This window comes from Phalangium opilio, unplaced genomic scaffold, assembly GCF_054372755.1.
Source record: "Phalangium opilio isolate 3A_F unplaced genomic scaffold, DU_Popi_V2 ptg000194l_1, whole genome shotgun sequence".
NCBI lineage: Eukaryota > Metazoa > Arthropoda > Arachnida > Opiliones > Phalangiidae > Phalangium > Phalangium opilio.
In genome coordinates, this window is record NW_028324212.1 from 1109074 (window position 1) to 1180177 (window position 71104).

The 71104-nt window shown below is 43.7% G+C and overlaps 11 non-coding genes across 11 annotated transcripts; all 11 read left to right on the top strand.

Annotated features, from left to right (window-relative positions):
* Nucleotides 1–14408: 14408 nt before the first annotated feature.
* Nucleotides 14409–14480, top strand: TRNAK-CUU (transfer RNA lysine (anticodon CUU)). Its single transcript has one exon. It is a non-coding gene; the product is annotated as a tRNA-Lys (tRNA).
* Nucleotides 14481–15622: 1142 nt separating this feature from the next.
* TRNAT-CGU (transfer RNA threonine (anticodon CGU)) lies at nt 15623–15694 on the top strand. Its single transcript has one exon. It is a non-coding gene; the product is annotated as a tRNA-Thr (tRNA).
* Nucleotides 15695–17240: 1546 nt separating this feature from the next.
* Nucleotides 17241–17312, top strand: TRNAT-CGU (transfer RNA threonine (anticodon CGU)). Its single transcript has one exon. It is a non-coding gene; the product is annotated as a tRNA-Thr (tRNA).
* A 2352-nt stretch (nt 17313–19664) lies between these two features.
* Nucleotides 19665–19736, top strand: TRNAT-CGU (transfer RNA threonine (anticodon CGU)). The gene has a single exon. It is a non-coding gene; the product is annotated as a tRNA-Thr (tRNA).
* A 1546-nt stretch (nt 19737–21282) lies between these two features.
* Nucleotides 21283–21354, top strand: TRNAT-CGU (transfer RNA threonine (anticodon CGU)). Its single transcript has one exon. It is a non-coding gene; the product is annotated as a tRNA-Thr (tRNA).
* A 1675-nt stretch (nt 21355–23029) lies between these two features.
* Nucleotides 23030–23101, top strand: TRNAK-CUU (transfer RNA lysine (anticodon CUU)). The gene has a single exon. It is a non-coding gene; the product is annotated as a tRNA-Lys (tRNA).
* A 1003-nt stretch (nt 23102–24104) lies between these two features.
* On the top strand, nt 24105–24176 carry TRNAK-CUU (transfer RNA lysine (anticodon CUU)). Its single transcript has one exon. It is a non-coding gene; the product is annotated as a tRNA-Lys (tRNA).
* Nucleotides 24177–25050: 874 nt separating this feature from the next.
* On the top strand, nt 25051–25122 carry TRNAT-CGU (transfer RNA threonine (anticodon CGU)). The gene has a single exon. It is a non-coding gene; the product is annotated as a tRNA-Thr (tRNA).
* A 5864-nt stretch (nt 25123–30986) lies between these two features.
* TRNAK-CUU (transfer RNA lysine (anticodon CUU)) lies at nt 30987–31058 on the top strand. Its single transcript has one exon. It is a non-coding gene; the product is annotated as a tRNA-Lys (tRNA).
* A 1010-nt stretch (nt 31059–32068) lies between these two features.
* On the top strand, nt 32069–32140 carry TRNAK-CUU (transfer RNA lysine (anticodon CUU)). Its single transcript has one exon. It is a non-coding gene; the product is annotated as a tRNA-Lys (tRNA).
* Nucleotides 32141–33014: 874 nt separating this feature from the next.
* TRNAT-CGU (transfer RNA threonine (anticodon CGU)) lies at nt 33015–33086 on the top strand. The gene has a single exon. It is a non-coding gene; the product is annotated as a tRNA-Thr (tRNA).
* Nucleotides 33087–71104: the final 38018 nt, after the last annotated feature.

The following is a 71104-nucleotide window of genomic DNA, read 5'->3' on the forward strand; positions in this document are numbered from 1 at the left end:
AAGCGTGCTGGGCCCATAACCCAGAGGTCCGTGGATCGAAACCACGCTCTGCTAAATTAATGCAAAATAGCATTTTCTATTTTGATATTAGTTAGTTTGTTCATACTATGATCATGTAAGCAGAGTGGCGCAGTGGAAGCGTGCTGGGTCCATAACCCAGAGGTCCGTGGATTGAAACCACGCTCTGCTCTGATAATGCTAATAGCATTTGCTATTTTGGTATCAGTTAGTTTTTCATATAATGGTGATGTAAGCAGAGTGGCGCAATGGAAGCGTGCTGGGTCCATAACCCAGAGGTCCGTGGATCGAAACCACGCACGGCCCTGATAATGCTAATAGCATTTGCTATTTTGGTATCAGTTAGTTTTTCATATAATGGTGATGTAAGCAGAGTGGCGCAATGGAAGCGTGCTGGGCCCATAACCCAGAGGTCCGTGGATTGAAACCACGCTCTGCTATGTTAATGCAAAGTAGCATTTGCTATTATGGTATCAGTTAGTTTTTCATATAATGGTGATGTAAGCAGAGTGGCGCAGTGGAAGCGTGCTGGGCCCATAACCCAGACGTCCGTGGATCGAAACCACGCTCTGCTAAATTAATGCAAAATAGCATTTGCTATTTTGATATTAGTTAGTTTGTTCATACTATGATCGTGTAAGCAGAGTGGCGCAGTGGAAGCGTGCTGGGCCCATAACCCAGAGGTCCGTGGATTGAAACCACGCTCTGCTATGTTAATGCAAAGTAGCATTTGCTATTATGGTATCAGTTAGTTTTTCATATAATGGTGATGTAAGCAGAGTGGCGCAGTGGAAGCGTGCTGGGCCCATAACCCAGAGGTTTGTGGATTGAAACCACGCTCTGCTATGTTAATGCAAAGTAGCATTTGCTATTATGGTATCAGTTAGTTTTTCATATAATGGTGATGTAAGCAGAGTGGAGCAGTGGAAGTGTGCTGGGCCCATAACCCAGAGGTCCGTGGATCGAAACCACGCTCTGCTCTGATAATGCAAATAGCATTTGCTATTTTGGTATCAGTTAGTTTTTCATATAATGGTGATGTAAGCAGAGTCGCGCAGTGGAAGCGTGCTGGGCCCATAACCCAGAGGTCCGTGGATTGAAACCACGCTCTGCTATGTTAATGCAAAGTAGCATTTGCTATTATGGTATCAGTTAGTTTTTCATATAATGGTGATGTAAGCAGAGTGGAGCAGTGGAAGCGTGCTGGGCCCGTAACCCAGATGTCCGTGGATCGAAACCAGGCTCTGCTATGTTAATGCAAAGTAGCATTTGCTATTTTGGTATCAGTTAGTTTTTCACATAATGGTGATGTAAGCAGAGTGGCGCATTGGAAGCGTGCTGGGCCCATAACCCAGAGGTCCGTGGATCGAAACCACGCTCTGCTATGTTAATGCAAATAGCATTTGCTATTTTGGTATCAGTTAGTTTTTCATGTAATGGTGATGTAAGCAGAGTGGCGCAGTGGAAGCGTGCTTGGCCCATAACCCAGAGGTCCGTGGATCGAAACCACGCTCTGCTAAATTAATGCAAAATAGCATTTGCTATTTTGATATTAGTTAGTTTGTTCATACTATGATCATGTATGCAGAGTGGCGCAGTGGAAGCGTGCTGGGCCCATAACCCAGAGGTCCGTGGATTGAAACCACGCTCTGCTATGTTAATGCAAAGTAGCATTTGCTATTATGGTATCAGTTAGTTTTTCATATAATGGTGATGTAAGCAGAGTGGCGCAGTGGAAGCGTGCTGGGCCCATAACCCAGAGGTTTGTGGATTGAAACCACGCTCTGCTATGTTAATGCAAAGTAGCATTTGCTATTATGGTATCAGTTAGTTTTTCATATAATGGTGATGTAAGCAGAGTGGAGCAGTGGAAGTGTGCTGGGCCCATAACCCAGAGGTCCGTGGATCGAAACCAGGCTCTGCTATGTTAATGCAAAGTAGCATTTGCTATTTTGATATTAGTTAGTTTGTTCATACTATGATCATGTAAGCAGAGTGGCACAGTGGAAGCGTGCTGGGCCCATAACCCAGAGGTCCGTGGATTGAAACCACGCTCTGCTATGTTAATGCAAAGTAGCATTTGCTATTATGGTATCAGTTAGTTTTTCATATAATGGTGATGTAAGCAGAGTGGAGCAGTGGAAGCGTGCTGGGCCCGTAACCCAGAAGTCCGTGGATCGAAACCAGGCTCTGCTATGTTAATGCAGAGTAGCATTTGCTATTTTGGTATCAGTTAGTTTTTCACATAATGGTGATGTAAGCAGAGTGGCGCAGTGGAAGCGTGCTGGGCCCATAACCCAGAGGTCCGTGGATCGAAACCACGCTCTGCTATGTTAATGCAAATAGCATTTGCTATTTTGGTATCAGTTAGTTTTTCATGTAATGGTGATGTGAGCAGAGTGGCGCAGTGGAAGCGTGCTTGGCCCATAACCCAGAGGTCCGTGGATCGAAACCACGCTCTGCTAAATTAATGCAAAATAGCATTTTCTATTTTGATATTAGTTAGTTTGTTCATACTATGATCATGTAAGCAGAGTGGCGCAGTGGAAGCGTGCTGGGCCCATAACCCAGAGGTCCGTGGATTGAAACCACGCTCTGCTATGTTAATGCAAAGTAGCATTTGCTATTATGGTATCAGTTAGTTTTTCATATAATGGTGATGTAAGCAGAGTGGCGCAGTGGAAGCGTGCTGGGCCCATAACCCAGAGGTTTGTGGATTGAAACCACGCTCTGCTATGTTAATGCAAATTAGCATTTGCTATTATGGTATCAGTTAGTTTTTCATATAATGGTGATGTAAGCAGAGTGGAGCAGTGGAAGCGTGCTGGGCCCATAACCCAGAGGTCCGTGGATCGAAACCACGCTCTGCTCTGATAATGCAAATAGCATTTGCTATTTTGGTATCAGTTAGTTTTTCATATAATGGTGATGTAAGCAGAGTGGCGCAGTGGAAGCGTGCTGGGCCCATAACCCAGAGGTCCGTGGATTGAAACCACGCTCTGCTAAATTAATGCACAATAGCAATTGCTATTTTGATATAAGTTAGTTTGTTCATACCATGATCATGTAAGCAGAGTGGCGCAGTAGAAGCGTGCTGGGCCCATAACCCAGAGGTCCGTGGTTCAAAACCACGCTCTGCTATGTTGATGCAAAGTAGCATTTGCAATTTTGGTATCAGTTAGTTTTTCATATAACGGTGATGTAAGCAGAGTGGAGCAGTGGAAGCGTGCTGGGCCCATAACCCAGAAGTCCGTGGATCGAAACCAGGCTCTGCTATGTTAATGCAAAGTAGCATTTGCTATTTTGATATTTGTTAGTTTGTTCATACTATGATCATGTAAGCAGAGTGGCGCAGTGGAAGCGTGCTGGGTCCATAACCCAGAGGTCCGTGGATTGAAACCACGCTCTGCTATGTTAATGCAAAGTAGCATTTGCTATTTTGGTATCAGTTAGTTTTTCACATAATGGTGATGTAAGCAGAGTGGCGCAGTGGAAGCGTGCTGGGCCCATAACCCAGAGGTCCGTGGATCGAAACCACGCTCTGCTATGTTAATGCAAATAGCATTTGCTATTTTGGTATCAGTTAGTTTTTCATGTAATGGTGATGTGAGCAGAGTGGCGCAGTGGAAGCGTGCTTGGCCCATAACCCAGAGGTCCGTGGATCGAAACCACGCTCTGCTAAATTAATGCAAAATAGCATTTTCTATTTTGATATTAGTTAGTTTGTTCATACTATGATCATGTAAGCAGAGTGGCGCAGTGGAAGCGTGCTGGGCCCATAACCCAGAGGTCCGTGGATTGAAACCACGCTCTGCTATGTTAATGCAAAGTAGCATTTGCTATTATGGTATCAGTTAGTTTTTCATATAATGGTGATGTAAGCAGAGTGGCGCAGTGGAAGCGTGCTGGGCCCATAACCCAGAGGTTTGTGGATTGAAACCACGCTCTGCTATGTTAATGCAAAGTAGCATTTGCTATTATGGTATCAGTTAGTTTTTCATATAATGGTGATGTAAGCAGAGTGGAGCAGTGGAAGCGTGCTGGGCCCATAACCCAGAGGTCCGTGGATCGAAACCACGCTCTGCTCTGATAATGCAAATAGCATTTGCTATTTTGGTATCAGTTAGTTTTTCATATAATGGTGATGTAAGCAGAGTGGCGCAGTGGAAGCGTGCTGGGCCCATAACCCAGAGGTCCGTGGATTGAAACCACGCTCTGCTAAATTAATGCACAATAGCAATTGCTATTTTGATATAAGTTAGTTTGTTCATACCATGATCATGTAAGCAGAGTGGCGCAGTAGAAGCATGCTGGGCCCATAACCCAGAGGTCCGTGGTTCAAAACCACGCTCTGCTATGTTGATGCAAAGTAGCATTTGCAATTTTGGTATCAGTTAGTTTTTCATATAACGGTGATGTAAGCAGAGTGGAGCAGTGGAAGCGTGCTGGGCCCATAACCCAGAAGTCCGTGGATCGAAACCAGGCTCTGCTATGTTAATGCAAAGTAGCATTTGCTATTTTGATATTTGTTAGTTTGTTCATACTATGATCATGTAAGCAGAGTGGCGCAGTGGAAGCGTGCTGGGTCCATAACCCAGAGGTCCGTGGATTGAAACCACGCTCTGCTATGTTAATGCAAAGTAGCATTTGCTATTATGGTATCAGTTCGTTTTTCATATAATGGTGATGTAAGCAAAGTGGCGCAGTGGAAGCGTGCTGGGCCCATAACCCAGAGGTCCGTGGATCAAAACCACGCTCTGCTATATTGATGCAAAGTAGCATTTGCAATTTTGGTATCAGTTAGTTTTTCATATAATGGTGATGTAAGCAGAGTGGCGCAGTGGAAGCGTGCTGGGCCCATAACCCAGAGGTTTGTGGATTGAAACCACGCTCTGCTATGTTAATGCAAAGTAGCATTTGCTATTATGGTATCAGTTAGTTTTTCATATAATGGTGATGTAAGCAGAGTGGAGCAGTGGAAGCGTGCTGGGCCCATAACCCAGAGGTCCGTGGATCGAAACCACGCTCTGCTATGTTAATGCAAAGAAGCATTTGCTATTTTGGTATCAGTTAGTTTTTCACATAATGGTGATGTAAGCAGAGTGGCGCAGTGGAAGCGTGCTGGGCCCATAACCCAGAGGTCCGTGGATTGAAACCACGCTCTGCTATGTTAATGCAAAGTAGCATTTGCTATTATGGTATCAGTTAGTTTTTCATATAATGGTAATGTAAGCAGAGTGGCGCAGTGGAAGCGTGCTGGGCCCATAACCCAGAGGTTTGTGGATTGAAACCACGCTCTGCTATGTTAATGCAAAGTAGCATTTGCTATTATGGTATCAGTTAGTTTTTCATATAATGGTGATGTAAGCAGAGTGGAGCAGTGGAAGCGTGCTGGGCCCATAACCCAGAGGTCCGTGGATCGAAACCACGCTCTGCTATGTTAATGCAAAGAAGCATTTGCTATTTTGGTATCAGTTAGTTTTTCACATAATGGTGATGTAAGCAGAGTGGCGCAGTGGAAGCGTGCTGGGCCCATAACCCAGAGGTCCGTGGATTGAAACCACGCTCTGCTATGTTAATGCAAAGTAGCATTTGCTATTATGGTATCAGTTAGTTTTTCATATAATGGTGATGAAAGCAGAGTGGAGCAGTGGAAGCGTGCTGGGCCCATAACCCAGAAGTCCGTGGATCGAAACCACGCTCTGCTCTGATAATGCAAATAGCATTTGCTATTTTGGTATCAGTTAGTTTTTCATATAATGGTGATGTAAGCAGAGTGGAGCAGTGGAAGCGTGCTGGGCCCATAACCCAGTGGTCCGTGGATCGAAACCACGCTCTGCTCTGATAATGCAAATAGCATTTGCTATTTTGGTATCAGTTAGTTTTTCATATAATGGTGATGTAAGCAGAGTGGCGCAGTGGAAGCGTGCTGGGCCCATAACCCAGAGGTCCGTGGATTGAAACCACGCTCTGCTAAATTAATGCACAATAGCAATTGCTATTTTGATATAAGTTAGTTTGTTCATACCATGATCATGTAAGCAGAGTGGCGCAGTAGAAGCGTGCTGGGCCCATAACCCAGAGGTCCGTGGTTCAAAACCATGCTCTGCTATGTTGATGCAAAGTAGCATTTGCAATTTTGGTATCAGTTAGTTTTTCATATAACGGTGATGTAAGCAGAGTGGAGCAGTGGAAGCGTGCTGGGCCCATAACCCAGAAGTCCGTGGATCGAAACCACGCTCTGCTCTGATAATGCAAATAGCATTTGCTATTTTGGTATCAGTTAGTTTTTCATATAATGGTGATGTAAGCAGAGTGGAGCAGTGGAAGCGTGCTGGGCCCATAACCCAGAGGTCCGTGGATCGAAACCACGCTCTGCTCTGATAATGCAAATAGCATTTGCTATTTTGGTATCAGTTAGTTTTTCATATAATGGTGATGTAAGCAGAGTGGCGCAGTGGAAGCGTGCTGGGCCCATAACCCAGAGGTCCGTGGATTGAAACCACGCTCTGCTAAATTAATGCACAATAGCAATTGCTATTTTGATATAAGTTAGTTTGTTCATACCATGATCATGTAAGCAGAGTGGAGCAGTGGAAGCGTGCTGGGCCCATAACCCAGAAGTCCGTGGATCGAAACCAGGCTCTGCTATGTTAATGCAAAGTAGCATTTGCTATTTTGATATTTGTTAGTTTGTTCATACTATGATCATGTAAGCAGAGTGGCGCAGTGGAAGCGTGCTGGGTCCATAACCCAGAGGTCCGTGGATTGAAACCACGCTCTGCTATGTTAATGCAAAGTAGCATTTGCTATTATGGTATCAGTTAGTTTTTCATATAATGGTGATGTAAGCAGAGTGGCGCAGTGGAAGCGTGCTGGGCCCATAACCCAGAGGTTTGTGGATTGAAACCACGCTCTGCTATGTTAATGCAAAGTAGCATTTGCTATTATGGTATCAGTTAGTTTTTCATATAATGGTGATGTAAGCAGAGTGGAGCAGTGGAAGCGTGCTGGGCCCATAACCCAGAGGTCCGTGGATCGAAACCACGCTCTGCTCTGATAATGCAAATAGCATTTGCTATTTTGGTATCAGTTAGTTTTTCATATAATGGTGATGTAAGCAGAGTGGCGCAGTGGAAGCGTGCTGGGCCCATAACCCAGAGGTCCGTGGATTGAAACCACGCTCTGCTAAATTAATGCACAATAGCACTTGCTATTTTGATATAAGTTAGTTTGTTCATACCATGATCATGTAAGCAGAGTGGCGCAGTAGAAGCGTGCTGGGCCCATAACCCAGAGGTCCGTGGATCAAAACCACGCTCTGCTATATTGATGCAAAGTAGCATTTGCAATTTTGGTATCAGTTAGTTTTTCATATATAGGTGATGTAAGCAGAGTGGAGCAGTGGAAGCGTGCTGGGCCCATAACCCAGAAGTCCGTGGATCGAAACCACGCTCTGCTATGTTAATGCAAAGTAGCATTTGCTATTATGGTATCAGTTAGTTTTTCATATAATGGTGATGTAAGCAGAGTGGCGCAGTGGAAGCGTGCTGGGCCCATAACCCAGAGGTTTGTGGATTGAAACCACGCTCTGCTATGTTAATGCAAAGTAGCATTTGCTATTATGGTATCAGTTAGTTTTTGATATAATGGTGATGTAAGCAGAGTGGAGCAGTGGAAGCGTGCTGGGCCCATAACCCAGAGGTCCGTGGATCGAAACCACGCTCTGCTATGTTAATGCAAAGAAGCATTTGCTATTTTGGTATCAGTTAGTTTTTCACATAATGGTGATGTAAGCAGAGTGGCGCAGTGGAAGCGTGCTGGGCCCATAACCCAGAGGTCCGTGGATTGAAACCACGCTCTGCTATGTTAATGCAAAGTAGCATTTGCTATTATGGTATCAGTTAGTTTTTCATATAATGGTGATGTAAGCAGAGTGGCGCAGTGGAAGCGTGCTGGGCCCATAACCCAGAGGTTTGTGGATTGAAACCACGCTCTGCTATGTTAATGCAAAGTAGCATTTGCTATTATGGTATCAGTTAGTTTTTCATATAATGGTGATGTAAGCAGAGTGGAGCAGTGGAAGCGTGCTGGGCCCATAACCCAGAGGTCCGTGGATCGAAACCACGCTCTGCTCTGATAATGCAAATAGCATTTGCTATTTTGGTATCAGTTAGTTTTTCATATAATGGTGATGTAAGCAGAGTGGCGCAGTGGAAGCGTGCTGGGCCCATAACCCAGAGGTCCGTGGATTGAAACCACGCTCTGCTAAATTAATGCACAATAGCACTTGCTATTTTGATATAAGTTAGTTTGTTCATACCATGATCATGTAAGCAGAGTGGCGCAGTAGAAGCGTGCTGGGCCCATAACCCAGAGGTCCGTGGATCAAAACCACGCTCTGCTATATTGATGCAAAGTAGCATTTGCAATTTTGGTATCAGTTAGTTTTTCATATAAAGGTGATGTAAGCAGAGTGGAGCAGTGGAAGCGTGCTAGGCCCATAACCCAGAAGTCCGTGGATCGAAACCACGCTCTGCTATGTTAATGCAAAGTAGCATTTGCTATTATGGTATCAGTTAGTTTTTCATATAATGGTGATGTAAGCAGAGTGGCGCAGTGGAAGCGTGCTGGGCCCATAACCCAGAGGTTTGTGGATTGAAACCACGCTCTGCTATGTTAATGCAAAGTAGCATTTGCTATTATGGTATCAGTTAGTTTTTGATATAATGGTGATGTAAGCAGAGTGGAGCAGTGGAAGCGTGCTGGGCCCATAACCCAGAGGTCCGTGGATCGAAACCACGCTCTGCTATGTTAATGCAAAGAAGCATTTGCTATTTTGGTATCAGTTAGTTTTTCACATAATGGTGATGTAAGCAGAGTGGCGCAGTGGAAGCGTGCTGGGCCCATAACCCAGAGGTCCGTGGATTGAAACCACGCTCTGCTATGTTAATGCAAAGTAGCATTTGCTATTATGGTATCAGTTAGTTTTTCATATAATGGTGATGAAAGCAGAGTGGAGCAGTGGAAGCGTGCTGGGCCCATAACCCAGAAGTCCGTGGATCGAAACCACGCTCTGCTCTGATAATGCAAATAGCATTTGCTATTTTGGTATCAGTTAGTTTTTCATATAATGGTGATGTAAGCAGAGTGGCGCAGTGGAAGCGTGCTGGGCCCATAACCCAGAGGTCCGTGGATTGAAACCACGCTCTGCTAAATTAATGCACAATAGCACTTGCTATTTTGATATAAGTTAGATTGTTCATACCATGATCATGTAAGCAGAGTGGCGCAGTGGAAGCGTGCTGGGCCCATTACCCAGAGGTCCGTGGATCAAAACCACGCTCTGCTACGTTGATGCAAAGTAGCATTTGCAATTTTGGTATCAGTTAGTTTTTCATATAATGGTGATGTAAGCAGAGTGGAGCAGTGGAAGCGTGCTGGGCCCATAACCCAGAGGTCCGTGGATCGAAACCACGCTCTGCTATGTATGCAACGTAGCATTTGCTATTTTGGTATCAGTTAGTTTTTCATATAATGGTGATGTAAGGAGAGTGGCGCAGTGGAAGCGTGCTGGGCCCATAACCCAGAGGTCCGTGGATTGAAACCACGCTCTGCTATGTTAATGCAAAGTAGCATTTGCTATTATGGTATCAGTTAGTTTTTCATATAATGGTGATGTAAGCAGAGTGGAGCAGTGGAAGCGTGCTGGGCCCATAACCGAGAAGTCCGTGGATCGAAACCAGGCTCTGCTATGTTAATGCAAAGTAGCATTTGCTATTTTGGTATCAGTTAGTTTTTCACATAATGGTGATGTAAGCAGAGTGGCGCAGTGGAAGCGTGCTGGGCCCATAACCCAGAGGTCCGTGGATCGAAACCACGCTCTGCTAAATTAATGCAAAATAGCTTTTGCTATTTTGATAATAGTTAGTTTGTTCATACTATGATCATGTAAGCAGAGTAGCGCAGTGGAAGCGTGCTGGGCCCATAACCCAGAGGTCCGTGGATTGAAACCACGCTCTGCTATGTTAATGCAAAGTAGCATTTGCTATTATGGTATCAGTTAGTTTTTCATATAATGGTGATGTAAGCAGAGTGGCGCAGTGGAAGCGTGCTGGGCCCATAACCCAGAGGTTTGTGGATTGAAACCACGCTCTGCTATGTTAATGCAAAGTAGCATTTGCTATTATGGTATCAGTTAGTTTTTCATATAATGGTGTTGTAAGCAGAGTGGAGCAGTGGAAGCGTGCTGGGCCCATAACCCAGAGGTCCGTGGATCGAAACCACGCTCTGCTATGTTAATGCAAAGTAGCATTTGCTATTTTGGTATCAGTTAGTTTTTCACATAAATGTGATGTAAGCAGAGTGGCGCAGTGGAAGCGTGCTGGGCCCATAACCCAGAGGTCCGTGGATCGAAACCACGCTCTGCTATGTTAATGCAAAGTAGCATTTGCTATTATGGTATCAGTTAGTTTTTCACATAATGGTGATGTAAGCAGAGTGGCGCAGTGGAAGCGTGCTGGGCCCATAACCTAGAGGTCCGTGGATCGAAACCATGCTCTGCTATGTTAATGCAAATAGCATTTGCTATTTTGGTATCAGTTAGTTTTTCATATAATGGTGATGTAAGCAGAGTGGCGCAGTGGAAGCGTGCTGGGCCCATAACCCAGAGGTCCGTGGATCGAAACCACGCTCTGCTATGTATGCAACGTAGCATTTGCTATTTTGGTATCAGTTAGTTTTTCATATAATGGTGATGTAAGCAGAGTGGCGCAGTGGAAGCGTGCTGGGCCCATAACCCAGAGGTCCGTGGATTGAAACCACGCTCTGTATGTTAATGCATAATAGCATTTGCTATTATGGTATCAGTTAGTTTTTCATATAAAGGTGATGTAAGCAGAGTGGAGCAGTGGAAGCGTGCTGGGCCCATAACCCAGAAGTCCGTGGATCGAAACCACGCTCTGCTATGTTAATGCAAAGTAGCATTTGCTATTTTGGTATCAGTTAGTTTTTCACATAAAGGTGATGTAAGCAGAGTGGCGCAGTGGAAGCGTGCTGGGCCCATAACCCAGAGGTCCGTGGATCGAAACCACGCTCTGCTATGTTAATGCAAATAGCATTTACTATTTTGGTATCAGTTAGTTTTTCATATAATGGTGATGTAAGCAGAGTGGCGCAGTGGAAGCGTGCTGGGCCCATAACCCAGAGGTCCGTGGATCGAAACCACGCTCTGCTATGTTAATGCAAATAGCATTTGCTATTATGGTATCAGTTAGTTTTTCATATGATGGTGATGTAAGCAGAGTGGCGCAGTGGAAGCGTGCTGGGCCCATAACCCAGAGGTCCGTGGATCGAAACCATGCTCTGCTATGTTAATGCAAATAGCATTTGCTATTTTGGTATCAGTTAGCTTTTCATATAATGGTGATGTAAGCAGAGTGGCGCAGTGGAAGCGTGCTGGGCCCATAACCCAGAGGTCCGTGGATCGAAACCACGCTCTGCTATGTTAATGCAAAGTAGCATTTGCTATTATGGTATCAGTTAGTTTTTCACATAATGGTGATGTAAGCAGAGTGGCGCAGTGGAAGCGTGCTGGGCCCATAACCCAGAGGTCCGTGGATCGAAACCATGCTCTGCTATGTTAATGCAAATAGCATTTGCTATTTTGGTATCAGTTAGTTTTTCATATAATGGTGATGTAAGCAGAGTGGCGCAGTGGAAGCGTGCTGGGCCCATAACCCAGAGGTCCGTGGATCGAAACCACGCTCTGCTATGTATGCAACGTAGCATTTGCTATTTTGGTATCAGTTAGTTTTTCATATAATGGTGATGTAAGCAGAGTGGCGCAGTGGAAGCGTGCTGGGCCCATAACCCAGAGGTCCGTGGATTGAAACCACGCTCTGTATGTTAATGCATAATAGCATTTGCTATTATGGTATCAGTTAGTTTTTCATATAAAGGTGATGTAAGCAGAGTGGAGCAGTGGAAGCGTGCTGGGCCCATAACCCAGAAGTCCGTGGATCGAAACCACGCTCTGCTATGTTAATGCAAAGTAGCATTTGCTATTTTGGTATCAGTTAGTTTTTCACATAAAGGTGATGTAAGCAGAGTGGCGCAGTGGAAGCGTGCTGGGCCCATAACCCAGAGGTCCGTGGATCGAAACCACGCTCTGCTATGTTAATGCAAATAGCATTTACTATTTTGGTATCAGTTAGTTTTTCATATAATGGTGATGTAAGCAGAGTGGCGCAGTGGAAGCGTGCTGGGCCCATAACCCAGAGGTCCGTGGATCGAAACCACGCTCTGCTATGTTAATGCAAATAGCATTTGCTATTTTGGTATCAGTTAGTTTTTCATATAATGGTGATGTAAGCAGAGTGGCGCAGTGGAAGCGTGCTGGGCCCATAACCCAGAGGTCCGTGGATCGAAACCACGCTCTGCTAAATTAATGCAAAATATCATTTGCTATTTTGATATTAGTTAGTTTGTTCATACTATGATCATGTAAGCAGAGTGGCGCAGTGGAAGCGTGCTGGGCCCATAACCCAGAGGTTTGTGGATTGAAACCACGCTCTGCTATGTTAATGCAAAGTAGCATTTGCTATTATGGTATCAGTTAGTTTTTCATATAATGGTGATGTAAGCAGAGTGGAGCAGTGGAAGCGTGCTGGGCCCATAACCCAGAGGTTTGTGGATTGAAACCACGCTCTGCTATGTTAATGCAAACTAGCATTTGCTATTATGGTATCAGTTAGTTTTTCATATAATGGTGATGTAAGCAGAGTGGAGCAGTGGAAGCGTGCTGGGCCCATAACCCAGAGGTCCGTGGATTGAAACCACGCTCTGCTATGTTAATGCAAAGTAGCATTTGCTATTATGGTATCAGTTAGTTTTTCACATAATGGTGATGTAAGCAGAGTGGCGCAGTGGAAGCGTGCTGGGCCCATAACCCAGAGGTCCGTGGATCGAAACCATGCTCTGCTATGTTAATGCAAATAGCATTTGCTATTTTGGTATCAGTTAGTTTTTCAAATAATGGTGATGTAAGCAGAGTGGCGCAGTGGAAGCGTGCTGGGCCCATAACCCAGAGGTCCGTGGATCGAAACCACGCTCTGCTATGTATGCAACGTAGCATTTGCTATTTTGGTATCAGTTAGTTTTTCATATAATGGTGATGTAAGCAGAGTGGCGCAGTGGAAGCGTGCTGGGCCCATAACCCAGAGGTCCGTGGATTGAAACCACGCTCTGTATGTTAATGCAAAGTAGCATTTGCTATTATGGTATCAGTTAGTTTTTCATATAAAGGTGATGTAAGCAGAGTGGAGCAGTGGAAGCGTGCTGGGCCCATAACCCAGAAGTCCGTGGATCGAAACCACGCTCTGCTATGTTAATGCAAAGTAGCATTTGCTATTTTGGTATCAGTTAGTTTTTCACATAAAGGTGATGTAAGCAGAGTGGCGCAGTGGAAGCGTGCTGGGCCCATAACCCAGAGGTCCGTGGATCGAAACCACGCTCTGCTATGTTAATGCAAATAGCATTTACTATTTTGGTATCAGTTAGTTTTTCATATAATGGTGATGTAAGCAGAGTGGCGCAGTGGAAGCGTGCTGGGCCCATAACCCAGAGGTCCGTGGATCGAAACCACGCTCTGCTATGTTAATGCAAATAGCATTTGCTATTATGGTATCAGTTAGTTTTTCATATAATGGTGATGTAAGCAGAGTGGCGGAGTGGAAGCGTGCTGGGCCCATAACCCAGAGGACCGTGGATCGAAACCACGCTCTGCTAAATTAATGCAAAATAGCATTTGCTATTTTGATATTAGTTAGTTTGTTCATACTATGATCATGTAAGCAGAGTGGCGCAGTGGAAGCGTGCTGGGCCCATAACCCAGAGGTCCGTGGATTGAAACCACGCTCTGCTATGTTAATGCAAAGTAGCATTTGCTATTATGGTATCAGTTAGTTTTTCACATAATGGTGATGTAAGCAGAGTGGCGCAGTGGAAGCGTGCTGGGCCCATAACCCAGAGGTCCGTGGATCGAAACCACGCTCTGCTATGTTAATGCAAATAGCATTTGCTATTTTGGTATCAGTTAGTTTTTCATATAATGGTGATGTAAGCAGAGTGGCGCAGTGGAAGCGTGCTGGGCCCATAACCCAGAGGTCCGTGGATTGAAACCACGCTCTGTATGTTAATGCAAAGTAGCATTTGCTATTATGGTATCAGTTAGTTTTTCATATAAAGGTGATGTAAGCAGAGTGGAGCAGTGGAAGCGTGCTGGGCCCATAACCCAGAAGTCCGTGGATCGAAACCACGCTCTGCTATGTTAATGCAAAGTAGCATTTGCTACTTTGGTATCAGTTAGTTTTTCACATAAAGGTGATGTAAGCAGAGTGGCGCAGTGGAAGCGTGCTGGGCCCTTAACCCAGAGGTTCGTGGATCGAAACCACGCTCTGCTATGTTAATGCAAATAGCATTTACTATTTTGGTATCAGTTAGTTTTTCATATAATAGTGATGTAAGCAGAGTGGCGCAGTGGAAGCGTGCTGGGCCCATAACCCAGAGGTCCGTGGATCGAAACCACGCTCTGCTATGTTAATGCAAAGTAGCATTTGCTATTTTGGTATCAGTTAGTTTTTCACATAATGGTGATGTAAGCAGAGTGGCGCAGTGGAAGCGTGCTGGGCCCATAACCCAGAGGTCCGTGGATCAAAACCACGCTCTGCTATGTTAATGCAAAGTAGCATTTGCTATTTTGGTATCAGTTAGTTTTTCATATAAAGGTGATGTAAGCAGAGTGGAGCAGTGGAAGCGTGCTGGGCCCATAACCCAGAGGTCCGTGGATTGAAACCACGCTCTGTTATGTTAATGCAAAGTAGCATTTGCTATTATGGTATCAGTTAGTTTTTCATATAATGGTGATGGAAGCAGAGTGGAGCAGTGGAAGCGTGCTGGGCCCATAACCCAGAAGTCCGTGGATCGAAACCACGCTCTGCTATGTTAATGCAAAGTAGCATTTGCTATTTTGGTATCAGTTAGTTTTTCACATAATGGTGATGTAAGCAGAGTGGCACAGTGGAAGCGTGCTGGGCCCATAACCCAGAGGTCCGTGGATCGAAACCACGCTCTGTATGTTAATGCAAAGTAGCATTTGCTATTATGGTATCAGTTAGTTTTTCATATAAAGGTGATGTAAGCAGAGTGGAGCAGTGGAAGCGTGCTGGGCCCATAACCCAGAAGTCCGTGGATCGAAACCACGCTCTGCTAAATTAATGCAAAATATCATTTGCTATTTTGATATTAGTTAGTTTGTTCATACTATGATCATGTAAGCAGAGTGGCGCAGTGGAAGCGTGCTGGGCCCATAACCCAGAGGTTTGTGGATTGAAACCACGCTCTGCTATGTTAATGCAAAGTAGCATTTGCTATTATGGTATCAGTTAGTTTTTCATATAATGGTGATGTAAGCAGAGTGGAGCAGTGGAAGCGTGCTGGGCCCATAACCCAGAGGTCCGTGGATCGAAACCACGCTCTGCTATGTTAATGCAAAGTAGCATTTGCTATTTTGGTATCAGTTAGTTTTTCACATAAAGGTGATGTAAGCAGAGTGGCGCAGTGGAAGCGTGCTGGGCCCGTAACCCAGAGGTCCGTGGATCGAAACCACGCTCTGCTAAATTAATGCAAAATAGCATTTGCTATTTTGATATTAGTTAGTTTGTTCATACTATGATCGTGTAAGCAGAGTGGCGCAGTGGAAGCGTGCTGGGCCCATAACCCAGAGGTCCGTGGATCGAAACCACGCTCTGCTATGTTAATGCAAATAGCATTTGCTATTTTGGTATCAGTTAGTTTTTCAAATAATGGTGATGTAAGCAGAGTGGCGCAGTGGAAGCGTGCTGGGCCCATAACCCAGAGGTCCGTGGATCGAAACCACGCTCTGCTATGTATGCAACGTAGCATTTGCTATTTTGGTATCAGTTAGTTTTTCATATAATGGTGATGTAAGCAGAGTGGCGCAGTGGAAGCGTGCTGGGCCCATAACCCAGAGGTCCGTGGATTGAAACCACGCTCTGTATGTTAATGCAAAGTAGCATTTGCTATTATGGTATCAGTTAGTTTTTCACATAATGGTGATGTAAGCAGAGTGGCGCAGTGGAAGCGTGCTGGGCCCATAACCCAGAGGTCCGTGGATTGAAACCACGCTCTGCTAAATTAATGCACAATAGCACTTGCTATTTTGATATAAGTTAGTTTGTTCATACCATGATCATGTAAGCAGAGTGGCGCAGTGGAAGCGTGCTGGGCCCATAACCCAGAGGTCCGTGGATCAAAACCACGCTCTGCTATGTTAATGCAAAGTAGCATTTGCTATTTTGGTATCAGTTAGTTTTTCATATAAAGGTGATGTAAGCAGAGTGGCGCAGTGGAAGCGTGCTGGGCCCATAACCCAGAAGTCCGTGGATCGAAACCACGCTCTGCTATGTTAATGCAAAGTAGCATTTGCTATTTTGGTATCAGTTAGTTTTTCACATAATGGTGATGTAAGCAGAGTGGCGCAGTGGAAGCGTGCTGGGCCCATAACCCAGAGGTCCGTGGATCGAAACCACGCTCTGTATGTTAATGCAAAGTAGCATTTGCTATTATGGTATCAGTTAGTTTTTCATATAAAGGTGATGTAAGCAGAGTGGAGCAGTGGAAGCGTGCTGGGCCCATAACCCAGAAGTCCGTGGATCGAAACCACGCTCTGCTAAATTAATGCAAAATATCATTTGCTATTTTGATATTAGTTAGTTTGTTCATACTATGATCATGTAAGCAGAGTGGCGCAGTGGAAGCGTGCTGGGCCCATAACCCAGAGGTTTGTGGATTGAAACCACGCTCTGCTATGTTAATGCAAAGTAGCATTTGCTATTATGGTATCAGTTAGTTTTTCATATAATGGTGATGTAAGCAGAGTGGAGCAGTGGAAGCGTGCTGGGCCCATAACCCAGAGGTTTGTGGATTGAAACCACGCTCTGCTATGTTAATGCAAAGTAGCATTTGCTATTATGGTATCAGTTAGTTTTTCATATAATGGTGATGTAAGCAGAGTGGAGCAGTGGAAGCGTGCTGGGCCCATAACCCAGAGGTCCGTGGATCGAAACCACGCTCTGCTATGTTAATGCAAAGTAGCATTTGCTATTTTGGTATCAGTTAGTTTTTCACATAAAGGTGATGTAAGCAGAGTGGCGCAGTGGAAGCGTGCTGGGCCCGTAACCCAGAGGTCCGTGGATCGAAACCACGCTCTGCTAAATTAATGCAAAATAGCATTTGCTATTTTGATATTAGTTAGTTTGTTCATACTATGATCGTGTAAGCAGAGTGGCGCAGTGGAAGCGTGCTGGGCCCATAACCCAGAGGTCCGTGGATCGAAACCACGCTCTGCTATGTTAATGCAAATAGCATTTGCTATTTTGGTATCAGTTAGTTTTTCAAATAATGGTGATGTAAGCAGAGTGGCGCAGTGGAAGCGTGCTGGGCCCATAACCCAGAGGTCCGTGGATCGAAACCACGCTCTGCTATGTATGCAACGTAGCATTTGCTATTTTGGTATCAGTTAGTTTTTCATATAATGGTGATGTAAGCAGAGTGGCGCAGTGGAAGCGTGCTGGGCCCATAACCCAGAGGTCCGTGGATTGAAACCACGCTCTGTATGTTAATGCAAAGTAGCATTTGCTATTATGGTATCAGTTAGTTTTTCATATAAAGGTGATGTAAGCAGAGTGGAGCAGTGGAAGCGTGCTGGGCCCATAACCCAGAAGTCCGTGGATCGAAACCACGCTCTGCTTTGTTAATGCAAAGTAGCATTTGCTATTTTGGTATCAGTTAGTTTTTCACATAAAGGTGATGTAAGCAGAGTGGCGCAGTGGAAGCGTGCTGGGCCCATAACCCAGAGGTCCGTGGATCGAAACCACGCTCTGCTATGTTAATGCAAATAGCATTTACTATTTTGGTATCAGTTAGTTTTTCATATAATGGTGATGTAAGCAGAGTGGCGCAGTGGAAGCGTGCTGGGCCCATAACCCAGAGGTCCGTGGATCGAAACCACGCTCTGCTATGTTAATGCAAATAGCATTTGCTATTATGGTATCAGTTAGTTTTTCATATAATGGTGATGTAAGCAGAGTGGCGGAGTGGAAGCGTGCTGGGCCCATAACCCAGAGGACCGTGGATCGAAACCACGCTCTGCTAAATTAATGCAAAATAGCATTTGCTATTTTGATATTAGTTAGTTTGTTCATACTATGATCATGTAAGCAGAGTGGCGCAGTGGAAGCGTGCTGGGCCCATAACCCAGAGGTCCGTGGATTGAAACCACGCTCTGCTATGTTAATGCAAAGTAGCATTTGCTATTATGGTATCAGTTAGTTTTTCACATAATGGTGATGTAAGCAGAGTGGCGCAGTGGAAGCGTGCTGGGCCCATAACCCAGAGGTCCGTGGATCGAAACCACGCTCTGCTATGTTAATGCAAATAGCATTTGCTATTTTGGTATCAGTTAGTTTTTCATATAATGGTGATGTAAGCAGAGTGGCGCAGTGGAAGCGTGCTGGGCCCATAACCCAGAGGTCCGTGGATTGAAACCACGCTCTGTATGTTAATGCAAAGTAGCATTTGCTATTTTGGTATCAGTTAGTTTTTCACATAATGGTGATGTAAGCAGAGTGGCGCAGTGGAAGCGTGCTGGGCCCATAACCCAGAGGTCCGTGGATCAAAACCACGCTCTGCTATGTTAATGCAAAGTAGCATTTGCTATTTTGGTATCAGTTAGTTTTTCATATAAAGGTGATGTAAGCAGAGTGGAGCAGTGGAAGCGTGCTGGGCCCATAACCCAGAGGTCCGTGGATTGAAACCACGCTCTGTTATGTTAATGCAAAGTAGCATTTGCTATTATGGTATCAGTTAGTTTTTCATATAATGGTGATGTAAGCAGAGTGGAGCAGTGGAAGCGTGCTGGGCCCATAACCCAGAAGTCCGTGGATCGAAACCACGCTCTGCTATGTTAATGCAAAGTAGCATTTGCTATTTTGGTATCAGTTAGTTTTTCACATAATGGTGATGTAAGCAGAGTGGCAAAGTGGAAGCGTGCTGGGCCCATAACCCAGAGGTCCGTGGATCGAAACCACGCTCTGTATGTTAATGCAAAGTAGCATTTGCTATTATGGTATCAGTTAGTTTTTCATATAAAGGTGATGTAAGCAGAGTGGAGCAGTGGAAGCGTGCTGGGCCCATAACCCAGAAGTCCGTGGATCGAAACCACGCTCTGCTAAATTAATGCAAAATATCATTTGCTATTTTGATATTAGTTAGTTTGTTCATACTATGATCATGTAAGCAGAGTGGCGCAGTGGAAGCGTGCTGGGCCCATAACCCAGAGGTTTGTGGATTGAAACCACGCTCTGCTATGTTAATGCAAAGTAGCATTTGCTATTATGGTATCAGTTAGTTTTTCATATAATGGTGATGTAAGCAGAGTGGAGCAGTGGAAGCGTGCTGGGCCCATAACCCAGAGGTCCGTGGATCGAAACCACGCTCTGCTATGTTAATGCAAAGTAGCATTTGCTATTTTGGTATCAGTTAGTTTTTCACATAAAGGTGATGTAAGCAGAGTGGCGCAGTGGAAGCGTGCTGGGCCCGTAACCCAGAGGTCCGTGGATCGAAACCACGCTCTGCTAAATTAATGCAAAATAGCATTTGCTATTTTGATATTAGTTAGTTTGTTCATACTATGATCGTGTAAGCAGAGTGGCGCAGTGGAAGCGTGCTGGGCCCATAACCCAGAGGTCCGTGGATCGAAACCACGCTCTGCTATGTTAATGCAAATAGCATTTGCTATTTTGGTATCAGTTAGTTTTTCAAATAATGGTGATGTAAGCAGAGTGGCGCAGTGGAAGCGTGCTGGGCCCATAACCCAGAGGTCCGTGGATCGAAACCACGCTCTGCTATGTATGCAACGTAGCATTTGCTATTTTGGTATCAGTTAGTTTTTCATATAATGGTGATGTAAGCAGAGTGGCGCAGTGGAAGCGTGCTGGGCCCATAACCCAGAGGTCCGTGGATTGAAACCACGCTCTGTATGTTAATGCAAAGTAGCATTTGCTATTATGGTATCAGTTAGTTTTTCACATAATGGTGATGTAAGCAGAGTGGCGCAGTGGAAGCGTGCTGGGCCCATAACCCAGAGGTCCGTGGATTGAAACCACGCTCTGCTAAATTAATGCACAATAGCACTTGCTATTTTGATATAAGTTAGTTTGTTCATACCATGATCATGTAAGCAGAGTGGCGCAGTGGAAGCGTGCTGGGCCCATAACCCAGAGGTCCGTGGATCAAAACCACGCTCTGCTATGTTAATGCAAAGTAGCATTTGCTATTTTGGTATCAGTTAGTTTTTCATATAAAGGTGATGTAAGCAGAGTGGCGCAGTGGAAGCGTGCTGGGCCCATAACCCAGAAGTCCGTGGATCGAAACCACGCTCTGCTATGTTAATGCAAAGTAGCATTTGCTATTTTGGTATCAGTTAGTTTTTCACATAATGGTGATGTAAGCAGAGTGGCGCAGTGGAAGCGTGCTGGGCCCATAACCCAGAGGTCCGTGGATCGAAACCACGCTCTGTATGTTAATGCAAAGTAGCATTTGCTATTATGGTATCAGTTAGTTTTTCATATAAAGGTGATGTAAGCAGAGTGGAGCAGTGGAAGCGTGCTGGGCCCATAACCCAGAAGTCCGTGGATCGAAACCACGCTCTGCTAAATTAATGCAAAATATCATTTGCTATTTTGATATTAGTTAGTTTGTTCATACTATGATCATGTAAGCAGAGTGGCGCAGTGGAAGCGTGCTGGGCCCATAACCCAGAGGTTTGTGGATTGAAACCACGCTCTGCTATGTTAATGCAAAGTAGCATTTGCTATTATGGTATCAGTTAGTTTTTCATATAATGGTGATGTAAGCAGAGTGGAGCAGTGGAAGCGTGCTGGGCCCATAACCCAGAGGTTTGTGGATTGAAACCACGCTCTGCTATGTTAATGCAAAGTAGCATTTGCTATTATGGTATCAGTTAGTTTTTCATATAATGGTGATGTAAGCAGAGTGGAGCAGTGGAAGCGTGCTGGGCCCATAACCCAGAGGTCCGTGGATCGAAACCACGCTCTGCTATGTTAATGCAAAGTAGCATTTGCTATTTTGGTATCAGTTAGTTTTTCACATAAAGGTGATGTAAGCAGAGTGGCGCAGTGGAAGCGTGCTGGGCCCGTAACCCAGAGGTCCGTGGATCGAAACCACGCTCTGCTAAATTAATGCAAAATAGCATTTGCTATTTTGATATTAGTTAGTTTGTTCATACTATGATCGTGTAAGCAGAGTGGCGCAGTGGAAGCGTGCTGGGCCCATAACCCAGAGGTCCGTGGATCGAAACCACGCTCTGCTATGTTAATGCAAATAGCATTTGCTATTTTGGTATCAGTTAGTTTTTCAAATAATGGTGATGTAAGCAGAGTGGCGCAGTGGAAGCGTGCTGGGCCCATAACCCAGAGGTCCGTGGATCGAAACCACGCTCTGCTATGTATGCAACGTAGCATTTGCTATTTTGGTATCAGTTAGTTTTTCATATAATGGTGATGTAAGCAGAGTGGCGCAGTGGAAGCGTGCTGGGCCCATAACCCAGAGGTCCGTGGATTGAAACCACGCTCTGTATGTTAATGCAAAGTAGCATTTGCTATTATGGTATCAGTTAGTTTTTCATATAAAGGTGATGTAAGCAGAGTGGAGCAGTGGAAGCGTGCTGGGCCCATAACCCAGAAGTCCGTGGATCGAAACCACGCTCTGCTTTGTTAATGCAAAGTAGCATTTGCTATTTTGGTATCAGTTAGTTTTTCACATAAAGGTGATGTAAGCAGAGTGGCGCAGTGGAAGCGTGCTGGGCCCATAACCCAGAGGTCCGTGGATCGAAACCACGCTCTGCTATGTTAATGCAAATAGCATTTACTATTTTGGTATCAGTTAGTTTTTCATATAATGGTGATGTAAGCAGAGTGGCGCAGTGGAAGCGTGCTGGGCCCATAACCCAGAGGTCCGTCGATCGAAACCACGCTCTGCTATGTTAATGCAAATAGCATTTGCTATTATGGTATCAGTTAGTTTTTCATATAATGGTGATGTAAGCAGAGTGGCGCAGTGGAAGCGTGCTGGGCCCATAACCCAGAGGTCCGTGGATCGAAACCACGCTCTGCTAAATTAATGCAAAATAGCATTTGCTATTTTGATATTAGTTAGTTTGTTCATACTATGATCATGCAAGCAGAGTGGCGCAGTGGAAGCGTGCTGGGCCCATAACCCAGAGGTCCGTGGATTGAAACCACGCTCTGCTATGTTAATGCAAAGTAGCATTTGCTATTATGGTATCAGTTAGTTTTACACATAATGGTGATGTAAGCAGAGTGGCGCAGTGGAAGCGTGCTGGGCCCATAACCCAGAGGTCCGTGGATCGAAACCACGCTCTGCTATGTTAATGCAAATAGCATTTGCTATTTTGGTATCAGTTAGTTTTTCATATAATGGTGATGTAAGCAGAGTGGCGCAGTGGAAGCGTGCTGGGCCCATAACCCAGAGGTCCGTGGATCGAAACCACGCTCTGCTATGTATGCAACGTAGCATTTGCTATTTTGGTATCAGTTGGTTTTTCATATAATGGTGATGTAAGCAGAGTGGCGCAGTGGAAGCGTGCTGGGCCCATAACCCAGAGGTCCGTGGATTGAAACCACGCTCTGTATGTTAATGCAAAGTAGCATTTGCTATTATGGTATCAGTTAGTTTTTCATATAAAGGTGATGTAAGCAGAGTGGAGCAGTGGAAGCGTGCTGGGCCCATAACCCAGAAGTCCGTGGATCGAAACCACGCTCTGCTATGTTAATGCAAAGTAGCATTTGCTACTTTGGTATCAGTTAGTTTTTCACATAAAGGTGATGTAAGCAGAGTGGCGCAGTGGAAGCGTGCTGGGCCCTTAACCCAGAGGTTCGTGGATCGAAACCACGCTCTGCTATGTTAATGCAAATAGCATTTACTATTTTGGTATCAGTTAGTTTTTCATATAATAGTGATGTAAGCAGAGTGGCGCAGTGGAAGCGTGCTGGGCCCATAACCCAGAGGTCCGTGGATCGAAACCACGCTCTGCTAAATTAATGCAAAATATCTTTGCTATTTTGATATTAGTTAGTTTGTTCATACTATGATCATGTAAGCAGAGTGGCGCAGTGGAAGCGTGCTGGGCCCATAACCCAGAGGTTTGTGGATTGAAACCACGCTCTGCTATGTTAATGCAAAGTAGCATTTGCTATTATGGTATCAGTTAGTTTTTCATATAATGGTGATGTAAGCAGAGTGGCGCAGTGGAAGCGTGCTGGGCCCATAACCCAGAGGTCCGTGGATCGAAACCACGCTCTGCTATGTTAATGCAAAGTAGCATTTGCTATTTTGGTATCAGTTAGTTTTTCACATAATGGTGATGTAAGCAGAGTGGCGCAGTGGAAGCGTGCTGGGCCCATAACCCAGAGGTCCGTGGATCGAAACCACGCTCTGCTATGTTAATGCAAATAGCATTTGCTATTTTGGTATCAGTTAGTTTTTCATATAATGGTGATGTAAGCAGAGTGGCGCAGTGGAAGCGTGCTGGGCCCATAACCCAGAGGTCCGTGGATCGAAACCACGCTCTGCTATGTATGCAACGTACCATTTGCTATTTTGGTATCAGTTGGTTTTTCATATAATGGTGATGTAAGCAGAGTGGCGCAGTGGAAGCGTGCTGGGCCCATAACCCAGAGGTCCGTGGATTGAAACCACGCTCTGTATGTTAATGCAAAGTAGCATTTGCTATTATGGTATCAGTTAGTTTTTCATATAAAGGTGATGTAAGCAGAGTGGAGCAGTGGAAGCGTGCTGGGCCCATAACCCAGAAGTCCGTGGATCGAAACCACGCTCTGCTATGTTAATGCAAAGTAGCATTTGCTACTTTGGTATCAGTTAGTTTTTCACATAAAGGTGATGTAAGCAGAGTGGCGCAGTGGAAGCGTGCTGGGCCCTTAACCCAGAGGTTCGTGGATCGAAACCACGCTCTGCTATGTTAATGCAAATAGCATTTACTATTTTGGTATCAGTTAGTTTTTCATATAATAGTGATGTAAGCAGAGTGGCGCAGTGGAAGCGTGCTGGGCCCATAACCCAGAGGTCCGTGGATCGAAACCACGCTCTGCTAAATTAATGCAAAATATCATTTGCTATTTTGATATTAGTTAGTTTGTTCATACTATGATCATGTAAGCAGAGTGGCGCAGTGGAAGCGTGCTGGGCCCATAACCCAGAGGTTTGTGGATTGAAACCACGCTCTGCTATGTTAATGCAAAGTAGCTTTTGCTATTATGGTATCAGTTAGTTTTTCATATAATGGTGATGTAAGCAGAGTGGCGCAGTGGAAGCGTGCTGGGCCCATAACCCAGAGGTCCGTGGATCGAAACCACGCTCTGCTATGTTAATGCAAAGTAGCATTTGCTATTTTGGTATCAGTTAGTTTTTCACATAATGGTGATGTAAGCAGAGTGGCGCAGTGGAAGCGTGCTGGGCCCATAACCCAGAGGTCCGTGGATTGAAACCACGCTCTGCTAAATTAATGCACAATAGCACTTGCTATTTTGATATTAGTTAGTTTGTTCATACTATGATCATGTAAGCAGAGTGGCGCAGTGGAAGCGTGCTGGGCCCATAACCCAGAGGTTTGTGGATTGAAACCACGCTCTGCTATGTTAATGCAAAGTAGCATTTGCTATTATGGTATCAGTTAGTTTTTCATATAATGGTGATGTAAGCAGAGTGGAGCAGTGGAAGCGTGCTGGGCCCATAACCCAGAGGTCCGTGGATCGAAACCACGCTCTGCTATGTTAATGCAAAGTAGCATTTGCTATTTTGGTATCAGTTAGTTTTTCACATAAAGGTGATGTAAGCAGAGTGGCGCAGTGGAAGCGTGCTGGGCCCGTAACCCAGAGGTCCGTGGATCGAAACCACGCTCTGCTAAATTAATGCAAAATAGCATTTGCTATTTTGATATTAGTTAGTTTGTTCATACTATGATCGTGTAAGCAGAGTGGCGCAGTGGAAGCGTGCTGGGCCCATAACCCAGAAGTCCGTGGATCGAAACCACGCTCTGCTATGTTAATGCAAATAGCATTTGCTATTTTGGTATCAGTTAGTTTTTCATATAATGGTGATGTAAGCAGAGTGGCGCAGTGGAAGCGTGCTAGGCCCATAACCCAGAGGTCCGTGGATCGAAACCACGCTCTGCTATGTTAATGCAAATAGCATTTACTATTTGGTATCAGTTAGTTTTTCATAAAATGGTGGTGTAAGCAGAGTGGCGCAGTGGAAGCGTGCTGGGCCCATAACCCAGAGGTCCGTGGATCGAAACCACGCTCTGCTAAATTAATGCAAAATATTATTTGCTATTTTGATATTAGTTAGTTTGTTCATACTATGATCATGTAAGCAGAGTGGCGCAGTGGAAGCGTGCTGGGCCCATAACCCAGAGGTTTGTGGATTGAAACCACGCTCTGCTATGTTAATGCAAAGTAGCATTTGCTATTATGGTATCAGTTAGTTTTTCATATAATGGTGATGTAAGCAGAGCGGAGCAGTGGAAGCGTGCTGGGCCCATAACCCAGAGGTCCGTGGATCGAAACCACGCTCTGCTATGTTAATGCAAAGTAGCATTTGCTATTTTGGTATTAGTTAGTTTTTCACATAATGGTGATGTAAGCAGAGTGGCGCAGTGGAAGCGTGCTGGGCCCATAACCCAGAGGTCCATGGATTGAAACCACGCTCTGCTAAATTAATGCACAATAGCACTTGCTATTTTGATATAAGTTAGTTTGTTCATACCATGATCATGTAAGCAGAGTGGCGCAGTGGAAGCGTGCTGGGCCCATAACCCAGAGGTCCATGGATCGAAACCACGCTCTGCTAAATTAATGCAAAATAGCATTTGCTATTTTGATATTAGTTAGTTTGTTCATACTATGATTATGTAAGCAGAGTGGCGCAGCGGAAACGTGCTGGGCCCATAACCCAGAGGTCCGTGGATCGAAACCACGCTCTGCTATGTTAATGCAAATAGCATTTGCTATTTTGGTATCAGTTAGTTTTTCATATAATGGTAATGTAAGCAGAGTGGCGCAGTGGAAGCGTGCTGGGCCCATAACCCAGAGGTCCGTGGATCGAAACCACGCTCTGCTATGTATGCAACGTAGCATTTGCTATTTTGGTATCAGTTAGTTTTTCATATAATGGTGATGTAAGCAGAGTGGCGCAGTGGAAGCGTGCTGGGCCCATAACCCAGAGGTCCGTGGATTGAAACCACGCTCTGTATGTTAATGCAAATTAGCATTTGCTATTATGGTATCAGTTAGTTTTTCATATAAAAGTGATGTAAGCAGAGTGGAGCAGTGGAAGCGTGCTGGGCCCATAACCCAGAAGTCCGTGGATCGAAACCACGCTCTGCTATGTTAATGCAAATAGCATTTGCTATTTTGGTATCAGTTAGTTTTTCACATAAAGGTGATGTAAGCAGAGTGGCGCAGTGGAAGCGTGCTGGGCCCATAACCCAGAGGTCCGTGGATCGAAACCACGCTCTGCTATGTTAATGCAAATAGCATTTACTATTTTGGTATCAGTTAGTTTTTCATATAATGGTGATGTAAGCAGAGTGGCGCAGTGGAAGCGTGCTGGGCCCATAACCCAGAGGTCCGTGGATCGAAACCACGCTCTGCTAAATTAATGCAAAATATCATTTGCTATTTTGATATTAGTTAGTTTGTTCATACTATGATCATGTAAGCAGAGTGACGCAGTGGAAGCGTGCTGGGCCCATAACCCAGAGGTCCGTGGATTGAAACCAAGCTCTGCTATGTTAATGCAAAGTAGCATTTGCTATTATGGTATCAGTTAGTTTTTCACATAATGGTGATGTAAGCAGAGTGGCGCAGTGGAAGCGTGCTGGGCCCATAACCCAGAGGTCCGTGGATTGAAACCACGCTCTGCTAAATTAATGCACAATAGCACTTGCTATTTTGATATAAGTTAGTTTGTTCATACCATGATCATGTAAGCAGAGTGGCGCAGTGGAAGCGTGCTGGGCCCATAACCCAGAGGTCCGTGGATCAAAACCACGCTCTGCTATGTTAATGCAAAGTAGCATTTGCTATTTTGGTATCAGTTAGTTTTTCATATAAAGGTGATGTAAGCAGAGTGGAGCAGTGGAAGCGTGCTGGGCCCATAACCCAGAGGTCCGTGGATTGAAACCACGCTCTGCTATGTTAATGCAAAGTAGCATTTGCTATTATGGTATCAGTTAGTTTTTCATATAATGGTGATGTAAGCAGAGTGGAGCAGTGGAAGCGTGCTGGGCCCATAACCCAGAAGTCCGTGGATCGAAACCACGCTCTGCTATGTTAATGCAAAGTAGCATTTGCTATTTTGGTATCAATTAGTTTTTCACATAATGGTGATGTAAGCAGAGTGGCGCAGTGGAAGCGTGCTGGGCCCATAACCCAGAGGTCCGTGGATCGAAACCACGCTCTGCTATGTTAATGCAAATAGCATTTACTATTTTGGTATCAGTTAGTTTTTCATATAATGGTGATGTAAGCAGAGTGGCGCAGTGGAAGCGTGCTGGGCCCATAACCCAGAGGTCCGTGGATCGAAACCACGCTCTGCTAAATTAATGCAAAATAGCATTTGCTATTTTGATATTAGTTAGTTTGTTCATACTATGATCATGTAAGCAGAGTGGCGCAGTGGAAGCGTGCTGGGCCCATAACCCAGAGGTCCGTGGATTGAAACCACGCTCTGCTATGTTAATGCAAAGTAGCATTTGCTATTATGGTATCAGATAGTTTTCCATATAATGGTGACGTATGGAGAGTGGCGCAGTGGAAGCGTGCTGGGCCCATAACCCAGAGGTCCGTGGATCGAAACCACGCTCTGCTATGTTAATGCAAAGTAGCATTTGCTATTTTGATATTAGTTAGTTTGTTCATACTATGATCATGTAAGCAGAGTGGCGCAGTGGAAGCGTGCTGGGCCCATAACCCAGAGGTCCGTGGATTGAAACCACGCTCTGCTATGTTAATGCAAAGTAGCATTTGCTATTATGGTATCAGATAGTTTTCCATATAATGGTGACGTATGGAGAGTGGCGCAGTGGAAGCGTGCTGGGCCCATAACCCAGAGGTCCGTGGATCGAAACCACGCTCTGCTATGTTAATGCAAATAGCATTTGCTATTTTGGTATCAGTTAGTTTTTCATATAATGGTAATGTAAGCAGAGTGGCGCAGTGGAAGCGTGCTGGGCCCATAACCCAGAGGTCCGTGGATCGAAACCACGCTCTGCTATGTATGCAACGTAGCATTTGCTATTTTGGTATCAGTTAGTTTTTCATATAATGGTGATGTAAGCAGAGTGGCGCAGTGGAAGCGTGCTGGGCCCATAACCCAGAGGTCCGTGGATTGAAACCACGCTCTGTATGTTAATGCAAATTAGCATTTGCTATTATGGTATCAGTTAGTTTTTCATATAAAAGTGATGTAAGCAGAGTGGAGCAGTGGAAGCGTGCTGGGCCCATAACCCAGAAGTCCGTGGATCGAAACCACGCTCTGCTATGTTAATGCAAATAGCATTTGCTATTTTGGTATCAGTTAGTTTTTCACATAAAGGTGATGTAAGCAGAGTGGCGCAGTGGAAGCGTGCTGGGCCCATAACCCAGAGGTCCGTGGATCGAAACCACGCTCTGCTATGTTAATGCAAATAGCATTTACTATTTTGGTATCAGTTAGTTTTTCATATAATGGTGATGTAAGCAGAGTGGCGCAGTGGAAGCGTGCTGGGCCCATAACCCAGAGGTCCGTGGATCGAAACCACGCTCTGCTAAATTAATGCAAAATATCATTTGCTATTTTGATATTAGTTAGTTTGTTCATACTATGATCATGTAAGCAGAGTGACGCAGTGGAAGCGTGCTGGGCCCATAACCCAGAGGTCCGTGGATTGAAACCAAGCTCTGCTATGTTAATGCAAAGTAGCATTTGCTATTATGGTATCAGTTAGTTTTTCACATAATGGTGATGTAAGCAGAGTGGCGCAGTGGAAGCGTGCTGGGCCCATAACCCAGAGGTCCGTGGATTGAAACCACGCTCTGCTAAATTAATGCACAATAGCACTTGCTATTTTGATATAAGTTAGTTTGTTCATACCATGATCATGTAAGCAGAGTGGCGCAGTGGAAGCGTGCTGGGCCCATAACCCAGAGGTCCGTGGATCAAAACCACGCTCTGCTATGTTAATGCAAAGTAGCATTTGCTATTTTGGTATCAGTTAGTTTTTCATATAAAGGTGATGTAAGCAGAGTGGAGCAGTGGAAGCGTGCTGGGCCCATAACCCAGAGGTCCGTGGATTGAAACCACGCTCTGCTATGTTAATGCAAAGTAGCATTTGCTATTATGGTATCAGTTAGTTTTTCATATAATGGTGATGTAAGCAGAGTGGAGCAGTGGAAGCGTGCTGGGCCCATAACCCAGAAGTCCGTGGATCGAAACCACGCTCTGCTATGTTAATGCAAAGTAGCATTTGCTATTTTGGTATCAATTAGTTTTTCACATAATGGTGATGTAAGCAGAGTGGCGCAGTGGAAGCGTGCTGGGCCCATAACCCAGAGGTCCGTGGATCGAAACCACGCTCTGCTATGTTAATGCAAATAGCATTTACTATTTTGGTATCAGTTAGTTTTTCATATAATGGTGATGTAAGCAGAGTGGCGCAGTGGAAGCGTGCTGGGCCCATAACCCAGAGGTCCGTGGATCGAAACCACGCTCTGCTAAATTAATGCAAAATAGCATTTGCTATTTTGATATTAGTTAGTTTGTTCATACTATGATCATGTAAGCAGAGTGGCGCAGTGGAAGCGTGCTGGGCCCATAACCCAGAGGTCCGTGGATTGAAACCACGCTCTGCTATGTTAATGCAAAGTAGCATTTGCTATTATGGTATCAGATAGTTTTCCATATAATGGTGACGTATGGAGAGTGGCGCAGTGGAAGCGTGCTGGGCCCATAACCCAGAGGTCCGTGGATCGAAACCACGCTCTGCTATGTTAATGCAAAGTAGCATTTGCTATTTTGATATTAGTTAGTTTGTTCATACTATGATCATGTAAGCAGAGTGGCGCAGTGGAAGCGTGCTGGGCCCATAACCCAGAGGTCCGTGGATCGAAACCACTCTTTGCTATTTTAATGCAAAGTAGCATTTGCTATTTTGGAATCAGTTAGTTTTTCTAATTATGGTGATGTAAGCAGAGTGGCGCAGTGGAAGCGTGATGGGCCCATAACCCAGAGGTCCGTGGATCGAAACCACGCTCTGCTATGTTAATGCAAAGTAGCATTTCCTATTATGGTATTAGTTAGTTTTTCATATAATGGTGATGTAAGCAGAGTGGAGCAGTGGAAGCGTGCTATGCCCATAACCCAGAGGACCGTGGATCGAAACCACGCTCTGCTATGTTAATGCAAAGTAGCATTTGCTATTATGGTATCAGTTAGTTTTTCATATAATTGTGATGTATGCAGAGTGGCGCAGTGGAAGCGTGCTGGGCCCATAACCCAGAGGTCCGTGGATCGAAATCACGCTCTGCTATGTTAATGCAAAGTAGCATTTGCTATTTTGATATTAGTTAGTTTGTTCATACTATGATCATGTAAGCAGAGTGGCGCACTGGAAGCGTGCTGGGCCCATAACCCAGAGGTCCGTGGATCGAAACCACGCTCTGCTATGTTAATGCAAAGTAGCATTTGCTACTTTGGTATCAGTTAGTTTTTCACATAAAGGTGATGTAAGCAGAGTGGCGCAGTGGAAGCGTGCTGGGCCCTTAACCCAGAGGTTCGTGGATCGAAACCACGCTCTGCTATGTTAATGCAAATAGCATTTACTATTTTGGTATCAGTTAGTTTTTCATATAATAGTGATGTAAGCAGAGTGGCGCAGTGGAAGCGTGCTGGGCCCATAACCCAGAGGTCCGTGGATCGAAACCACGCTCTGCTAAATTAATGCAAAATATCATTTGCTATTTTGATATTAGTTAGTTTGTTCATACTATGATCATGTAAGCAGAGTGGCGCAGTGGAAGCGTGCTGGGCCCATAACCCAGAGGTTTGTGGATTGAAACCACGCTCTGCTATGTTAATGCAAAGTAGCTTTTGCTATTATGGTATCAGTTAGTTTTTCATATAATGGTGATGTAAGCAGAGTGGCGCAGTGGAAGCGTGCTGGGCCCATAACCCAGAGGTCCGTGGATCGAAACCACGCTCTGCTATGTTAATGCAAAGTAGCATTTGCTATTTTGGTATCAGTTAGTTTTTCACATAATGGTGATGTAAGCAGAGTGGCGCAGTGGAAGCGTGCTGGGCCCATAACCCAGAGGTCCGTGGATTGAAACCACGCTCTGCTAAATTAATGCACAATAGCACTTGCTATTTTGATATTAGTTAGTTTGTTCATACTATGATCATGTAAGCAGAGTGGCGCAGTGGAAGCGTGCTGGGCCCATAACCCAGAGGTTTGTGGATTGAAACCACGCTCTGCTATGTTAATGCAAAGTAGCATTTGCTATTATGGTATCAGTTAGTTTTTCATATAATGGTGATGTAAGCAGAGTGGAGCAGTGGAAGCGTGCTGGGCCCATAACCCAGAGGTCCGTGGATCGAAACCACGCTCTGCTATGTTAATGCAAAGTAGCATTTGCTATTTTGATATTAGTTAGTTTGTTCATACTATGATCATGTAAGCAGAGTGGCGCAGTGGAAGCGTGCTGGGCCCATAACCCAGAGGTCCGTGGATCGAAACCACGCTCTGCTATGTTAATGCAAAGTAGCATTTGCTACTTTGGTATCAGTTAGTTTTTCACATAAAGGTGATGTAAGCAGAGTGGCGCAGTGGAAGCGTGCTGGGCCCTTAACCCAGAGGTTCGTGGATCGAAACCACGCTCTGCTATGTTAATGCAAATAGCATTTACTATTTTGGTATCAGTTAGTTTTTCATATAATAGTGATGTAAGCAGAGTGGCGCAGTGGAAGCGTGCTGGGCCCATAACCCAGAGGTCCGTGGATCGAAACCACGCTCTGCTAAATTAATGCAAAATATCATTTGCTATTTTGATATTAGTTAGTTTGTTCATACTATGATCATGTAAGCAGAGTGGCGCAGTGGAAGCGTGCTGGGCCCATAACCCAGAGGTTTGTGGATTGAAACCACGCTCTGCTATGTTAATGCAAAGTAGCTTTTGCTATTATGGTATCAGTTAGTTTTTCATATAATGGTGATGTAAGCAGAGTGGCGCAGTGGAAGCGTGCTGGGCCCATAACCCAGAGGTCCGTGGATCGAAACCACGCTCTGCTATGTTAATGCAAAGTAGCATTTGCTATTTTGGTATCAGTTAGTTTTTCACATAATGGTGATGTAAGCAGAGTGGCGCAGTGGAAGCGTGCTGGGCCCATAACCCAGAGGTCCGTGGATTGAAACCACGCTCTGCTAAATTAATGCACAATAGCACTTGCTATTTTGATATTAGTTAGTTTGTTCATACTATGATCATGTAAGCAGAGTGGCGCAGTGGAAGCGTGATGGGCCCATAACCCAGAGGTTTGTGGATTGAAACCACGCTCTGCTATGTTAATGCAAAGTAGCATTTGCTATTATGGTATCAGTTAGTTTTTCATATAATGGTGATGTAAGCAGAGTGGAGCAGTGGAAGCGTGCTGGGCCCATAACCCAGAGGTCCGTGGATCGAAACCACGCTCTGCTATGTTAATGCAAAGTAGCATTTGCTATTTTGGTATCAGTTAGTTTTTCACATAAAGGTGATGTAAGCAGAGTGGCGCAGTGGAAGCGTGCTGGGCCCGTAACCCAGAGGTCCGTGGATCGAAACCACGCTCTGCTAAATTAATGCAAAATAGCATTTGCTATTTTGATATTAGTTAGTTTGTTCATACTATGATCGTGTAAGCAGAGTGGCGCAGTGGAAGCGTGCTGGGCCCATAACCCAGAAGTCCGTGGATCGAAACCACGCTCTGCTATGTTAATGCAAATAGCATTTGCTATTTTGGTATCAGTTAGTTTTTCATATAATGGTGATGTAAGCAGAGTGGCGCAGTGGAAGCGTGCTAGGCCCATAACCCAGAGGTCCGTGGATCGAAACCACGCTCTACTATGTTAATGCAAATAGCATTTACTATTTGGTATCAGTTAGTTTTTCATAAAATGGTGGTGTAAGCAGAGTGGCGCAGTGGAAGCGTGATGGGCCCATAACCCAGAGGTCCGTGGATCGAAACCACGCTCTGCTAAATTAATGCAAAATATTATTTGCTATTTTGATATTAGTTAGTTTGTTCATACTATGATCATGTAAGCAGAGTGGCGCAGTGGAAGCGTGCTGGGCCCATAACCCAGAGGTTTGTGGATTGAAACCACGCTCTGCTATGTTAATGCAAAGTAGCATTTGCTATTATGGTATCAGTTAGTTTTTCATATAATGGTGATGTAAGCAGAGCGGAGCAGTGGAAGCGTGCTGGGCCCATAACCCAGAGGTCCGTGGATTGAAACCACGCTCTGCTAAATTAATGCACAATAGCACTTGCTATTTTGATATAAGTTAGTTTGTTCATACCATGATCATGTAAGCAGAGTGGCGCAGTGGAAGCGTGCTGGGCCCATAACCCAGAGGTCCGTGGATCAAAACCACGCTCTGCTATGTTAATGCAAAGTAGCATTTGCTATTTTGGTATCAGTTAGTTTTTCATATAAAGGTGATGTAAGCAGAGTGGAGCAGTGGAAGCGTGCTGGGCCCATAACCCAGAGGTCCGTGGATTGAAACCACGCTCTGCTATGTTAATGCAAAGTAGCATTTGCTATTTTGATATTAGTTAGTTTGTTCATACTATGATTATGTAAGCAGAGTGGCGCAGCGGAAACGTGCTGGGCCCATAACCCAGAGGTCCGTGGATCGAAACCACGCTCTGCTATGTTAATGCAAATAGCATTTGCTATTTTGGTATCAGTTAGTTTTTCATATAATGGTAATGTAAGCAGAGTGGCGCAGTGGAAGCGTGCTGGGCCCATAACCCAGAGGTCCGTGGATCGAAACCACGCTCTGCTATGTATGCAACGTAGCATTTGCTATTTTGGTATCAGTTAGTTTTTCATATAATGGTGATGTAAGCAGAGTGGCGCAGTGGAAGCGTGCTGGGCCCATAACCCAGAGGTCCGTGGATTGAAACCACGCTCTGTATGTTAATGCAAATTAGCATTTGCTATTATGGTATCAGTTAGTTTTTCATATAAAAGTGATGTAAGCAGAGTGGAGCAGTGGAAGCGTGCTGGGCCCATAACCCAGAAGTCCGTGGATCGAAACCACGCTCTGCTATGTTAATGCAAATAGCATTTGCTATTTTGGTATCAGTTAGTTTTTCACATAAAGGTGATGTAAGCAGAGTGGCGCAGTGGAAGCGTGCTGGGCCCATAACCCAGAGGTCCGTGGATCGAAACCACGCTCTGCTATGTTAATGCAAATAGCATTTACTATTTTGGTATCAGTTAGTTTTTCATATAATGGTGATGTAAGCAGAGTGGCGCAGTGGAAGCGTGCTGGGCCCATAACCCAGAGGTCCGTGGATCGAAACCACGCTCTGCTAAATTAATGCAAAATATCATTTGCTATTTTGATATTAGTTAGTTTGTTCATACTATGATCATGTAAGCAGAGTGACGCAGTGGAAGCGTGCTGGGCCCATAACCCAGAGGTCCGTGGATTGAAACCAAGCTCTGCTATGTTAATGCAAAGTAGCATTTGCTATTATGGTATCAGTTAGTTTTTCACATAATGGTGATGTAAGCAGAGTGGCGCAGTGGAAGCGTGCTGGGCCCATAACCCAGAGGTCCGTGGATTGAAACCACGCTCTGCTAAATTAATGCACAATAGCACTTGCTATTTTGATATAAGTTAGTTTGTTCATACCATGATCATGTAAGCAGAGTGGCGCAGTGGAAGCGTGCTGGGCCCATAACCCAGAGGTCCGTGGATCAAAACCACGCTCTGCTATGTTAATGCAAAGTAGCATTTGCTATTTTGGTATCAGTTAGTTTTTCATATAAAGGTGATGTAAGCAGAGTGGAGCAGTGGAAGCGTGCTGGGCCCATAACCCAGAGGTCCGTGGATTGAAACCACGCTCTGCTATGTTAATGCAAAGTAGCATTTGCTATTATGGTATCAGTTAGTTTTTCATATAATGGTGATGTAAGCAGAGTGGAGCAGTGGAAGCGTGCTGGGCCCATAACCCAGAAGTCCGTGGATCGAAACCACGCTCTGCTATGTTAATGCAAAGTAGCATTTGCTATTTTGGTATCAATTAGTTTTTCACATAATGGTGATGTAAGCAGAGTGGCGCAGTGGAAGCGTGCTGGGCCCATAACCCAGAGGTCCGTGGATCGAAACCACGCTCTGCTATGTTAATGCAAATAGCATTTACTATTTTGGTATCAGTTAGTTTTTCATATAATGGTGATGTAAGCAGAGTGGCGCAGTGGAAGCGTGCTGGGCCCATAACCCAGAGGTCCGTGGATCGAAACCACGCTCTGCTAAATTAATGCAAAATAGCATTTGCTATTTTGATATTAGTTAGTTTGTTCATACTATGATCATGTAAGCAGAGTGGCGCAGTGGAAGCGTGCTGGGCCCATAACCCAGAGGTCCGTGGATTGAAACCACGCTCTGCTATGTTAATGCAAGGTAGCATTTGCTATTATGGTATCAGATAGTTTTCCATATAATGGTGACGTATGGAGAGTGGCGCAGTGGAAGCGTGCTGGGCCCATAACCCAGAGGTCCGTGGATCGAAACCACGCTCTGCTATGTTAATGCAAAGTAGCATTTGCTATTTTGATATTAGTTAGTTTGTTCATACTATGATCATGTAAGCAGAGTGGCGCAGTGGAAGCGTGCTGGGCCCATAACCCAGAGGTCCGTGGATCGAAACCACTCTTTGCTATTTTAATGCAAAGTAGCATTTGCTATTTTGGAATCAGTTAGTTTTTCTAATTATGGTGATGTAAGCAGAGTGGCGCAGTGGAAGCGTGATGGGCCCATAACCCAGAGGTCCGTGGATCGAAACCACGCTCTGCTATGTTAATGCAAAGTAGCATTTCCTATTATGGTATTAGTTAGTTTTTCATATAATGGTGATGTAAGCAGAGTGGAGCAGTGGAAGCGTGCTATGCCCATAACCCAGAGGACCGTGGATCGAAACCACGCTCTGCTATGTTAATGCAAAGTAGCATTTGCTATTATGGTATCAGTTAGTTTTTCATATAATTGTGATGTATGCAGAGTGGCGCAGTGGAAGCGTGCTGGGCCCATAACCCAGAGGTCCGTGGATCGAAATCACGCTCTGCTATGTTAATGCAAAGTAGCATTTGCTATTTTGATATTAGTTAGTTTGTTCATACTATGATCATGTAAGCAGAGTGGCGCAGTGGAAGCGTGCTGGGCCCATAACCCAGAGGTCCGTGGATCGAAACCACTCTTTGCTATTTTAATGCAAAGTAGCATTTGCTATTTTGAAATCAGTTAGTTTTTCATATTATGGTGATGTAAGCAGAGTGGCGCAGTGGAAGCGTGATGGGCCCATAACCCAGAGGTCCGTGGATCGAAACCACGCGCTGCTATGTTAATGCAAAGTAGCATTTCCTATTATGGTATTAGTTAGTTTTTCATATAATGGTGATGTAAGCAGAGTGGCGCAGTGGAAGCGTGCTGGGCCCATAGCCCAGAGGTCCGTGGATCGAAACCACGCTCTGCTATGTTAATGCAAATAGCATTTACTATTTTGGTATCAGTTAGTTTTTCATATAATGGTGATGTAAGCAGAGTGGCGCAGTGGAAGCGTGCTGGGCCCATAACCCAGAGGTCCGTGGATCGAAACCACGCTCTGCTAAATTAATGCAAAATAGCATTTGCTATTTTGATATTAGTTAGTTTGTTCATACTATGATCATGTAAGCAGAGTGGCGCAGTGGAAGCGTGCTGGGCCCATAACCCAGAGGTCCGTGGATTGAAACCACGCTCTGCTATGTTAAAGCAAAGTAGCATTTGCTATTTTGGAATCAGTTATTTTTTCATATTATGGTGATGTAAGCAGAGTGGCGCAGTGGAAGCGTGCTGGGCCCATAACCCAGAGGTCCGTGGATCAAAACCACGCTCTGCTATGTTAATACAAAGTAGCATTTGCTATTTTGGTATCAGTTAGTTTTTCATATAAAGGTGATGTAAGCAGAGTGGAGCAGTGGAAGCGTGCTGGGCCCATAACCCAGAGGTCCGTGGATTGAAACCACGCTCTGCTATGTTAATGCAAAGTAGCATTTGCTATTATGGTATCAGTAAGTTTTTCATATAATGGTGATGTAAGCAGAGTGGAGCAGTGGAAGCGTGCTGGGCCCATAACCCAGAAGTCCGTGGATCGGAACCACGCTCTGCTATGTTAATGCAAAGTAGCATTTGCTATTTTGGTATCAGTTAGTTTTTCACATAATGGTGATGTAAGCAGAGTGGCGCAGTGGAAGCGTGCTGGGCCCATAACCCAGAGGTCCGTGGATCGAAACCACGCTCTGCTATGTTAATGCAAATAGCATTTACTATTTTGGTATCAGTTAGTTTTTCATATAATGGTGATGTAAGCAGAGTGGCGCAGTGGAAGCGTGCTGGGCCCATAACCCAGAGGTCCGTGGATCGAAACCACGCTCTGCTAAATTAATGCAAAATAGCATTTGCTATTTTGATATTAGTTAGTTTGTTCATACTATGATCATGTAAGCAGAGTGGCGCAGTGGAAGCGTGCTGGGCCCATAACCCAGAGGTCCGTGGATTGAAACCAAGCTCTGCTATGTTAATGCAAAGTAGCATTTGCTATTATGGTATCAGTTAGTTTTTCATATAATGGTGATGTAAGCAGAGTGGCGCAGTCGAAGCGTACTGGGCCCATAACCCAGAGGTTTGTGGATTGAAACCACGCTCTGCTATGTTAATGCAAAGTAGCATTTGCTATTATGGTATCAGTTAGTTTTTCATATAATGGTGATGTAAGCAGAGTGGAGCAGTGGAAGCGTGCTTTGCCCATAACCCAGAGGTCCGTGGATCGAAACCACGCTCTGCTATGTTAATGCAAAGTAGCATTTGCTATTTTGGTATCAGTTAGTTTTTCACATAATGGTGATGTAAGCAGAGTTGCGCAGTGGAAGCGTGCTGGGCCCATAACCCAGAGGTCCGTGGATCGAAACCACGCTCTGCTCTGTTAATGCAAATAGTATTTGCTATTTTGGTATTAGTTAGTTTTTCATATAATGGTGATGTAAGCAGAGTGGCGCAGTGGAAGCGTGCTGGGCCCATAACCCAGAGGTCCGTGGATCGAAACCACGCTCTGCTAAATTAATGCAAAATAGCATTTGCTATTTTGATATTAGTTAGTTTGTTCATACTATGATCATGTAAGCAGAGTGGCGCAGTGGAAGCGTGCTGGGCCCATAACCCAGAGGTCCGTGGATTGAAACCACGCTCTGCTATGTTAATGCAAAGTAGCATTTGCTATTATGGTATCAGTTAGTTTTTCATATAATGGTGATGTAAGCAGAGTGGCGCAGTCGAAGCGTGCTGGGCCCATAAACCAGAGGTCCGTGGATCAAAACCACGCTCTGCTATGTTAATGCAAAGTAGCATTTTCTATATGGTATCAGTTAGTTTTTCATATAATGGTGATGTAAGCAGAGAGGCGCAGTGGAAGCGTGCCGGGCCCATAACCCAGAGGTCCGTGGATCGAAACCACTCTTTGCTATTTTAATGCAAAGTAGCATTTGCTATTTTGGAATCAGTTAGTTTTTCATATAATGGTGATGTAAGCAGAGTGGCGCAGTGGAAGCGTGATGGGCCCATAACCCAGAGGTCCGTGGATCGAAACCACGCTCTGCTATGTTAATGCAAAGTAGCATTTGCTATTATGGTATCAGTTAGTTTTTCATATAATGGTGATGTAAGCAGAGTGGAGCAGTGGAAGCGTGCTGGGCCCATAACCCAGAGGTCCGTGGATCGAAACCACGCTCTGCTATGTTAATGCAAAGTAGCATTTGCTATTTCGGTATCAGTTAGTTTTTCATATAATGGTGATGTAAGCAGAGTGGCGCAGTGGAAGCGTGCTGGGCCCATAACCCAGAGGTCCGTGGATCGAAACCACGCTCTGCTATGTTAATGCAAAGTAGCATTTGCTATTTTGGTATCAGTTAGTTTGTTCATACTATGATCATGTAAGCAGAGTGGCGTTGTGGAAGCGTGCTGGATCCATAACCCAGAGGTCCGTGCATTGAAACCACGCTCTGCTAAATTAATGCACAAAAGCACTTGCTATTTTGATATAAGTTAGTTTGTTCATACCATGATCATGTAAGCAGAGTGGCGCAGTGGAAGCGTGCTGGGCCCATAACCCAGAGGTCCGTGGATCGAAACCACGCCCTGCTAAATTAATGCAAAATAGCATTTGCTATTTTGATATTAGTTAGTTTGTTCATACTATGATCATGTAAGCTGAGTGGCGCAGTGGAAGCGTGCTGGGCCCATAAACCAGAGGTCCGTGGATCAAAACCACGCTCTGCTATGTTAATGCAAAGTAGCATTTTCTATATGGTATCAGTTAGTTTTTCATATAATGGTGATGTAAGCAGAGAGGCGCAGTGGAAGCGTGCCGGGCCCATAACCCAGAGGTCCGTGGATCGAAACCACTCTTTGCTATTTTAATGCAAAGTAGCATTTGCTATTTTGGAATCAGGTAGTTTTTCATATAATGGTGATGTAAGCAGAGTGGCGCAGTGGAAGCGTGATGGGCCCATAACCCAGAGGTCCGTGGATCGAAACCACGCTCTGCTATGTTAATGCAAAGTAGCATTTGCTATTATGGTATCAGTTAGTTTTTCATATAATGGTGATGTAAGCAGAGTGGAGCAGTGGAAGCGTGCTGGGCCCATAACCCAGAGGTCCGTGGATCGAAACCACGCTCTGCTATGTTAATGCAAAGTAGCATTTGCTATTTCGGTATCAGTTAGTTTTTCATATAATGGTGATGTAAGCAGAGTGGCGCAGTGGAAGCGTGCTGGGCCCATAACCCAGAGGTCCATGGATCGAAACCACGCTCTGCTATGTTAATGCAAAGTAGCATTTGCTATTTCGGTATCAGTTAGTTTTTCATATAATGGTGATGTAAGCAGAGTGGCGCAGTGGAAGCGTGCTGGGCCCATAACCCAGAGGTCCGTGGATCGAAACCACGCTCTGCTATGTTAATGCAAAGTAGCATTTGCTATTTTGGTATCAGTTAGTTTTTCATATAATGGTGATGTAAGCAGAGTGGCGCAGTGGAAGCGTGCTGGGCCCATAACCCAGAGGTCCGTGGATCGAAACCACGCTCTGCTATGTTAATGCAAAGTAGCATTTGCTATTATGGTATCAGTTAGTTTTTCATATAATGGTGATGTAAGCAGAGTGGCGCAGTGGAAGCGTGCTGGGCCCATAACCCAGAGGTCCGTGGATCGAAACCACGCTCTGCTCAATTAATGCAAAATAGCATTTGCTATTTTGATATTAGTTAGTTTGTTCATACTATGATCATGTAAGCAGAGTGGCGCAGTGGAAGCGTGCTGGGCCCATAACCCAGAGGTCCGTGGATTGAAACCACACTCTGCTATGTTAATGCAAAGTAGCATTTGCTATTATGGTATCAGTTAGTTTTTCATATAATGGTGATGTAAGCAGAGTGGCGCAGTCGAAGCGTGCTGGGCCCATAACCCAGAGGTTTGTGGATTGAAACCACGCTCTGCTATGTTAATGCAAAGTAGCATTTGCTATTTTGGTATCAGTTAGTTTTTCACACAATGGTGATGTAAGCAGAGTTGCGCAGTGGAAGCGTGCTGGGCCCATAACCCAGAGGTCCGTGGATCGAAACCACGCTCTGCTCTGTTAATGCAAATAGCATTTGCTATTTTGGTATCAGTTAGTTTTTCATATAATGGTGATGTAAGCAGAGAGGCGCAGTGGAAGCGTGCCGGGCCCATAACCCAGAGGTCCGTGGATCGAAACCACTCTTTGCTATTTTAATGCAAAGTAGCATTTGCTATTTCGGAATCAGTTAGTTTTTCATATAATGGTGATGTAAGCAGAGTGGCGCAGTGGAAGCGTGATGGGCCCATAACCCAGAGGTCCGTGGATCGAAACCACGCTCTGCTATGTTAATGCAAAGTAGCATTTGCTATTATGGTATCAGTTAGTTTTTCATATAATGGTGATGTAAGCAGAGTGGAGCAGTGGAAGCGTGCTGGGCCCATAACCCAGAGGTCCGTGGATCGAAACCACGCTCTGCTATGTTAATGCAAAGTAGCATTTGCTATTTTGGTATCAGTTAGTTTGTTCATACTATGATCATGTAAGCAGAGTGGCGTTGTGGAAGCGTGCTGAATCCATAACCCAGAGGTCCGTGCATTGAAACCACGCTCTGCTAAATTAATGCACAAAAGCACTTGCTATTTTGATATAAGTTAGTTTGTTCATACCATGATCATGTAAGCAGAGTGGCGCAGTGGAAGCGTGCTGGGCCCATAACCCAGAGGTCCGTGGATCGAAACCACGCTCTGCTAAATTAATGCAAAATAGCATTTGCTATTTTGATATTAGTTAGTTTGTTCATACTATGATCATGTAAGCTGAGTGGCGCAGTGGAAGCGTGCTGGGCCCATAAACCAGAGGTCCGTGGATCAAAACCACGCTCTGCTATGTTAATGCAAAGTAGCATTTTCTATATGGTATCAGTTAGTTTTTCATATAATGGTGATGTAAGCAGAGAGGCGCAGTGGAAGCGTGCCGGGCCCATAACCCAGAGGTCCGTGGATCGAAACCACTCTTTGCTATTTTAATGCAAAGTAGCATTTGCTATTTTGGAATCAGGTAGTTTTTCATATAATGGTGATGTAAGCAGAGTGGCGCAGTGGAAGCGTGATGGGCCCATAACCCAGAGGTCCGTGGATCGAAACCACGCTCTGCTATGTTAATGCAAAGTAGCATTTGCTATTATGGTATCAGTTAGTTTTTCATATAATGGTGATGTAAGCAGAGTGGAGCAGTGGAAGCGTGCTGGGCCCATAACCCAGAGGTCCGTGGATCGAAACCACGCTCTGCTATGTTAATGCAAAGTAGCATTTGCTATTTCGGTATCAGTTAGTTTTTCATATAATGGTGATGTAAGCAGAGTGGCGCAGTTGAAGCGTGCTGGGCCCATAACCCATAGGTCCGTCGATCGAAACCACGCTCTGCTATGTTAATGCAAAGTAGCATTTGCTATTTCGGTATCAGTTAGTTTTTCATATAATGGTGATGTAAGCAGAGTGGCGCAGTGGAAGCGTGCTGGGCCCATAACCCAGAGGTCCGTGGATCGAAACCACGCTCTGCTATGTTAATGCAAAGTAGCATTTGCTATTTTGGTATCAGTTAGTTTTTCATATAATGGTGATGTAAGCAGAGTGGCGCAGTGGAAGCGTGCTGGGCCCATAACCCAGAGGTCCGTGGATCGAAACCACGCTCTGCTATGTTAATGCAAAGTAGCATTTGCTATTATGGTATCAGTTAGTTTTTCATATAATGGTGATATAAGCAGAGTGGAGCAGTGGAAGCGTGCTGGGCCCATAACCCAGAGGTCCGTGGATCGAAACCACGCTCTGCTATGTTAATGCAAAGTAGCATTTGCTATTTCGGTATCAGTTAGTTTTTCATATAATGGTGATGTAAGCAGAGAGGCGCAGTGGAAGCGTGCCGGGCCCATAACCCAGAGGTCCGTGGATCGAAACCACTCTTTGCTATTTTAATGCAAAGTAGCATTTGCTATTTTGGAATCAGTTAGTTTTTCATATAATGGTGATGTAAGCAGAGTGGCGCAGTGGAAGCGTGATGGGCCCATAACCCAGAGGTCCGTGGATCGAAACCACGCTCTGCTATGTTAATGCAAAGTAGCATTTGCTATTATGGTATCAGTTAGTTTTTCATATAATGGTGATGTAAGCAGAGTGGAGCAGTGGAAGCGTGCTGGGCCCATAACCCAGAGGTCCGTGGATCGAAACCACGCTCTGCTATGTTAATGCAAAGTAGCATTTGCTATTTCGGTATCAGTTAGTTTTTCATATAATGGTGATGTAAGCAGAGTGGCGCAGTGGAAGCGTGCTGGGCCCATAACCTAGAGGTCCGTGGATCGAAACCACGCTCTGCTATGTTAATGCAAAGTAGCATTTGCTATTTTGGTATCAGTTAGTTTGTTCATACTATGATCATGTAAGCAGAGTGGCGTTGTGGAAGCGTGCTGAATCCATAACCCAGAGGTCCGTGCATTGAAACCACGCTCTGCTAAATTAATGCACAAAAGCACTTGCTATTTTGATATAAGTTAGTTTGTTCATACCATGATCATGTAAGCAGAGTGGCGCAGTGGAAGCGTGCTGGGCCCATAACCCAGAGGTCCGTGGATCGAAACCACGCTCTGCTAAATTAATGCAAAATAGCATTTGCTATTTTGATATTAGTTAGTTTGTTCATACTATGATCATGTAAGCTGAGTGGCGCAGTGGAAGCGTGCTGGGCCCATAAACCAGAGGTCCGTGGATCAAAACCACGCTCTGCTATGTTAATGCAAAGTAGCATTTTCTATATGGTATCAGTTAGTTTTTCATATAATGGTGATGTAAGCAGAGAGGCGCAGTGGAAGCGTGCCGGGCCCATAACCCAGAGGTCCGTGGATCGAAACCACTCTTTGCTATTTTAATGCAAAGTAGCATTTGCTATTTTGGAATCAGGTAGTTTTTCATATAATGGTGATGTAAGCAGAGTGGCGCAGTGGAAGCGTGATGGGCCCATAACCCAGAGGTCCGTGGATCGAAACCACGCTCTGCTATGTTAATGCAAAGTAGCATTTGCTATTATGGTATCAGTTAGTTTTTCATATAATGGTGATGTAAGCAGAGTGGAGCAGTGGAAGCGTGCTGGGCCCATAACCCAGAGGTCCGTGGATCGAAACCACGCTCTGCTATGTTAATGCAAAGTAGCATTTGCTATTTCGGTATCAGTTAGTTTTTCATATAATGGTGATGTAAGCAGAGTGGCGCAGTTGAAGCGTGCTGGGCCCATAACCCAGAGGTCCGTGGATCGAAACCACGCTCTGCTATGTTAATGCAAAGTAGCATTTGCTATTTCGGTATCAGTTAGTTTTTCATATAATGGTGATGTAAGCAGAGTGGCGCAGTGGAAGCGTGCTGGGCCCATAACCCAGAGGTCCGTGGATCGAAACCACGCTCTGCTATGTTAATGCAAAGTAGCATTTGCTATTTCGGTATCAGTTAGTTTTTCATATAATGGTGATGTAAGCAGAGTGGCGCAGTGGAAGCGTGCTGGGCCCATAACCCAGAGGTCCGTGGATCGAAACCACGCTCTGCTATGTTAATGCAAAGTAGCATTTGCTATTTCGGTATCAGTTAGTTTTTCATATAATGGTGATGTAAGCAGAGTGGCGCAGTGGAAGCGTGCTGGGCCCATAACCCAGAGGTCCGTGGATCGAAACCACGCTCTGCTCAATTAATGCAAAATAGCATTTGCTATTTTGATATTAGTTAGTTTGTTCATACTATGATCATGTAAGCAGAGTGGCGCAGTGGAAGCGTGCTGGGCCCATAACCCAGAGGTCCGTGGATTGAAACCACACTCTGCTATGTTAATGCAAAGTAGCATTTGCTATTATGGTATCAGTTAGTTTTTCATATAATGGTGATGTAAGCAGAGTGGCGCAGTCGAAGCGTGCTGGGCCCATAACCCAGAGGTTTGTGGATTGAAACCACGCGCTGCTATGTTAATGCAAAGTAGCATTTGCTATTATGGTATCAGTTAGTTTTTCATATAATGGTGATGTAAGCAGAGTGGAGCAGTGGAAGCGTGCTTTGCCCATAACCCAGAGGTCCGTGGATCGAAACCACGCTCTGCTATGTTAATGCAAAGTAGCATTTGCTATTTTGGTATCAGTTAGTTTTTCACACAATGGTGATGTAAGCAGAGTTGCGCAGTGGAAGCGTGCTGGGCCCATAACCCAGAGGTCCGTGGATCGAAACCACGCTCTGCTCTTTTAATGCAAATAGCATTTGCTATTTTGGTATCAGTTAGTTTTTCATATAATGGTGATGTAAGCAGAGTGGCGCAGTGGAAGCGTGCTGGGCCCATAACCCAGAGGTAAGTGGATCGAAACCACGCTCTGCTAAATTAATGCAAAATAGCATTTGCTATTTTTATATTAGTTAGTTTGTTCATACGATGATCATGTAAGCTGAGTGGCGCAGTGGAAGCGTGCTGGGCCCATAAACCAGAGGTCCGTGGATCAAAACCACGCTCTGCTATGTTAATGCAAAGTAGCATTTTCTATATGGTATCAGTTAGTTTTTCATATAATGGTGATGTAAGCAGAGAGGCGCAGTGGAAGCGTGCTGGGCCCATAACCCAGAGGTCACTGGATCGAAACCACGCTCTGCTATGTTAATGCAAAGTAGCATTTACTATTTTGGTATCAGTTAGTTTTTCATATAATGGTGATGTAAGCAGAGAGGCGCAGTGGAAGCGTGCCGGGCCCATAACCCAGAGGTCCGTGGATCGAAACCACGCTCTGCTATGTTAATGCAAAGTAGCATTTGCTATTATGGTATCAGTTAGTTTTTCATATAATGGTGATGTAAGCAGAGTGGAGCAGTGGAAGCGTGCTGGGCCCATAACCCAGAGGTCCGTGGATCGAACCCACGCTCTGCTATGTTAATGCAAAGTAGCATTTGCTATTTCGGTATCAGTTAGTTTTTCATATAATGGTGATGTAAGCAGAGTGGCGCAGTCGAAGCGTGCTGGGCCCATAACCCAGAGGTTTGTGGATTGAAACCACGCTCTGCTATGTTAATGCAAAGTAGCATTTGCTATTATGGTATCAGTTAGTTTTTCATATAATGGTGATATAAGCAGAGTGGAGCAGTGGAAGCGTGCTGGGCCCATAACCCAGAGGTCCGTGGATCGAAACCACGCTCTGCTATGTTAATGCAAAGTAGCATTTGCTATTTCGGTATCAGTTAGTTTTTCATATAATGGTGATGTAAGCAGAGTGGCGCAGTGGAAGCGTGCTGGGCCCATAACCCAGAGGTCCGTGGATCGAAACCACGCTCTGCTATGTTAATGCAAAGTAGCATTTGCTATTTCGGTATCAGTTAGTTTTTCATATAATGGTGATGTAAGCAGAGTGGCGCAGTCGAAGCGTGCTGGGCCCATAACCCAGAGGTTTGTGGATTGAAACCACGCTCTGCTATGTTAATGCAAAGTAGCATTTGCTATTATGGTATCAGTTAGTTTTTCGTATAATGGTGATATAAGCAGAGTGGAGCAGTGGAAGCGTGCTGGGCCCATAACCCAGAGGTCCGTGGATCGAAACCACGCTCTGCTATGTTAATGCAAAGTAGCATTTGCTATTTCGGTATCAGTTAGTTTTTCATATAATGGTGATGTAAGCAGAGTGGCGCAGTGGAAGCGTGCTGGGCCCATAACCCAGAGGTCCGTGCATCGAAACCAAGCTCTGCTATGTTAATGCAAAGTAGCATTTGCTATTTCGGTATCAGTTAGTTTTTCATATAATGGTGATGTAAGCAGAGTGGCGCAGTGGAAGCGTGCTGGGCCCATAACCCAGAGGTCCGTGGATCGAAACCACGCTCTGCTCAATTAATGCAAAATAGCATTTGCTATTTTGATATTAGTTAGTTTGTTCATACTATGATCATGTAAGCAGAGTGGCGCAGTCGAAGCGTGCTGGGCCCATAACCCAGAGGTTTGTGGATTGAAACCACGCGCTGCTATGTTAATGCAAAGTAGCATTTGCTATTATGGTATCAGTTAGTTTTTCATATAATGGTGATGTAAGCAGAGTGGAGCAGTGGAAGCGTGCTTTGCCCATAACCCAGAGGTCCGTGGATCGAAACCACGCTCTGCTATGTTAATGCAAAGTAGCATTTGCTATTTTGGTATCAGTTAGTTTTTCACACAATGGTGATGTAAGCAGAGTTGCGCAGTGGAAGCGTGCTGGGCCCATAACCCAGAGGTCCGTGGATCGAAACCACGCTCTGCTCTGTTAATGCAAATAGCATTTGCTATTTTGGTATCAGTTAGTTTTTCATATAATGGTGATGTAAGCAGAGTGGCGCAGTGGAAGCGTGCTGGGCCCATAACCCAGAGGTAAGTGGATCGAAACCACGCTCTGCTAAATTAATGCAAAATAGCATTTGCTATTTTGATATTAGTTAGTTTGTTCATACGATGATCATGTAAGCTGAGTGGCGCAGTGGAAGCGTGCTGGGCCCATAAACCAGAGGTCCGTGGATCAAAACCACGCTCTGCTATGTTAATGCAAAGTAGCATTTTCTATATGGTATCAGTTAGTTTTTCATATAATGGTGATGTAAGCAGAGAGGCGCAGTGGAAGCGTGCTGGGCCCATAACCCAGAGGTCACTGGATCGAAACCACGCTCTGCTATGTTAATGCAAAGTAGCATTTACTATTTTGGTATCAGTTAGTTTTTCATATAATGGTGATGTAAGCAGAGAGGCGCAGTGGAAGCGTGCCCGGCCCATAACCCAGAGGTCCGTGGATCGAAACCACGCTCTGCTATGTTAATGCAAAGTAGCATTTGCTATTTTGGTATCAGTTAGTTTTTCATATAATGGTGATGTAAGCAGAGTGGAGCAGTGGAAGCGTGCTTTGCCCATAACCCAGAGGTCCGTGGATCGAAACCACGCTCTGCTATGTTAATGCAAAGTAGCATTTGCTATTTTGGTATCAGTTAGTTTTTCATATAATGGTGATGTAAGCAGAGTGGCGCAGTGGAAGCGTGCTGGGCCCATAAACCAGAGGTCCGTGGATCAAAACCACGCTCTGCTATGTTAATGCAAAGTAGCATTTTCTATATGGTATCAGTTAGTTTTTCATATAATGGTGATGTAAGCAGAGAGGCGCAGTGGAAGCGTGCCGGGCCCATAACCCAGAGGTCCGTGGATCGAAACCACTCTTTGCTATTTTAATGCAAAGTAGCATTTGCTATTTTGGAATCAGTTAGTTTTTCATATAATGGTGATGTAAGCAGAGTGGCGCAGTGGAAGCGTGATGGGCCCATAACCCAGAGGTCCGTGGATCGAAACCACGCTCTGCTATGTTAATGCAAAGTAGCATTTGCTATTATGGTATCAGTTAGTTTTTCATATAATGGTGATGTAAGCAGAGTGGAGCAGTGGAAGCGTGCTGGGCCCATAACCCAGAGGTCCGTGGATCGAAACCACGCTCTGCTATGTTAATGCAAAGTAGCATTTGATATTTCGGTATCAGTTAGTTTTTCTTATAATGGTGATGTAAGCAGAGTGGCGCAGTGGAAGCGTGCTGGGCCCATAACCCAGAGGTCCGTGGATCGAAACCACGCTCTGCTATGTTAATGCAAAGTAGCATTTGCTATTTTGGTATCAGTTAGTTTGTTCATACTATGATCATGTAAGCAGAGTGGCGTAGTGGAAGCGTGCTGGATCCATAACCCAGAGGTCCGTGCATTGAAACCACGCTCTGCTAAATTAATGCACAAAAGCACTTGCTATTTTGATATAAGTTAGTTTGTTCATACCATGATCATGAAAGCAGAGTGGCGCAGTGGAAGCGTGCTGGGCCCATAACCCAGAGGTCCGTGGATCGAAACCACGCTCTGCTAAATTAATGCAAAATAGCATTTGCTATTTTGATATTAGTTAGTTTGTTCATACTATGATCATGTAAGCTGAGTGGCGCAGTGGAAGCGTGCTGGGCCCATAAACCAGAGGTCCGTGGATCAAAACCACGCTCTGCTATGTTAATGCAAAGTAGCATTTTCTATATGGTATCAGTTAGTTTTTCATATAATGGTGATGTAAGCAGAGAGGCGCAGTGGAAGCGTGCCGGGCCCATAACCCAGAGGTCCGTGGATCGAAACCACTCTTTGCTATTTTAATGCAAAGTAGCATTTGCTATTTTGGAATCAGTTAGTTTTTCATATAATGGTGATGTAAGCAGAGTGGCGCAGTGGAAGCGTGCTGGGCCCATAACCCAGAGGTCCGTGGATCGAAACCACGCTCTGCTATGTTAATGCAAAGTAGCATTTGCTATTTTGGTATCAGTTAGTTTGTTCATACTATGATCATGTAAGCAAAGTGGCGTAGTGGAAGCGTGCTGGATACATAACCCAGAGGTCCGTGCATTGAAACCACGCTCTGCTAAATTAATGCACAAAAGTACTTGCTATTTTGATATAAGTTAGTTTGTTCATACCATGATCATGTAAGCAGAGTGGCGCAGTGGAAGCGTGCTGCGCCCATAACCCAGAGGTCCGTGGATCGAAACCACGCTCTGCTATGTTAATGCAAATAGCATTTACTATTTTGGTATCAGTTAGTTTTTCATATAATGGTGATGTAAGCAGAGTGGCGCAGTGGAAGCGTGATGGGCCCATAACCCAGAGGTCCGTGGATCGAAACCACGCTCTGCTATGTTATTGCAAAGTAGCATTTGCTATTATGGTATCAGTTAGTTTTTCATATAATGGTGATGTAAGCAGAGTGGAGCAGTGGAAGCGTGCTGGGCCCATAACCCAGAGGTCCGTGGATCGAAACCACGCTCTGCTATGTTAATGCAAAGTAGCATTTGCTATTTTGGTATCAGTTAGTTTGTTCATACTATGATCATGTAAGCAGAGTGGCGTAGTGGAAGCGTGCTGGATCCATAACCCAGAGGTCCGTGCATTGAAACCACGCTCTGCTAAATTAATGCACAAAAGCACTTGCTATTTTGATATGAGTTAGTTTGTTCATACCATGATCATGTAAGCAGAGTGGCGCAGTGGAAGCGTGCTGGGCCCATAACCCAGAGGTTTGTGGATTGAAACCACGCTCTGCTATGTTAATGCAAAGTAGCATTTGCTTTTATGGTATCAGTTAGTTTTTCATATAATGGTGATGTAAGCAGAGTGGAGCAGTGGAAGCGTGCTGGGCCCATAACCCAGAGGTCCGTGCATTGAAACTACGCTCTGCTAAATTAATGCACAAAAGCACTTGCTATTTTGATATAAGTTAGTTTGTTCATACCATGAACATGTAAGCAGAGTGGCGCAGTGGAAGCGTGCTGGGCCCATAACCCAGAGGTCCGTGGATCGAAACCACGCTCTGCTATGTTAATGCAAATAGCATTTACTATTTTGGTATCAGTTAGTTTTTCATATAATGGTGATGTAAGCAGAGTGGCGCAGTGGAAGCGTGCTGGGCCCATAACCCAGAGGTCCGTGGATCGAAACCACGCTCTGCTAAATTAATGCAGAATAGCATTTGCTATTTTGATATTAGTTAGTTTGTTCATACTATGATCATGTAAGCAGAGTGGCGCAGTGGAAGCGTGCTAAGCCCATAACCCAGAGGTCCGTGGATTGAAACCACGCTCTGCTATGTTAATGCAAAGTAGCATTTGCTATTATGGTATCAGTTAGTTTTTCATATAATGGTGCTGTAAGCAGAGTGGCGCAGTGGAAGCGTGCTGGGCCCATAACCCAGAGGTTTGTGGATTGAAACCACGCTCTGCTATGTTAATGCAAAGTAGCATTTGCTTTTATGGTATCAGTTAGTTTTTCATATAATGGTGATGTAAGCAGAGTGGAGCAGTGGAAGCGTGCTGGGCCCATAACCCAGAGGTCCGTGGATCGAAACCACGCTCTGCTATGTTAATTCAAAGTAGCATTTGCTATTTTGGTATCAGTTAGTTTTTCACATAATGGTGATGTAAGCAGAGTGGCGCAGTGGAAGCGTGCTGGGCCCATAACCCAGAGGTCCGTGGATCGAAACCACGCTCTGCTATGTTAATGCAAAGTAGCATTTGCTATTTCGGTATCAGTTAGTTTTTCATATAATGGTGATGTAAGCAGAGTGGCGCAGTGGAAGCGTGCTGGGCCCATAACCCAGAGGTCCGTGCATTGAAACCACGCTCTGCTAAATTAATGCACAAAAGCACTTGCTATTTTGATATGAGTTAGTTTGTTCATACCATGATCATGTAAGCAGAGTGGCGCAGTGGAAGCGTGCTGGGCCCATAACCCAGAGGTTTGTGGATTGAAACCACGCTCTGCTATGTTAATGCAAAGTAGCATTTGCTATTTTGGTATCAGTTAGTTTGTTCATACTATGATCATGTAAGCTGAGTGGCGCAGTGGAAGCGTGCTGGGCCCATAAACCAGAGGTCCGTGGATCAAAACCACGCTCTGCTATGTTAATGCAAAGTAGCATTTTCTATATGGTATCAGTTAGTTTTTCGTATAATGGTGATGTAAGCAGAGTGGCGCAGTGGAAGCGTGCTGGGCCCATAACCCAGAGGTCCGTGGATCGAAACCACGCTCTGCTAAATTAATGCAAAATAGCATTTGCTATTTTGATATTAGTTAGTTTGTTCATACTATGATCATGTAAGCTGAGTGGCGCAGTGGAAGCGTGCTGGGCCCATAAACCAGAGGTCCGTGGATCAAAACCACGCTCTGCTATGTTAATGCAAAGTAGCATTTTCTATATGGTATCAGTTAGTTTTTCATATAATGGTGATGTAAGCAGAGTGGCGCAGTGGAAGCGTGCTGGGCCCATAACCCAGAGGTCCGTGGATCGAAACCACGCTCTGCTATGTTAATGCAAAGTAGCATTTGCTATTTTGGTATCAGTTAGTTTGTTCATACTATGATCATGTAAGCAGAGTGGCGTAGTGGAAGCGTGCTGGATCCATAACCCAGAGGTCCGTGCATTGAAACCACGCTCTGCTAAATTAATGCACAAAAGTACTTGCTATTTTGATATAAGTTAGTTTGTTCATACCATGATCATGTAAGCAGAGTGGCGCAGTGGAAGCGTGCTGCGCCCATAACCCAGAGGTCCGTGGATCGAAACCACGCTCTGCTATGTTAATGCAAATAGCATTTACTATTTTGGTATCAGTTAGTTTTTCATATAATGGTGATGTAAGCAGAGTGGCGCAGTGGAAGCGTGATGGGCCCATAACCCAGAGGTCCGTGGATCGAAACCACGCTCTGCTATGTTATTGCAAAGTAGCATTTGCTATTATGGTATCAGTTAGTTTTTCATATAATGGTGATGTAAGCAGAGTGGAGCAGTGGAAGCGTGCTGGGCCCATAACCCAGAGGTCCGTGGATCGAAACCACGCTCTGCTATGTTAATGCAAAGTAGCATTTGCTATTTTGGTATCAGTTAGTTTGTTCATACTATGATCATGTAAGCAGAGTGGCGTAGTGGAAGCGTGCTGGATCCATAACCCAGAGGTCCGTGCATTGAAACCACGCTCTGCTAAATTAATGCACAAAAGCACTTGCTATTTTGATATGAGTTAGTTTGTTCATACCATGATCATGTAAGCAGAGTGGCGCAGTGGAAGCGTGCTGGGCCCATAACCCAGAGGTTTGTGGATTGAAACCACGCTCTGCTATGTTAATGCAAAGTAGCATTTGCTTTTATGGTATCAGTTAGTTTTTCATATAATGGTGATGTAAGCAGAGTGGAGCAGTGGAAGCGTGCTGGGCCCATAACCCAGAGGTCCGTGCATTGAAACTACGCTCTGCTAAATTAATGCACAAAAGCACTTGCTATTTTGATATAAGTTAGTTTGTTCATACCATGAACATGTAAGCAGAGTGGCGCAGTGGAAGCGTGCTGGGCCCATAACCCAGAGGTCCGTGGATCGAAACCACGCTCTGCTATGTTAATGCAAATAGCATTTACTATTTTGGTATCAGTTAGTTTTTCATATAATGGTGATGTAAGCAGAGTGGCGCAGTGGAAGCGTGCTGGGCCCATAACCCAGAGGTCCGTGGATCGAAACCACGCTCTGCTAAATTAATGCAGAATAGCATTTGCTATTTTGATATTAGTTAGTTTGTTCATACTATGATCATGTAAGCAGAGTGGCGCAGTGGAAGCGTGCTAAGCCCATAACCCAGAGGTCCGTGGATTGAAACCACGCTCTGCTATGTTAATGCAAAGTAGCATTTGCTATTATGGTATCAGTTAGTTTTTCATATAATGGTGCTGTAAGCAGAGTGGCGCAGTGGAAGCGTGCTGGGCCCATAACCCAGAGGTTTGTGGATTGAAACCACGCTCTGCTATGTTAATGCAAAGTAGCATTTGCTTTTATGGTATCAGTTAGTTTTTCATATAATGGTGATGTAAGCAGAGTGGAGCAGTGGAAGCGTGCTGGGCCCATAACCCAGAGGTCCGTGGATCGAAACCACGCTCTGCTATGTTAATTCAAAGTAGCATTTGCTATTTTGGTATCAGTTAGTTTTTCACATAATGGTGATGTAAGCAGAGTGGCGCAGTGGAAGCGTGCTGGGCCCATAACCCAGAGGTCCGTGGATCGAAACCACGCTCTGCTAAATTAATGCAAAATAGCATTTGCTATTTTGATATTAGTTAGTTTGTTCATACTATGATCATGTAAGCTGAGTGGCGCAGTGGAAGCGTGCTGGGCCCATAAACCAGAGGTCCGTGGATCAAAACCACGCTCTGCTATGTTAATGCAAAGTAGCATTTTCTATATGGTATCAGTTAGTTTTTCGTATAATGGTGATGTAAGCAGAGAGGCGCAGTGGAAGCGTGCCGGGCCCATAACCCAGAGGTCCGTGGATCGAAACCACTCTTTGCTATTTTAATGCAAAGTAGCATTTGCTATTTTGGAATCAGTTAGTTTTTCATATAATGGTGATGTAAGCAGAGTGGCGCAGTGGAAGCGTGATGGGCCCATAACCCAGAGGTCCGTGGATCGAAACCACGCTCTGCTATGTTAATGCAAAGTAGCATTTGCTATTTTGGTATCAGTTAGTTTTTCACATAATGGTGATGTAAGCAGAGTGGCGCAGTGGAAGCGTGCTGGGCCCATAACCCAGAGGTCCGTGGATCGAAACCACGCTCTGCTAAATTAATGCAAAATAGCATTTGCTATTTTGATATTAGTTAGTTTGTTCATACTATGATCATGTAAGCTGAGTGGCGCAGTGGAAGCGTGCTGGGCCCATAAACCAGAGGTCCGTGGATCAAAACCACGCTCTGCTATGTTAATGCAAAGTAGCATTTTCTATATGGTATCAGTTAGTTTTTCGTATAATGGTGATGTAAGCAGAGAGGCGCAGTGGAAGCGTGCCGGGCCCATAACCCAGAGGTCCGTGGATCGAAACCACTCTTTGCTATTTTAATGCAAAGTAGCATTTGCTATTTTGGAATCAGTTAGTTTTTCATATAATGGTGATGTAAGCAGAGTGGCGCAGTGGAAGCGTGATGGGCCCATAACCCAGAGGTCCGTGGATCGAAACCACGCTCTGCTATGTTAATGCAAAGTAGCATTTGCTATTTCGGTATCAGTTAGTTTTTCATATAATGGTGATGTAAGCAGAGTGGAGCAGTGGAAGCGTGCTGGGCCCATAACCCAGAGGTCCGTGGATCGAAACCACGCTCTGCTATGTTAATGCAAAGTAGCATTTGCTATTTCGGTATCAGTTAGTTTTTCATATAATGGTGATGTAAGCAGAGTGGCGCAGTGGAAGCGTGCTGGGCCCATAACCCAGAGGTCCGTGGATCGAAACCACGCTCTGCTATGTTAATGCAAAGTAGCATTTGCTATTTTGGTATCAGTTAGTTTGTTCATACTATGATCATGTAAGCAGAGTGGCGTAGTGGAAGCGTGCTGGATCCATAACCCAGAGGTCCGTGCATTGAAACCACGCTCTGCTAAATTAATGCACAAAAGCACTTGCTATTTTGATATGAGTTAGTTTGTTCATACCATGATCATGTAAGCAGAGTGGCGCAGTGGAAGCGTGCTGGGCCCATAACGCAGAGGTCCGTGGATCGAAACCACGCTCTGCTATGTTAATGCAAATAGCATTTACTATTTTGGTATCAGTTAGTTTTTCATATAATGGTGATGTAAGCAGAGTGGCGCAGTGGAAGCGTGCTGGGCCCATAACCCAGAGGTCCGTGGATCGAAACCACGCTCTGCTAAATTAATGCAGAATAGCATTTGCTATTTTGATATTAGTTAGTTTCTTCATACTATGATCATGTAAGCAGAGTGGCGCAGTGGAAGCGTGCTAAGCCCATAACCCAGAGGTCCGTGGATTGAAACCACGCTCTGCTATGTTAATGCAAAGTAGCATTTGCTATTATGGTATCAGTTAGTTTTTCATATAATGGTGATGTAAGCAGAGTGGCGCAGTGGAAGCGTGCTGGGCCCATAACCCAGAGGTTTGTGGATTGAAACCACGCTCTGCTATGTTAATGCAAAGTAGCATTTGCTTTTATGGTATCAGTTAGTTTTTCATATAATGGTGATGTAAGCAGAGTGGAGCAGTGGAAGCGTGCTGGGCCCATAACCCAGAGGTCCGTGGATCGAAACCACGCTCTGCTATGTTAATTCAAAGTAGCATTTGCTATTTTGGTATCAGTTAGTTTTTCACATAATGGTGATGTAAGCAGAGTGGCGCAGTGGAAGCGTGCTGGGCCCATAACCCAGAGGTCCGTGGATCGAAACCACGCTCTGCTAATTTAATGCAAAATAGCATTTGCTATTTTGATATTAGTTAGTTTGTTCATACTACGATCATGTAAGCTGAGTGGCGCAGTGGAAGCGTGCTGGGCCCATAAACCAGAGGTCCGTGGATCAAAACCACGCTCTGCTATGTTAATGCAAAGTAGCATTTTCTATATGGTATCAGTTAGTTTTTCATATAATGGTGATGTAAGCAGAGAGGCGCAGTGGAAGCGTGCCGGGCCCATAACCCAGAGGTCCGTGGATCGAAACCACTCTTTGCTATTTTAATGCAAAGTAGCATTTGCTATTTTGGAATCAGTTAGTTTTTCATATAATGGTGATGTAAGCAGAGTGGCGCAGTGGAAGCGTGCTGGGCCCATAACCCAGAGGTTTGTGGATTGAAACCACGCTCTGCTATGTTAATGCAAAGTAGCATTTGCTTTTATGGTATCAGTTAGTTTTTCATATAATGGTGATGTAAGCAGAGTGGAGCAGTGGAAGCGTGCTGGGCCCATAACCCAGAGGTCCGTGCATTGAAACCACGCTCTGCTAAATTAATGCACAAAAGCACTTGCTATTTTGATATAAGTTAGTTTGTTCATATCATGATCATGTAAGCAGAGTGGCGCAGTGGAAGCGTGCTGGGTCCATAACCCAGAGGTCCGTGGATCGAAACCACGCTCTGCTATGTTAATGCAAATAGCATTTACTATTTTGGTATCAGTTAGTTTTTCATATAATGGTGATGTAAGCAGAGTGGCGCAGTGGAAGCGTGCTGGGCCCATAACCCAGAGGTCTGTGGATCGAAACCACGCTCTGCTAAATTAATGCAAAATAACATTTGCTATTTTGATATTAGTTAGTTTGTTCATACTATGATCATGTAAGCAGAGTGGCGCAGTGGAAGCGTGCTAAGCCCATAACCCAGAGGTCCATGGATTGAAACCACGCTCTGCTATGTTAATGCAAAGTAGCATTTGCTATTATGGTATCAGTTAGTTTTTCATATAATGGTGATGTAAGCGGAGTGGCGCAGTGGAAGCGTGATGGGCCCATAACCCAGAGGTCCGTGGATCGAAACCACGCTCTGCTATGTTAATGCAAAGTAGCATTTGCTATTATGGTATCAGTTAGTTTTTCATATAATGGTGATGTAAGCAGAGTGGAGCAGTGGAAGCGTGCTGGGCCCATAACCCAGTGGTCCGTGGATCGAAACCACGCTCTGCTATGTTAATGCAAAGTAGCATTTGCTATTTCGGTATCAGTTAGTTTTTCATATAATGGTGATGTAAGCAGAGTGGCGCAGTGGAAGCGTGCTGGGCCCATAACCCAGAGGTCCGTGGATCGAAACCACGCTCTGCTATGTTAATGCAAAGTAGCATTTGCTATTTTGGTATCAGTTAGTTTGTTCATACTATGATCATGTAAGCAGAGTGGCGTAGTGGAAGCGTGCTGGATCCATAACCCAGAGGTCCGTGCATTGAAACCACGCTCTGCTAAATTAATGCACAAAAGCACTTGCTATTTTGATATAAGTTAGTTTGTTCATACCATGATCATGTAAGCAGAGTGGCGCAGTGGAAGCGTGCTGGGCCCATAACCCAGAGGTCCGTGGATCGAAACCACGCTCTGCTATGTTAATGCAAATAGCATTTACTATTTTGGTATCAGTTAGTTTTTCATATAATGGTGATGTAAGCAGAGTGGCGCAGTGGAAGCGTGCTGGGCCCATAACCCAGAGGTCCGTGGATCGAAACCACGCTCTGCTATGTTAATGCAAAGTAGCATTTGCTATTTCGGTATGAGTTAGTTTGTTCATACTATGATCATGTAAGCTGAGTGGCGCAGTGGAAGCGAGCTGGGCCCATAAACCAGAGGTCCGTGGATCAAAACCACGCTCTGCTATGTTAATGCAAAGTAGCATTTTCTATATGGTATCAGTTAGTTTTTCATATAATGGTGATGTAAGCAGAGAGGCGCAGTGGAAGCGTGCCGGGCCCATAACCCAGAGGTCCGTGGATCGAAACCACTCTTTGCTATTTTAATGCAAAGTAGCATTTGCTATTTTGGAATCAGTTAGTTTTTCATATAATGGTGATGTAAGCAGAGTGGCGCAGTGGAAGCGTGCTGGGCCCATAACCCAGAGGTCCGTGGATCGAAACCACGCTCTGCTAAATTAATGCAAAATAGCATTTGCTATTTTGATATTAGTTAGTTTGTTCATACTATGATCATGTAAGCTGAGTGGCGCAGTGGAAGCGAGCTGGGCCCATAAACCAGAGGTCCGTGGATCAAAACCACGCTCTTCTATGTTAATGCAAAGTAGCATTTTCTATATGGTATCAGTTAGTTTTTCATATAATGGTGATGTAAGCAGAGAGGCGCAGTGGAAGCGTGCCGGGCCCATAACCCAGAGGTCCGTGGATCGAAACCACTCTTTGCTATTTTAATGCAAAGTAGCATTTGCTAGTTTGGAATCAGTTAGTTTTTCATATAATGGTGATGTAAGCAGAGTGGCGCAGTGGAAGCGTGATGGGCCCAAAACCCAGAGGTCCGTGGATCGAAACCACGCTCTGCTATGTTAATGCAAAGTAGCATTTGCTATTTCGGTATGAGTTAGTTTTTCATATAATGGTGATGTAAGCAGAGTGGCGCAGTGGAAGCGTGCTGGGCCCATAACCCAGAGGTCCGTGGATCGAAACCACGCTCTGCTATGTTAATGCAAAGTAGCATTTGCTATTTTGGTATCAGTTAGTTTGTTCATACTATGATTATGTAAGCAGAGTGGCGTAGTGGAAGCGTGCTGGATCCATAACCCAGAGGTCCGTGGATCGAAACCACGCTCTGCTATGTTAATGCAAAGTAGCATTTGCTATTTTGTTATAAGTTAGTTTGTTCATACCATGATCATGTAAGCAGAGTGGCGCAGTGGAAGCGTGCTGGGCCCATAACCCAGAGGTCCGTGGATCAAAACCACGCTCTGCTATGTTAATGCAAAGTAGGGTAGGATTGCACTTTATCTAACTAACTCAACTAACAGCGGTTACTGACTAATTAGACCACGGGGAGTTCGGAAAAAATAGTGAAAAAATTCTAAACCCGCCGCAAGTTGGTCAAAAAAATTTTGGAAAATTTTAAAATTGCATGTACTTACCGTAACCCCCGAGGCACGAGATGTTGAGAAAAACCTAACTCCGTCGTCTGCAGCCGAGCTCGATCTTACCAAATGGACTCGCGACGAAAATAGTGTTATAGCGTATTCTAGATCTTACTAAGAAAAGCAAAATCTACAAAAATTATGAGATATATGCTAATAATATTTGAAAAGGTGGATTTTAATTGAGAAAAAAATTAGGAATAGGTCTAATTCTATTTGAGTTGTAAATGAAAGCATCAAAATTTTGGAACAGGCTTCAAATAATTTAGGAAGCAAATGAACCTAAAGGCAAAATTATGGAAAATTACGCGAATTATTTAGAAATAAATGGTAAAAAGGAGTCATATTGCACAGCAATATTTTGGAAAAGGCGTCCGATTTTAGAGCAATATATTGGAAAAGGCGTCAAATTTTACAGCAATATATTGGAAAAGGCGTCAAATTTTACAGCAATATTTTGGAAAAGGCGTCAAATTTTACAGCAATATTTTGGAAAAGGAGTCATATTTTACAGCAAAATTTTGGAAAAGGCGTCATATTTTACCGCAATATTTTGGAAAAGGCGTCATATTTTACAGCAATATTTTGGAAAAGGAGTTCTACTTTACAGCAATATTTGGGAAAGGAGTCATATTTTACAGAAATATTTTGGAAAAGGCGTCAAATTTTACAGCAATATTTTGGAAAAAGCGTCATATTTTACAGCAATATTTTGGAAAAGGCGTCAAATTTTACAGCAATATTTTGGAAAAGGTGTCATACTTTACATCAGTAATATTTTGGAAAAGGCGTCCGATTTTACAGCAATATTTTGGAAAAGGCGTCATATTTTACAGCAATATTTTGGAAAAGGCGTCAAATTTTACAGCAATATTTTGGAAAAGGAGTTCTACTTTACAGCAATATTTGGGAAAGGAGTCATATTTTACAGAAATATTTTGGAAAAGGCGTCAAATTTTACAGCAAGATTTTGGAAAAGGCGTAATATTTTACAGCAAGATTTTGGAAAAGGCGTCATATTTTACAGCAAAATTTTGCAAAAGGCGTCTTATTCTTTTTGAAATATCTAAACATAAACAGCGATATTTTTGTAAAGGGTTTCAAATTACCAGAGAAGAACTAAGTTCAATTAGAAATTCCAAGTATATTTATGGCTATGTCGTACCCGAGAAACCCCACTTGGAAGAGGCCACACTTCGTTTCTCATGGAGAGTTTTTTTATGATATTGCTGTAACATTTGACGCCTTTTCCAAAATTTTGCTGTAAAATTTGACGCCTTTTCCAAAATATTTCTGTAAAATATGACTCCTTTCCCAAATATTGCTGTAAAATTTGACGTCTTTTCCAAAATATTGCTGTAAAATTTTACGCCTTTTCCAAAATATTTCTGTATAATTTGACACCTTTTCCAAAATATTGCTGTAAAATTTGACACTTTTTCCAAAATATTGCTGTAAAATATGACGCCTTTTCCAAAATATTGCTGTAAAATTTGACGCCTTTTCAAAATATTGCTGTAAAATTTGACGCTTTTTCCAAAATATTGCTGTAAAATATGACGCCTTTTCCAAAATATTGCTGTAAAATTTGACGCCTTTTCCAAAATATTGCTGTAAAATATGACGCCTTTTACAAATATTACCATTTATTTGCAAATAATTCGCGTAATTTTCCATAATTTTGCCTTTGCGTTCATTTGCTTCCCAAATTATTTGAAGCCTGTTCCATAAACTTGATGATTACTTCATTTACAACCCAAATAGAATGCAACCTTTTCTGAAATATTTATCATCTAAAATCCGTCTTTTCCATGGTTTTGATAATTACTTCATTTACAACTCAAATATAATGCGCCCTATTCCTAATTTTTTTCTCAATTAAAATCCACCTTTTCAAATATTTTTAGGTAGGGTTCGGTTTGGTTACTTATTAGCTAATTTACGACCTTTTCCAAAATTTCTGTTTGCGATTAGGCTTAGCTAATTAAAAACCAATTGGTGCCTTTTTTTCCTAAAATATTGATTTTCTTTTAAATACTTCCCAAAAGTTCATTGCTTGTTTTAGAAACTAAAATATCGCTAATGTAATTTTCGCCATTTCTCGCCTATATTCTCCTTTTCCTTATTTTTGTCATTTCTAAATTTTTCTTTACGCAATATTTTGGAAATTTCTCAGACTACTTTTCGATCCCAGTACCAAAACTGAATGGTTTTGGTAAATTCAGTAGGTCTTAAAAATTCCATAGCTATACTTCCGTCGCGAGTCCTTGAAGTTCTTACAGTTGCCCTCCCCCCGGCATATTATGAAAGATTGAGTGCATAATGCGTTTAGTCTAAAGCGGTAAGTACATGCAATTTCAAAATTTTCCAAAAAATTTTTGACCAACTTGCGGCGGGTTAAGAATTTTTTCACTATTTTTTCCGAACTCCCCGTGGTCTAATTAGTCAGTAACCGCTGTTAGTTGAGTTAGTTAGATAAAGTGCAATCCTACCCAAAGTAGCATTTGCTATTTGGGTATCAGTTAGTTTTTCATATAATGGTGATGTAAGCAGAGTGGAGCAGTGGAAGCGTGCTGGGCCCATAACCCAGAGGTCAGTGGATCGAAACCACGCTCTGCTATGTTAATGCAAAGTAGCATTTGCTTTTTTGGTATCAGTTAGTTTGTTCATACTATGATCATGTAAGCAGAGTGGCGTAGTGGAAGCGTGCTGGGCCCATAACCCAGAGGTCCGTGGATCGAAACCACGCTCTGCTATGTTAATGCAAAGTAGCATTTGCTATTTTGGTATCAGTTAGTTTGTTCATACTATGATCATGTAAGCAGAGTGGCGTAGTGGAAGCGTGCTGGATCCATAACCCAGAGGTCCGTGGATCGAAACCACGCTCTGCTATGTTAATGCAAAGTAGCACTTGCTATTTTGTTATTAGTTAGTTTGTTCATACCATGATCATGTAAGCAGAGTGGCGCAGTGGAAGCGTGCTGGGCCCATAACCCAGAGGTCCGTGGATCAAAACCACGCTCTGCTATGTTAATGCAAAGTAGCATTTGCTATTTGGGTATCAGTTAGTTTTTCATATAATGGTGATGTAAGCAGAGTGGAGCAGTGGAAGCGTGCTGGGCCCATAACCCAGAGGTCCGTGGATCGAAACCACGCTCTGCTATGTTAATGCAAAGTAGCATTTGCTTTTTTGGTATCAGTTAGTTTTTCATATAATGGTGATGTAAGCAGAGTGGCGCAGTGGAAGCGTGCTGGGCCCATAACCCAGAGGTCCGTGGATCGAAACCACGCTCTGCTAAATTAATGCAAAATAGCATTTGCTATTTTGATATTAGTTAGTTTGTTCATACTATGACCATGTAAGCTGAGTGGCGCAGTGGAAGCGTGCTGGGCCCATAAACCAGAGGTCCGTGGATCAAAACCACGCTCTGCTATGTTAATGCAAATTAGCATTTTCTATTATGGTATCAGTTGGTTTTTCATATAATGGTGATGTAAGCAGAGGGGCGCAGTGGAAGCGTGCCGGGCCCATAACCCAGAGGTCCGTGGATCGAAACCACTCTTTGCTATGTTAATGCAAAGTAGCATTTGCTATTTTGGTATCAGTTAGTTTTTCATATAATGGTGATGTAAGCAGAGTGGCGCAGTGGAAGCGTGCTGGGCCCATAACCCAGAGGTCCGTGGATCGAAACCACGCTCTGCTATGTTAATGCAAAGTAGCATTTGCTATTTTGGTATCAGTTAGTTTGTTCATACTATGATCATGTAAGCAGAGTGGCGTAGTGGAAGCGTGCTGGATCCATAACCCAGAGGTCCGTGGATCGAAACCACGCTCTGCTATGTTAATGCAAAGTAGCATTTGCTATTTTGGTATCAGTTAGTTTGTTCATACTATGATCATGTAAGCAGAGTGGCGTAGTGGAAGCGTGCTGGATCCATAACCCAGAGGTCCGTGCATTGAAACCACGCTCTGCTAAATTAATGCACAATAGCACTTGCTATTTTGTTATAAGTTAGTTTGTTCATACCATGATCATGTAAGCAGAGTGGCGCAGTGGAAGCGTGCTGGGCCCATAACCCAGAGGTCCGTGGATCAAAACCACGCTCTGCTATGTTAATGCAAAGTAGCATTTGCTATTTTGGTATCAGTTAGTTTTTCATATAATGGTGATGTAAGCAGAGTGGAGCAGTGGAAGCGTGATGGGCCCAAAACCCAGAGGTCCGTGGATCGAAACCACGCTCTGCTATGTTAATGCAAAGTAGCATTTGCTAGTTTGGAATCAGTTAGTTTTTCATATAATGGTGATGTAAGCAGAGTGGCGCAGTGGAAGCGTGATGGGCCCAAAACCCAGAGGTCCGTGGATCGAAACCACGCTCTGCTATGTTAATGCAAAGTAGCATTTGCTATTTCGGTATGAGTTAGTTTTTCATATAATGGTGATGTAAGCAGAGTGGCGCAGTGGAAGCGTGCTGGGCCCATAACCCAGAGGTCCGTGGATCGAAACCACGCTCTGCTATGTTAATGCAAAGTAGCATTTGCTATTTTGGTATCAGTTAGTTTGTTCATACTATGATCATGTAAGCAGAGTGGCGTAGTGGAAGCGTGCTGGATCCATAACCCAGAGGTCCGTGGATCGAAACCACGCTCTGCTATGTTAATGCAAAGTAGCATTTGCTATTTTGTTATAAGTTAGTTTGTTCATACCATGATCATGTAAGCAGAGTGGCGCAGTGGAAGCGTGCTGGGCCCATAACCCAGAGGTCCGTGGATCAAAACCACGCTCTGCTATGTTAATGCAAAGTAGGGTAGGATTGCACTTTATCTAACTAACTCAACTAACAGCGGTTACTGACTAATTAGACCACGGGGAGTTCGGAAAAAATAGTGAAAAAATTCTAAACCCGCCGCAAGTTGGTCAAAAAAATTTTTGAAAATTTTAAAATTGCATGTACTTACCGTAACCCCCGAGGCACGAGATGTTGAGAAAAACCTAACTCCGTCGTCTGCAGCCGAGCTCGATCTTACCAAATGGACTCGCGACGAAAATAGTGTTATAGCGTATTCTAGATCTTACTAAGAAAAGCAAAATCTACAAAAATTATGAGATATATGCTAATAATATTTGAAAAGGTGGATTTTAATTGAGAAAAAAATTAGGAATAGGTCTAATTCTATTTGAGTTGTAAATGAAAGCATCAAAATTTTGGAACAGGCTTCAAATAATTTAGGAAGCAAATGAACCTAAAGGCAAAATTATGGAAAATTACGCGAATTATTTAGAAATAAATGGTAAAAAGGAGTCATATTGCACAGCAATATTTTGGAAAAGGCGTCCGATTTTAGAGCAATATATTGGAAAAGGCGTCAAATTTTACAGCAATATATTGGAAAAGGCGTCAAATTTTACAGCAATATTTTGGAAAAGGCGTCAAATTTTACAGCAATATTTTGGAAAAGGAGTCATATTTTACAGCAAAAATTTGGAAAAGGCGTCATATTTTACCGCAATATTTTGGAAAAGGCGTCATATTTTACAGCAATATTTTGGAAAAGGAGTTCTACTTTACAGCAATATTTGGGAAAGGAGTCATATTTTACAGAAATATTTTGGAAAAGGCGTCAAATTTTACAGCAATATTTTGGAAAAAGCGTCATATTTAACAGCAATATTTTGGAAAAGGCGTCAAATTTTACAGCAATATTTTGGAAAAGGTGTCATACTTTACATCAGTAATATTTTGGAAAAGGCGTCCGATTTTACAGCAATATTTTGGAAAAGGCGTCATATTTTACAGCAATATTTTGGAAAAGGCGTCAAATTTTACAGCAATATTTTGGAAAAGGAGTTCTACTTTACAGCAATATTTGGGAAAGGAGTCATATTTTACAGAAATATTTTGGAAAAGGCGTCAAATTTTACAGCAAGATTTTGGAAAAGGCGTAATATTTTACAGCAATATTTTGGAAAAGGAGTTCTACTTTACAGCAATATTTGGGAAAGGAGTCATATTTTACAGAAATATTTTGGAAAAGGCGTCAAATTTTACAGCAATATTTTGGAAAAAGCGTCATATTTTACAGCAATATTTTGGAAAAGGCGTCAAATTTTACAGCAATATTTTGGAAAAGGTGTCATACTTTACATCAGTAATATTTTGGAAAAGGCGTCCGATTTTACAGCAATATTTTGGAAAAGGCGTCATATTTTACAGCAATATTTTGGAAAAGGCGTCAAATTTTACAGCAATATTTTGGAAAAGGAGTTCTACTTTACAGCAATATTTGGGAAAGGAGTCATATTTTACAGAAATATTTTGGAAAAGGCGTCAAATTTTACAGCAAGATTTTGGAAAAGGCGTAATATTTTACAGCAAGATTTTGGAAAAGGCGTCATATTTTACAGCAAAATTTTGCAAAAGGCGTCTTATTCTTTTTGAAATATCTAAACATAAACAGCGATATTTTTGTAAAGGGTTTCAAATTACCAGAGAAGAACTAAGTTCAATTAGAAATTCCAAGTATATTTATGGCTATGTCGTACCCGAGAAACCCCACTTGGAAGAGGCCACACTTCGTTTCTCATGGAGAGTTTTTTTATGATATTGCTGTAACATTTGACGCCTTTTCCAAAATTTTGCTGTAAAATTTGACGCCTTTTCCAAAATATTTCTGTAAAATATGACTCCTTTCCCAAATATTGCTGTAAAATTTGACGTCTTTTCCAAAATATTGCTGTAAAATTTTACGCCTTTTCCAAAATATTTCTGTATAATTTGACACCTTTTCCAAAATATTGCTGTAAAATTTGACACTTTTTCCAAAATATTGCTGTAAAATATGACGCCTTTTCCAAAATATTGCTGTAAAATTTGACGCCTTTTCAAAATATTGCTGTAAAATTTGACGCTTTTTCCAAAATATTGCTGTAAAATATGACGCCTTTTCCAAAATATTGCTGTAAAATTTGACGCCTTTTCCAAAATATTGCTGTAAAATATGACGCCTTTTACAAATATTACCATTTATTTGCAAATAATTCGCGTAATTTTCCATAATTTTGCCTTTGCGTTCATTTGCTTCCCAAATTATTTGAAGCCTGTTCCATAAACTTGATGATTACTTCATTTACAACCCAAATAGAATGCAACCTTTTCTGAAATATTTATCATCTAAAATCCGTCTTTTCCATGGTTTTGATAATTACTTCATTTACAACTCAAATATAATGCGCCCTATTCCTAATTTTTTTCTCAATTAAAATCCACCTTTTCAAATATTTTTAGGTAGGGTTCGGTTTGGTTACTTATTAGCTAATTTACGACCTTTTCCAAAATTTCTGTTTGCGATTAGGCTTAGTTAATTAAAAACCAATTGGTGCCTTTTTTTCCTAAAATATTGATTTTCTTTTAAATACTTCCCAAAAGTTCATTGCTTGTTTTAGAAACTAAAATATCGCTAATGTAATTTTCGCCATTTCTCGCCTATATTCTCCTTTTCCTTATTTTTGTCATTTCTAAATTTTTCTTTACGCAATATTTTGGAAATTTCTCAGACTACTTTTCGATCCCAGTACCAAAACTGAATGGTTTTGGTAAATTCAGTAGGTCTTAAAAATTCCATAGCTATACTTCCGTCGCGAGTCCTCGAAGTTCTTACAGTTGCCCTCCCCCCGGCATATTATGAAAGATTGAGTGCATAATGCGTTTAGTCTAAAGCGGTAAGTACATGCAATTTCAAAATTTTCCAAAAAATTTTTGACCAACTTGCGGCGGGTTAAGAATTTTTTCACTATTTTTTCCGAACTCCCCGTGGTCTAATTAGTCAGTAACCGCTGTTAGTTGAGTTAGTTAGATAAAGTGCAATCCTACCCAAAGTAGCATTTGCTATTTGGGTATCAGTTAGTTTTTCATATAATGGTGATGTAAGCAGAGTGGAGCAGTGGAAGCGTGCTGGGCCCATAACCCAGAGGTCCGTGGATCGAAACCACGCTCTGCTATGTTAATGCAAAGTAGCATTTGCTTTTTTGGTATCAGTTAGTTTGTTCATACTATGATCATGTAAGCAGAGTGGCGTAGTGGAAGCGTGCTGGGCCCATAACCCAGAGGTCCGTGGATCGAAACCACGCTCTGCTATGTTAATGCAAAGTAGCATTTGCTATTTTGGTATCAGTTAGTTTGTTCATACTATGATCATGTAAGCAGAGTGGCGTAGTGGAAGCGTGCTGGATCCATAACCCAGAGGTCCGTGGATCGAAACCACGCTCTGCTATGTTAATGCAAAGTAGCACTTGCTATTTTGTTATTAGTTAGTTTGTTCATACCATGATCATGTAAGCAGAGTGGCGCAGTGGAAGCGTGCTGGGCCCATAACCCAGAGGTCCGTGGATCAAAACCACGCTCTGCTATGTTAATGCAAAGTAGCATTTGCTATTTGGGTATCAGTTAGTTTTTCATATAATGGTGATGTAAGCAGAGTGGAGCAGTGGAAGCGTGCTGGGCCCATAACCCAGAGGTCCGTGGATCGAAACCACGCTCTGCTATGTTAATGCAAAGTAGCATTTGCTTTTTTGGTATCAGTTAGTTTTTCATATAATGGTGATGTAAGCAGAGTGGCGCAGTGGAAGCGTGCTGGGCCCATAACCCAGAGGTCCGTGGATCGAAACCACGCTCTGCTAAATTAATGCAAAATAGCATTTGCTATTTTGATATTAGTTAGTTTGTTCATACTATGACCATGTAAGCTGAGTGGCGCAGTGGAAGCGTGCTGGGCCCATAAACCAGAGGTCCGTGGATCAAAACCACGCTCTGCTATGTTAATGCAAATTAGCATTTTCTATTATGGTATCAGTTGGTTTTTCATATAATGGTGATGTAAGCAGAGGGGCGCAGTGGAAGCGTGCCGGGCCCATAACCCAGAGGTCCGTGGATCGAAACCACTCTTTGCTATGTTAATGCAAAGTAGCATTTGCTATTTTGGTATCAGTTAGTTTTTCATGTAATGGTGATGTAAGCAGAGTGGCGCAGTGGAAGCGTGCTGGGCCCATAACCCAGAGGTCCGTGGATCGAAACCACGCTCTGCTATGTTAATGCAAAGTAGCATTTGCTATTTTGGTATCAGTTAGTTTGTTCATACTATGATCATGTAAGCAGAGTGGCGTAGTGGAAGCGTGCTGGATCCATAACCCAGAGGTCCGTGGATCGAAACCACGCTCTGCTATGTTAATGCAAAGTAGCATTTGCTATTTTGGTATCAGTTAGTTTGTTCATACTATGATCATGTAAGCAGAGTGGCGTAGTGGAAGCGTGCTGGATCCATAACCCAGAGGTCCGTGCATTGAAACCACGCTCTGCTAAATTAATGCACAATAGCACTTGCTATTTTGTTATAAGTTAGTTTGTTCATACCATGATCATGTAAGCAGAGTGGCGCAGTGGAAGCGTGCTGGGCCCATAACCCAGAGGTCCGTGGATCGAAACCACGCTCTGCTAAATTAATGCAAAATAGCATTTGCTATTTTGATATTAGTTAGTTTGTTCATACTATGATCATGTAAGCTGAGTGGCGCAGTGGAAGCGTGCTGGGCCCATAAACCAGAGATCCGTGGATCAAAACCACGCTCTGCTATGTTAATGCAAATTAGCATTTTCTATTATGGTATCAGTTAGTTTTTCATATAATGGTGATGTAAGCAGAGGGGCGCAGTGGAAGCGTGCCGGGCCCATAACCCAGAGGTCCGTGGATCGAAACCACTCTTTGCTATGTTAATGCAAAGTAGCATTTGCTATTTTGGTATCAGTTAGTTTTTCATATAATGGTGATGTAAGCAGAGTGGCGCAGTGGAAGCGTGATGGGCCCATAACCCAGAGGTCCGTGGATCGAAACCACGCTCTGCTATGTTAATGCAAAGTAGCATTTGCTATTATGGTATCAGTTAGTTTTTCATATAATGGTGATGTTAGCAGAGTGGAGCAGTGGAAGCGTTCTGGGCCCATAACCCAGAGGTCCGTGGATCGAAACCACGCTCTGCTATGTTAATGCAAAGTAGCATTTGCTATTTTGGTATCAGTTAGTTTATTCATACTATGATCATGTAAGCAGAGTGGCGTAGTGGAAGCGTGCTGGATCCATAACCCAGAGGTCCGTGCATTGAAACCACGCTCTGCTAAATTAATGCACAATAGCACTTGCTATTTTGTTATAAGTTAGTTTGTTCATACCATGATCATGTAAGCAGAGTGGCGCAGTGGAAGCGTGCTGGGCCCATAACCCAGAGGTCCGTGGATCAAAACCACGCTCTGCTATGTTAATGCAAAGTAGCATTTGCTATTTTGGTATCAGTTAGTTTTTCATATAATGGTGATGTAAGCAGAGTGGAGCAGTGGAAGCGTGATGAGCCCATAACCCAGAGGTCCGTGGATCGAAACCACGCTCTGCTATGTTAATGCAAAGTAGCATTTGCTATTTTGGTATCAGTTAGTTTTTCATATAATGGTGATGTTAGCAGAGTGGAGCAGTGGAAGCGAGCTGAGCCCATAACCGAGGTCCGTGGATCGAAACCACGCTCTGCTATGTTAATGCAAAGTAGCATTTGCTATTATGGTATCAGTTAGTTTTTCATATAATGGTGATGTAAGCAGAGCGGAGCAGTGGAAGCGTGCTGGGCCCATAACCCAGAGGTCCGTGGATCGAAACCACGGTCTGCTATGTTAATGCAAAGTAGCATTTGCTATTTTGGTATCAGTTAGTTTTTCATATAATGGTGATGTAAGCAGAGTGGAGCAGTGGAAGCGAGCTGAGCCCATAACCCAGAGGTCCGTGGATCGAAACCACGCTCTGCTATGTTAATGCAAAGTAGCATTTGCTATTATGGTATCAGTTAGTTTTTCATATAATGGTGATGTAAGCAGAGTGGAGCAGTGGAAGCGTGATGGGCCCATAACCCAGAGATCCGTGGATCGAAACCCCTCTTTGCTATGTTAATGCAAAGTAGCATTTGCTATTATGGTATCAGTTAGTTTTTCATATAATGGTGATGTAAGCAGAGTGGCGCAGTGGAAGCGTGATGGGCCCATAACCCAGAGGTCCGTGGATCAAAACCACGCTCTGCTATGTTAATGCAAAGTAGCATTTGCTATTTTGGTATCAGTTAGATTGTTCATACTATGATCGTGTAAGCAGAGTGGCGTAGTGGAAGCGTGCTGGATCCATAACCCAGAGGTCCGTGGATCGAAACCACGCTCTGCTATGTTAATGCAAAGTAGCATTTGCTATTTTGGTATCAGTTAGTTTGTTCATACTATGATCATGTAAGCAGAGTGGCGTAGTGGAAGCGTGCTGGATCCATAACCCAGAGGTCCGTGCATTGAAACCACGCTCTGCTAAATTAATGCACAATAGCACTTGCTATTTTGTTATAAGTTAGTTTGTTCATACCATGATCATGTAAGCAGAGTGGCGCAGTGGAAGCGTGCTGGGCCCATAACCCAGAGGTCCGTGGATCGAAACCACGCTCTGCTAAATTAATGCAAAATAGCATTTGCTATTTTGATATTAGTTAGTTTGTTCATACTATGATCATGTAAGCTGAGTGGCGCAGTGGAAGCGTGCTGGGCCCATAAACCAGAGATCCGTGGATCAAAACCACGCTCTGCTATGTTAATGCAAATTAGCATTTTCTATTATGGTATCAGTTAGTTTTTCATATAATGGTGATGTAAGCAGAGTGGCGCAGTGGAAGCGTGCCGGGCCCATAACCCAGAGGTCCGTGGATCGAAACCACTCTTTGCTATGTTAATGCAAAGTAGCATTTGCTATTTTGGTATCAGTTAGTTTTTCATATAATGGTGATGTAAGCAGAGTGGCGCAGTGGAAGCGTGATGGGCCCATAACCCAGAGGTCCGTGGATCGAAACCACGCTCTGCTATGTTAATGCAAAGTAGCATTTGCTATTATGGTATCAGTTAGTTTTTCATATAATGGTGATGTAAGCAGAGGGGCTTAGTGGAAGCGTGCCGGGTCCATAACCCAGAGGTCCGTGGATC